The following is a 69,760-nucleotide window of genomic DNA, read 5'->3' as shown; positions in this document are numbered from 1 at the left end:
AGATCTTGCCATTCCTGAGAGATTAATACAAGTTCACTTTTAAGATAATAGCATCTTGGCTCAGATCCCTGACTAATCTTTGGATTTTAACATAATCCTTCATCTCTCCTTTGCACTGAAGGTGTCAACAGCACGATAGGAGTAAATGAGATTGCCCCCCCCCTCCAAGAAAATTGGGAAAGTATGCTTTTGATTTGTGCCAATTACAATGTATATCAACAGGCACACAGAGGTTGTGGAGAAATCATTTTTAAGTCCCAAATCACGCATCAGGGTTTATGAAAAACATTTGCCAGGTTAATAGAATCATGAGTGTGTGATGTGTAATGGATCACAGTAAGGTGTGTTATGAAGAATTTCAGGTCGAGCACCAGGGCTGACACATTAGTGAAACTGCTGCTGTTAATTAAGAAGCAACAGACCAGCCTTTTTACTTACTATGGCAAGGTACTCTCGTATTTGATAAAAAACAAGTAACGCTGTGTAGGAAGTGGAAAGCCTCAAATCATATATCTACGCAACACATCTGGAGATCCAGTTCTCACATCCTGTTTCAGTTTCTGTCCAGGCTTTTGTGAGCACAGAAGCCAGGCCAAATGACAACATTGTGAACACAGTGAATGGTTGGACACTGCCTGCGAAATTCTATGAGAGGAAATGAGGAGTTTACAGCTCCAACAGAGCACTGTTGATGTGGAGTGGTATGTAATGAAAAGGTGAGCAGCCTGTGTACTGAGACACATTTTCACAGTCAGGAAAAATTTGCTCCATCTTGCACCACCCTGCCGCATGCTACAGCCACAAAGATCTCTTCAGTGTCAGTCAGTGACTAAAAGCCCCTCAGTGTTAGAAGTAATGCATGTCAAGCAAATACTGTACAGTTTGTGTGAGGAAACCCACAGGAGATTGTGAGCAGATGTAGCAACATCTCTGCTCTGTACTTTTTTTACTGTAGCTGCACCTGAACAAATTAAGACAAACAACAAGACTTATTTGGCCTAAAAAATAAGATAAGTGAACAGCTACTGACAGAATTTTACACTCTGTGGGACTGAATCTGTATTTAAGCCATTTTAATTCCCCTCATATATGATTTAAAACAAACAGTTCATCAAGGAAATGGTCTGAGGTTTTGTCATTGGTATGGTAAATTACATGTACACCAATTATCTCAGCTTATTGCATCTGTTGTGTGAAGTAAAAAAAAAAAAAAAAATACACACGCGTAAGCTGACATTCTTGAATATTCACAAACCACTGAGGCATATGACACATTTGATCATCTGCTCATAACAAAACCACCACTGCGCCATTTATCATCTTGTTACAAATGCTTTTTAATAACTGGCTCTTGTTTAATGTAAATCCTATGTGAAGACAAATTAAATAGTAGTCAACCAAACATATCTTGCTTGAGACTGTATTGCAAGTGTACACTGTAGTGTACAGCGCTGCAGATGTAAACAGTGTCACATCTTTCAACATCTTTGAAGAACCTAATGTCAGCTGAGGAAAATCCCAGAATCATGTGTTATATATATAAAAATAGCAGACTACATTACATTTCAAACACTAAATGTTTGAAATGTAATGGCAGAGTAGGGTTGGGTGACGCTAGAACACGTGATAAGTGATAACATGTGATAACTGTGTGAGAAGTGTGAATTTCCTGTACAGGTGAACCTGTGGTGTTCATGAAAATGTTTTTCAACCAAGGAAACATTGAATAGTGCATAGTACTGCAGAACATTTATGTTGTAGCTGTATAGGCCTACTAGTGACTTTCTAGCATGAGTTCATCACATCATACAATTGAAAGCGCGTTTTTTTTTCCTGATTAAACCGGATTAATTAGACATTTTTAGTCTGTTGCATTTTTACATTACTGCCTTAAATTGTGGATATTCTGGACATTTGTGAATTTCCCATTGTGATGAATAAAGTATCTAATAAAACACATTGTCTTTTTATCTGTAATTCCCTTTAACATAATGTGATAGAAGGTGAACCTAGGCTGTATCTCAATATAGCACTATAAATGACTTAAAACTTGAAAATTGTTTATTACTATGCTTCTTAACATTAAACTCAGACATTGCTGCTATAGTTAACACTATTGTAAGCTAAAGGTGGTTAAACCTTTAGCCCCTGCTTATTAATGATCAGCTTTAGAGGTCTGTAAACAATGGGGGTAATGGTTTGGCTGGAAATGGGTGCATTTCTGGGCAAGCCTTGCCATTTTATCAGAGGTTCAGTGCTGTTTGTCAGGTCGTGGGGGGAGGGTTGGAAAGCAGACAAGTGAGTGCAGCCTGTAGACAATGAGGTTTCATTAAGATTGCAAAATATCTGCATGCTTTACTCCACATTTAATGTTGGAACAATGTCAGCTGTTGATTTATAGATTAATTGATAAACAGGTTGAAAATACCATAATTTAATCTTGGAAAATCTTGGACTTCAGTAGGACAGTAGCTTCTTCAGGCTCTGCAGAGATAATACGCATCATCCAAAGGACAAAAAGACAAACCAGCCAAACTGAAGTCATGCTTTAACAAAAAATGATCCTTTATTTATTTTGAGGGGCAACTGCAGTTGCGCCACAGTTGGTCGTCCACCAATCCCACAGTTGTTGGTTCGATCCCCAGCTCCTTTGGTCACATGTCAAAGTGTCCTTGAGCCAGAAACTAAACTCCCTGAGCCCCTGTGAGTGTTGGCCAGCTGCATAGCAGCTCCCCCATCGGGGTGTGTGTGAGTGAGTCTTTGATTGTGTGTGCGAATGGGTGAATGAGAAGAGGTGTAAAGCGCTTTCAGTGCCAACAGGTAGAAAAGAGTTATAAAAGTGCAGACCATTTACCAGTTATGACAAGCCACTTTCATTTAAGATACTCTTATGCCAGTGTCACACCAGTAGCCTAACTTTAGATGACTTTGTTGTACTTTGTGAGAGTTTCTGTGGGGATTCATTAAAACCGTACAACCTCCATGTGATAGGCTATAGGCATTTGTTTTTTAAAAGCAACATTCAAATGGGCTATATAAAAAAACTGTTTGTCCCTCGTTCATACGCACCATCATTTTGAGATGCCTTGTCGGAAGTCGTCCCGCTTCGCTTCATCCGTGAAGTTGATCAGCGTCTCCTCCAAGAGCGACTCCGGAGAGAAATCAGTTCCATTACTTCCCAAAAGTATCACATGCGTGACAAAAAAAAATCCAAAGTTAAATCGGAATTGGGACTCGTTTTAGTAAATGAAGCCAGAAGATACGACTGAATCATGTTTGAGGAGGATGCGGGTCAGGCTGCCCGCTCCACTGACTGTCTCGTCTTTCCAACAAGTTGCGACTCCGTGAATCACATAGGAACTGTGTTCCTGAGGAGCTGATCTTCAGACAGGAGGCGCACTGCTATGACCCTTCACAGACCTTATAGTTTGTTAGCTTTATTGTTACTGCAAACAGCTTCATGCACATCGTTAAAACACAGTGCATATTGTGTTTACTTGTTTTTTTGTTTTTGTAGTTTCTGTTGTATTCGCAATAAAAGAAGAAGCAAGCACTCCACCTTGTGGAGAAAAGCACACTCTGCTGCCAAAGTTTTTTTATTTTTTTTTTTATAGACCTTTAGATGTCTAGGCATTCAGACACTATGCCATGATTTATATTACAATAAGTTACTTTTTTTTAAGGTCACTTTTTTATATCAATTCACATTATTTTTGCAAATGTTTAATTTGAAAAATAGCTCTACCTTAAAGGTATCACACTTACACTCCTACACGTAAGAAAACAAAGATGACGTGTGTCTGTAATAATGTCATATTAGTAGTAGTAATATTCCTTACCTAATACTGAATAAATAAATGATAAACAAAACTTATGGACGTATTCAATCCCTGATTACAGAAGGCCTATTGTATGATTATTTTGTGCAGACTTAAAACTACACTTCCCATTACCTCTGTCGCTTAATGATGACGCAATGAAGAATTTTCAGGAAGGTTACAAAACAGTTGCGTCAGAAAGTTGCGCGTTTGTTTCCAGAAAGGTGAACGACTAGCAACACTTTGACGGTACGTCACGCTTAGTTGATTCAAATTACGAATTAACGTTATACAACAGAAATATATTAGTAATGTTAAGGCTTATTACATTTTGTTAAGGTAAAACTATAAAACGTACAGTTTATGAAAAGCTTTGCAGCTAAACGAGTCTGCGTATGTAACTATGCTAACGTTCGCTAACTCAGTTAACAAACGATAATTTTATTTTCTTCTCTGTTAGGTATTGATTTATAAATGCTTTGTTGCTTTAACCTTTTCCCGATTTGTTTGTGACACTTGGCTTAACACATAAAATTATAACGTCTGTCTGCTATTGTAACGTTACCTGCCGATTTGTTTATTTTCAGACTCACACAGGTTAATATATTGTGACCATGTTAATGACGAGGTTGACATGCCTGAGGAGTCTGCCGCTGGCCGGGCTCCGTTCCGTCCTGACGCAGGGCTCCCCAGCAATGAGAGCACCCATCCTGAAAGCATATTCCCCCCTGCTTAGGCCCCAGCAGGTAAAGTTAATGTGAAGATATGTGTGGTCTTGCCTTGCTTCTTCAAATGTTTACATGTCAGCAGCAATTCACATTTCTAAAACGGCAGAACCAAAACAAAAAAACTGATGATTAATCAATGAGTCACAGATTTGGACCTTGTAGTTTGTCTGCCTGGTCCCATTAGTACCCCTGTCGGTGCATCTGCACTTTCTCATGTGGTGATTGTTCTAGTACAAATTTCAGTTAAATATGTGCAATGACAGGAATACAATGGTTTATCCCTAACTTTTACTTTGCAATGAGGTAGTATAGGCTAGTTCATGGTTGTATGTTGGTAGTTTTAATTAATTAATCCCTGTTCTTTTTTCTACAGGGTTATTCCTCTAAGGCCAGATTTGGTATCCGCCGTGCAAAGACAACCAGAGACCAGCTTAAAGAAGTAGCTTTTGAGCCAGCAACAGATACTGCCATTAGAAGTACATACTGTGACATACACTAGTTACTTATTCCATTATGTTCTGTTACATAACTGAGGTTTTGCCTGTTAACAAAGAAACAATGTGTTCAAAATATATTTTGTTGTAGTTGACAGTATGGGAAGAATAATTCTGGCTGGAGGTGCAGCAGTTGGCCTTGGAGCTCTGTGCTATTATGGACTTGGCATGTCCAATGAAATTGGTGCAATTGAGAAAGCAGTGTGAGTGAAAGCTTTTTGTGCAAACAGGTCTTAAATTTGGCTTTGAAGCACACGCTCGTACAAAGTATTGGTTTTTACACCCTATCTGCTCCCTCACCTTCATTTTTCTCTCTGTGCAGGATCTGGCCACAGTATGTAAAGGACAGGATCCACTCCACCTACATGTACTTTGCTGGCAGCGTTGGCCTGACAGCTTTGTCAGCAGTAGCAGTGAGCAGGACCCCAGCCCTTATGGGTCTGATGATGAGAGGATCCTGGCTGGTGAGCTTTACATAACTAAAGTGGATGAAATGTAGATGCAACATTTGTTGTAAAATAATTTGAAAGTTTCCACAGCAATTGAAACAGTTTTAACCATAAATCTTCTTTTTAAATGAGCTATTACCATAAATTGATGCTTGTTCTAATCCAGGCAATTGGAGCCACTTTTGCAGCCATGATTGGTGCTGGCATGCTGGTCAGGTCCATTTCATATGAGCATAGCCCTGTGCCCAAACACCTTGCTTGGATGCTTCATGCAGGTTTGTAAAGCAATGTCATATAAGAAAACTCGTTGTTTTTTGTTATTCTGCCATGTAGTGCCTGTAATCGACACTAGAGGGCAGCCATATAAAGGCTCAGAATAACATCTAAGCAAATCATTTCTTTTTTGGTTGTTATAATCTAGGTTGTTGTTATGTTATTGAATGTAGTATTCAACTTTTTATTTTATTGATAAGGTGTGATGGGTGCTGTTATCGCCCCCCTAACCCTCTTGGGAGGTCCTCTGATGATAAGGGCTGCATGGTACACAGCAGGCATCGTGGGAGGTCTGTCTACTGTGGCTATGTGTGCCCCAAGTGAGAAGTTCCTCAATATGGGTGGGCCATTGGCTGTCGGCTTTGGAGTGGTGTTTGCTTCCTCTCTTGGTTAGTATAATGTACATATAGTTCACATGATAAATTTTGTGTCTGATGTATTAGATATGAGTCGAAATTAGTAAATACATGCCAAAATAATTAGACTGAAAATCGCACTGCAAATTCCACAGGAGGACTACTGATAAATTAATAAGGAGGCTTGAATTTTGTTGTCATTTAGTGTTGCTAATGTAAAGACAATCTAATGTTGGGACTCTTATAACTAGCTAAATGGCTAGTGTATGTCAACTGCAGCATTAGTGGCTCTCTAGTTAATGCCCAACTGAATATACTGGAAAAATAGAAGTGTGAACAGATTAACAAAATGTCATGACTATTAAACACCGGGTATTGGGATGTTTTTGCCATGATTATTTCCTTGTATGCACAAAGTACAAAATTGATGAGTGGATCACACCTAATGTGTTAGGTTTCACACAACCAATCCAGTTAATGTATGCTAACAAATTATTTTGACATTGCAATATGAAGTTCTCTATAGCAACGGGTAAATGAAGCTGTTATAGGCCCTTTTTGTTTGTACAGGAAAAGATGAAGCTCTGGTGCTCAAAAATAAGCAACTACACCAACATCTAGGGTAGGGTAGCCTTTGAATTTTGTAAACTCAGGTTCTTATCAATTCTCTTTTTCTATTTACAAATATATATTTTAAAAAATGTATTTTAAGGATGTAATGTTAACATAACAATTGGAGTAAAAAAAAAAAAATTGTTTCTTTTGATCATTCTGGTGCAGTTTTGTTCATTACTGCCACGTAATTGGTTACCCCCTGGACCCAGCCAAAAAGTGTCAATATTGGTAGGAGAATTGGTACCAGAATGAGGAGAAGGAAGTTGCTGAGTTGAAAAACACACTTGCACAGGCCACACAAAGTGGACTGTTTACCAATCATTTCTTTAAGATGGATCCAGGAGTGTCCGCTGTTACAGGCAGAAATCTAGGCACGAATTACTGCCTTTCTGGTTATGGCTGAATTACTGAACACAGCAGGAATTTGCATATTTATATATCCATATGTATGTTACGGTAGTTTCCATCACTGCAAAAAGCTTGAAGCCGACCATTTTGTTACCTACATATGTACAAAAAATATTACAAATAAGTAATAAGCTAATGAAATGTCTAGCTCTATATGCATTCCCTTAGAATCCAGTGAACAGAATCTGCTTATCAGTCACACAGCAAATGTTCCTATTTTGTTCAGGATCCATGTTCCTGCCACCCACCTCAGCATTTGGAGCTGGCCTGTACTCCGTGGCCGTCTATGGAGGCCTGCTCCTGTTCAGCATGTTCCTCCTCTATGATACTCAGAAAGTCATCAAGAAGGCAGAGACACACCCACTCTATGCTGTACAGAAATTTGATCCCATCAACACGTAAGTTTAGTACAGTGTATATGTTATTGTTAGGCATGTAATGGAACAAGGAAATAAATCTCATATTTGTGTGCTTTACAGGTGTATGGGGATTTACATGGACACACTAAATATCTTCATAAGGATGGTGATGATTCTGGCTAATGGCGGTGGTGGAAAAAGGAAGTAAATAGCATCATTCTGAATTTAGTTTCTGTTTAACTTCCACCAAGCTGTGCAGTGTCTGTTTTTTTTTTTTTACTTGCAGCAAATGCCAGGTTTTATCTTTTAGTGACAAGTCTTATCAAACTGGGAAAATAGACATTCTTTGTCTATGAAAACCGGGTGAAGTCAAGCAGACAAATTGTTGTACGTTGATAACATATAGAGCTCTATCCTTGGCTGTGGAAGTATCTGGTTTATACTGAGGGTTACAGATGGGTAGAATATCTCAATCGACAGCACATTTCCTGACTCAGATTTCCTCTATATTATTTTTTTCTATTTATTTTCTGTTAGATTTTGTATCTAATTACAATGAAGCTTTAGAAAGATCTGGTATATGCTACAGAAATGCACATTTGTAAACAACATTCACAGTACAAGAAATGACTATTCTGGTTGTACTTGCTCCCCTGTACACTGACATTGCACTTCTGAGATAGGTTTAAGAGGTTTGCGCTAATTCATTTCTGAAAAAGTGTACAGTAATTGAAATTAATCAATAAATTGGTAAAAAGTGATGCTTTTTTTTGTTGTTTGTTTGTTTATTGCTGTTGTAATTTATTTTTCTAATCATTCATACATACCTGTTTGGGTGATTAAAATACAGTAGAGGGTGAGATGCCACAGTTCTTGAAATAAACCTTTTTCGCAGCCACATTAGGAAAAGCACAAGTGTAAATAATGTTAAAGATGGCTGAATTACATTTAGCTGCTTCAGTTACAGGGTCCTGTATCATGCTGACGTGCTATCACAGTGTCATGACTTATCTGTTGAATAGAAAGCCAGTGTTCATGCTATGAATAACAATGAAATGGAATTTTTTTAAAAAAAGATGGTTTTTGGCCATTACAGTTTCCTGGGTTATAAGACCTCCACTTCAGAGATTTTTCCTGCTCAACAGTCCAAAACCTTAATATATTCATTTTGAATCCTATTACTGAGACACGGGTATAAACGTTTGACAACCGACTTTAAAAGGTATAGTTGCCAATTTATTGTTGAGCAAGTAATCAGTTAATCAACTAAATGTTCTCTAACCACGAAGTTTTAACATCGGTGTGACAAAATGTTGCTGGTTCGCAAATCCTCACTGCTGCTGCTACTGTAAATAATTCAACGTGTGAATTTCATTATTTGGCGTCCACACTCTCATCAGTTGTGACCCGACAATAAGGGACCAGTGGGGGGCCCACCTTGTATTGCCTATACAGTAAACAGCAGATGACAAAGGCTTAGTGTAGTAATCCTCTTGTCTGCCATCTGGCTGTTCCTCTAAAATTAAACCTCCAAACCAGGGCACTTGCAACAGATGCTAACATCTGTAAATATGAAGGTGTTTCATTAAAGTACATACACGTGAAGCCTACAGCTGTCAAGCTGTGTTTTAATCTCTCAGATCATATACACGTTTTAGACACCTATATCATATATATATTCATATATCCTTGCGTATTGAAAAACTGCAGATGGAAGGGATAAAGAGGGCAATAACGGATGAGATTGGGGAAAGCTTCAGCATGTGGAGATCTGCCATTACTGGGGATAAAAGTTGTCCTCTCATTTTCAGATTGATGGCCAATATTTGGGTAGGGTCCAAGGTTTTTTACTGCTTAATGTACTGTAGGCTTGTTCCAAAATATCTGAACAACTATTGGCTGGACTGGGTCAGTATTTTGTACAGACATTAACGATCCCCAGGGGAGGGATCCTAATAACTGGACATTTGTCTTCTTCACCTATGTGTTTCTATGAATATTGGATGAGTTGCAATTAAATCCTTGATGTTTCCCCAGGATCAACTGGTTATCAACTGACACCGGCATTGTGCTGTCATCGGGTGAAGCGTTTTCCAAAACTTTGGCACATCACTCAATACCAACACTCCAGAGCCAGAGCTTTAGGCCTAGTGTAGCTTTCTGCTGGTGTCCCCCAGCTTCTGTGCTGTGTTTCCAATGGGCAGTTGTTGGTCCTACTAACTCTATCTTCTGTCTTCTCTCTCCATAACCTGTCAAGGCAGATGTACGCCCACCCTCAGCCCGATTGTGTCACAGGTGGCTGCAATTAAAGGGTGCTTTTCCTCTCCAATGTCAGCTATTGCTTGCCAAAAGTGCATTTCTTTAGGGATTTATAGAGAAAACCTAAAGTCTTCATCCATTCAAAGTAAAGTGCCTTAAAATTATTTGTGTTGTGAATTGATGCTACAGTATCTAAATATAGCTGTAACAAATTACATTGAATTGAAAATTGTACTAATTAGCACATAGCCTGGAAAAATACTGTAGATCATCTTAGATGAGAAAGTAAAGTCATTTATGTGACTTAAATTACTAAAAAAAAACATATGCATACTGTATCCCACAAAGTTTAATGCATAGGTCAATACAGTGGACATTTACATAGTGTACACTTAGTAAATGTCATTGTCAAATGTTCATTTATGTGCACACTGTTAATTAGACATTATTAATTAGAAGTTTATTAACAACTTCAGATCAGTTTAGTTCATATTCAGTAGATGTTTAGGAAATTTATTTTCTGTTTCTTCTTAGAGTTATCCAGCCACCAGGGTTTCCCACGAACTGAGATGTTGACTATGACAGCTTTAACAATAAACCTGCTAATCATCATCAGCGTGTTAGCTAAATATATTTAGCAATGCTAGAGTTGACTTGTAATTCATAGATGCAGCATAGAAGTGATTTCTTTAGAAGGGACTAAAGAAATCTGCATGTTTGTGATCTCAACAATTAATTCAACCAATCTCTCATAAGTTCTATGTGATCTTGCAATTTAAAACATCATAAAAACATTGCAGCATGCATCACAGCTTTTGTTTCTAAACAGAAATCATACAATCATAAAGTGTACTTCCTTAACTCAGGTTCTTAACATTCAGCCTTATATTTACTCTAATCGAGTAAAAGTAAAGTACATATTTTTTCCCCATACTTAATACTAGTTTGTCCATCAAAATATAGTCATATCACTATAAGGTTATTTTGCAAATTTCAATCTTTAGCAGAAAATTATAAGAAAAAAATTAAAATAAAATTATGTATTTGAATTGTTCTTTGATGTATGTGTTTTCTACCTTAAAAATTTTTTTATGTTGGGTTTTATTACTCAGTAATTTTTGTGCCTGCAAAGTCAAACTCCATTCTAAACACTGGGAAGGTCATGAATGCTGTTTTTATTTCAGTAAACAGGGCAGATTTGATTGGCTGCCAACCACTGAAATGTCGTGTGTGTTGTTGTACGTCAGACACTATTTTTATATCTGTGAAAACGGGAAGTGCATAAGTCTGCACCTCTAATTAAGTAAGTTAATTCAGTTAACACAGAGTGAAAGAGAAGGCAAACGCGCAATCGAATGACACCTGCTTATGAGCCTATCTGACTTTAAAATTTCAAATAAAAGGTTCAGAATTCTCTCAAGACCAAAGTGAAAATTGTGTCCAAAATTAAAAAGCACGAAGCAGTGTATCATGCTCTTGACTGTCATCAGATATCGTGAAACGTGCAAAACGTGACACACTCTTTTCCACTTTGGCCTTCAGAGAATATCACTTTTTTTGTTCTCAGTCAGTTCAGCTGAAACATTTTTGGTCTTATCTTTCTTAAATTTAACTCAGTGTTTTGGTTATGACTTTTTTAAACTACAAGTGATAAATTTAAAGACGATTTCTGGACAATTTTCATGCTTAGTGGCAAACGTAAACGCAATTGACATTTTGCGCCTTAAGGTTAAGTGATCAACAGGCCACTGTGTTTCCCAGGGTAAGTTGAATACAAAGGCCAAAGGAAAGCCTCTTGGGTATCAGTGCATTAGTGATCCACATCTCACCTTAGGCTCTAGTAAGAGCAGCAACCCGGGTCACTTTGGCAAAGATGCACTGCAAGGTTTGTCGAAATCCTTTAAAAGACCAGCAGGATGAGCCAAACCTCCCATGTGCCCACGTACCATGTTTATGTGTGTGAAAATAAAGAGGAAAAAACGTGTTACACTAGGTTTGACTAAAGTGTAAACCTGAGTAAGTTTAAAATAACACTGAAAGCATCTGTGATTTCAGAACATGGTGTAAGTCTAAAGAAGTATATTTTTTCAATAAGCCTTTGCTTTAACCGTAATTGTGGATGCAGTGACTGGTATGCTTTGTCACATGGGTGCAGAGGTGTTATGATGTCATGTGAAACCTGGGCTCTTTTCGTTCCGTGTTTAGGTCTTCAGGAGAGATCTGAGTGAGAGCAGCGTGGTAGAAGATGTCTGTGGAGGGAAGAGATGCGTCACTGGATTAGTGCCTGAGAATCTGTCCCAGCCTCTTCTTTCCGAGCTGCTGAGACGCCTCCAGAAGGGCACGAGGCTGCTTGCTTTCCCTCCACCAAGCCTTCCACATGAGCCAGCCAAGCCTTACCTCCCCACCAGGATGAAGAAAGAAAAGAAAACGCATGCTTTACTGTTCCTCCTCCTGCTTCACTTCACCTTGGGTAGGCTCTGACTTTCTTTTTTCATGATTTTTTCTCTTTGTGTATGCTTAAGACTTCTTGCGTTGCTCTTATCTGGTTAATCCTCTAATGCACAGAGGGCATGTCCATCTTAGTGTAGACTGCTCTTATGCTGCTTGTACTTCATATTCTAAGATGTGGTTGTTTATATTTGTATTTTCTGGTAGAAACATAAATCCAAAATTATTTCTAATTCATTTCTTCATTACCTTCATCCTTGCTGCTCTTGTTTCTGCCCCTTTCAGCAAGTGAGTACAACAGTTATCACTTACTTATATAAGCATTCTCATTGGAAACAGAACGAAATATTGATACTTCTCTATGATTTGTGTGTTATCCGTCTGGTTATACAGTATATGTAGGTTTTGTCATTATTGTAGCAGTTCTCCACTGTTCTGATAACTTGGAGTGTGTTTGTTTGTTTGTCCATAAAGGACTATATGACTATGCTCCATATTTTTATGATAATGGACCCACCAGTACAAATGGGAATATGGACTTGTTCAGCATCTCCGAGGACACGCCAGTTGGTGAGTCTTACGACTTACGACAGGTTGTTAGCTGTTATTGTTGTTCATTGTAAAAGTGTTTGAGTTATGTTGAGGGTGTACATGTGACAATGAAGTGATCACCAGTATGAGGCTCCAGCTAATCACTGTAATACCTTTTGGATTGTGACGTATCGAGACTTACGGGTACCGTAGAAAATAATATGGGTGTTGGCTCATTAGATCTGATTAAGAAAAAAACACTGAGAAATTAAATTAGGTGTTTGCATCCTCTCCGCAGGACTGTACTCAGCATACAAATGTCAAGGTTTAGTGTATTAGAAATGGTTGATGCGATTTGTTCTGTATTTAATTTTGTTTCCATACAGGAACACAGATATACATCCTGAATGGCACAGATCCAGAGGGGGATCCAGTGCGATATAGTCTTACATTTGAAAAGGGCTCCATGGAATATTTTAGTGTGGACCCCAAAACTGGAAACGTGACTCTAAGTCAGGAGCTCGACAGAGAGGTGAACCTGTTAATATGACTCATGTTTTGAAGAAACCTGCTGTAAATCTGTCACCACTGTTTCTCAAAGTGTCATTGATGTTTTCTTTGCAGAAACAGGGTGAAATCTCTGTGCATGTGAGCATAACAGACGGTCGCAATAAAGTAAGTTTTTATCGTTTTTGTGACTGTATGAAACTCATCTGTCATCCCGCCATTGACATTTTCTTTTTTTCCCTAGAATTACTGCATAAACACTGCAAAACAAATTAGATTAGGAGAGGAAAACTTAGATATTTGAGAAAGATAGTTCTTATTATGTAGGAGCAGATCTGTGACAAAACCATTCGAAGGGCAGAAAGCTTTATATAAGACTAATGTGAGAAATCATGTTTTCTGATCACTATGAGTGACAGGATGTATCTGGGAATTTTTTTAAAACTGTGTAGTTGCTTTTAATTGTGGTGAAATAATTTTTTCATTCTTTCTTTCAGGTTGTTGAGACTGTGAGAGTGTTTGTCACTGACGCCAATGATGAATCACCTGAATTTCAAAACCTGCCTTTTATCATAGATATCCCAGAGGTATAGTACATAATGTAATGTCATAAATACAGTAAATTTCTTCTCGAGGTCTCAGTTATCTGAATCAAATAACTCAAACAAAGAATAACAATTGATATTAAAGTGGATTGAATGGTTAAAAAATCTTATCTTAACTTTTCTCTTCACCAGGACACAGCACCAGGAAGTAGTATCTACAGAGTCCTGGCAATAGATAAAGATATGGGCTCAGGAGGCAGCGTTTCATATTATCTACAGGTGACTTTACAGTTTCATTGTTATGCAAATGATACACAAAGGTGACACTGCTATCTCTCAAAGCCCTGTCTTAGATAAATTTAGTGCCAAATGGCAAATCTTTTTTTTTAAATTAAAATAGAAACAAGGCTGTCACCAAATTACAGGAACACAGGTTTTGTGAATTGTAACACTCAATGGCGCCATTTGTTTTGACTCTAGATTAGTTTTTGAAAATCTGCTAAAAATCTAGTGTCTTCTTCTTATTTGTAATACCATTGATCATTTCATAATATGTTTTTATGCTTTTGGTATGTCTCACCCAGACCACTGCATTTGACTTTACACTGGCATAGGTAAAGTCTTCAAAATGCTGCAGTATGGTATCAGTAGAAAATTAATTATAGGCTGGGATAGTTTCTCTGTAATAGCCTGCTTATTCAACATTCAGTTGAACTGAGACTTGATTGTAAAATGTAACTGAGGTGTTAATAGCTGGCTTCAGCCTACATATCTAGAACTCTTAATTTCAACAACCTGCAATGAGCCCTGAAGTCTACATCAGGTCTATCCTCTCACAAGCAATAATGTTTGGAGAAGCTTTTTTTTAAGCTTTTACAATGTTCAAATTGTTTTTGTAGTGGTGCTTTTCTCTTGGTTGACTCCATTTGCACTGTAATTATTTTTAGTATTACATCTGCACTGTTATTATTCATGTTGTGATACGGTTAACTTGCTTGGTATGGCCTTACACTAGGTGGGTCATGAGAGCTGTGCTGCCATGTGGAGGGACAAAAAGGACATTGGAGTGACAGGACAATGTGGGAAAGATTAACTTATACCAGAGAGCAATCTGGAAACAGTGTTACTTCAGTGGATTAAATATTAATTACATATGAGCAAAGCATTGAAGGCTTAAAAGGGCCTTTCGGGTTGGTCTGGGCCAACAGCTGACAGCACAGTAGTTGTTACTGTTAGTGTGTCAAATGTGAGACATCTATTCTGATGCAAGTGTGTAGAAAAACCCCCCAACAATTTAAATGTTGATTACAAACAATTACAATTGTTGAAATGAAGCACAGATTGTATGTCCATTAATATTGTGATAACTGCTGACTGTGTGGCTCTTTACATTGTCAGACCTCCCCATTCGCCAAGTTCACCATCGATGGGCACAGCGGGATCCTTAGAGTCAAACCTGGTGAGACTCTGGACTATGAGACCACACCAACACACTTTGTGACAGTGGTTGCAAAGGTAAGACGTCACTGTTGCCTTTCAGGTTTGGATGTGTCTTATAGTTCGTGCGTTAAAATACACATCCACACTATGAGCAACTTGGCTTGAAGGCTTCATCGTAATCAAGTGATTGAAGTTTCAGCTTCAGGCAATATAGGGTAATATATAGGCAATAGCATAGTAGAAGTAATACCTTGGTAACAACAAGGTAATATCTTGGTAAATACAAAAGTAAAAGCTTGGTATCACTAGTGAATTTAACTAGGTAATAAGAGGCCAGAATTACATGGGAAATAATGTTGAATCTAACCAACAACTGAATTTCGCTTTAATATCCATAGTGGTGAAGCCATCTTACTGTAAGTCACGGAGGCTGTACTCTGCCCCCTCGATATGAGCAGATGAAGCGCTTTTTCAAGGTCTTCTATGATTTAAAAAAAAAGCTTGTATGTTGTTATAATTGACTGCTCATGGCAGATGAGACATGCCACAGAAGCAGAGAAAGGAAAGCAACATATGAAATAAAAACTACTTTTACTTAAATTACTTTTTTAAAAATTTGCTTATTCATTGCACACATGTGCCTGATGCTGTGGTCAACGAGTCTTACGGAAGCAAATTTATCAGAAAAATTGCCACTTTAACTCAAATCAGTCTGATAATATCTATTTAGAAGTAAAACATTTAGGGGGTGGGGTTTATGGTTTGTACTGCAAACGTGGCTAAGTGGAATCCAAACTGCAATTCTTCTATTGTGACATTCTTCTATTTTTGGTGTTAGCTAATATATATGTGTCTGCTGTAATCAATTATCCATACTGGCCTTTAAACTATTCAATTTTTATCTGCTGTGGCTGTATTGTGCAAAGTGTCCTCTGCAGTTCTAAGCGATCATATCGAGTAGAAATCTCCCATTTTTTTTTTTTTTAGCAGAATTCTGTCTTTGTGTTGCAATAACAAATTCAGTGAATTCGGTACCAAAATGGATCCAATTTTTAATGGCATGCACTTATTTTGTCTAAGAGTGCTGAAGCCTCCCATTCTCACTTTAGAAAAAATGTGGAATTTAATTTTGCATATGAATGATTTAACAACCGTTTTATAGATATATTATCACAGCAAGGCAAACCCATTCGCACACTTGAAAAACTGTGGACCTATATTTTTAAATTTGTTGTTAAAATGTGTTTGATTAAATAACCGGCTTTGTGCGCACAATACTTAGTTCACACTCATGAAAAAATCCTTCACTCTCAGAGAGCAAATAACAAAACAAGCATGTCAATGCTAATGAAATGACAGATTCCAGTGTTTTTCCTGATTATACTGAATTTAACATGCTACTGTAAGCAGGATAAAAAGGTTTACATCCCAGTTTAAAAAAGATATCCAGCTTTATGTTTAAAAAAATTGTACTAAACCTCTGTAATGCTTGTTCTTTATTTTATTGTATTTTACTGTTTGGGTAGTTGCCTAACTAATCAAACAGGCAGGAGGCCTCTTACCATATTATTTTAGTTTGATAAAATGGGTTAAATAAAGATTCAGCGAGATTCAGAGATTGAGATTTCAAAATGACCTCGGTGCTGAAGACTCTGCATGATGACAAACTTGCACAAAGATCACATGAACTATGTATCTAATATTGTGTGTGGATAAAAATGTAAACCAAAACAAATCCCAAACTCTGTCCTTTGCCTCCCTGTTGTTTTTCTCAGGATGGAGGTGGAAAATACAAGGGGAAATACCAGGTGTTAACCTCTACAGCCACCATAACAATTAATGTCATTGATGCCCAGGACATGCCTCCATCCTTCGTAGGAACCCCTTATTTTGGCTACATCTACGAAGTCTCGGTTCCTGTAAGTTCTTTCTTATTCTCCACACAGTGACGTTTACCTTGCTTACATGTAGTAAACATATAAATTATTGATTTTGCTTTTCTTTCAGGGTTCTGAAATATTCACAGTCTTTGCCAAAGATGGAGATCAAGGTGTTCCTAACCCTATACATTACTCCATTGTGAATGGTAAGAATGATACCATGAAAAAAGGAATTGCACTTTAAGCTAACTTGGTTATTTGTAATATCATGCTCAGTCTTCAAACTCATTACAACACCTCTGTCATCACACCTCAGGTAGTGATGGCGTTTTTGACATAAATATCACCAGTGGATGCATCACCCTGACAACGTACCCATATCTGCTTACAAATGAATTATATGAAATTAAAGTGAAGGTAATGTTTGTTTCTTGGAAGTCACACTTTTATCTCTTTTATTCTTATTTGCTCTTTCTACTGAGTGTGTTGATCAGTGTAATTTCTAAACCCAGGCGTCAGAGGTAGGACCAAATGATCAGCTGTTGGACTACGATGTCACCACAGTGACTGTCCGGGTGGTTGATCTCAACAACCATCCTCCAACATTTTATGGAGAAAACGGACCTCAGAGCAAGTTTGAGGTTACCATGTATGAGCATCCTCCTGCAGGGGAGATTCTCCGAGGCTTTAAGATCACCGTCAACGACTCCGATCAGGTAGTTTATTTCCAGATTTTAATTAGCGCTGATCCATTGGTCTGTGTATGTGTAATATACTTCAGCTTTGCATATGATAGCAATGTGCTGTCACATGTCAATAATCCTGACAAAAACCGGTTGCTGTGACAAAAAGTGGGTTTTACAATTAATGAAGTTTTTTCCTCTGCTGAGAGATACAATAATACCTCTGGGTACAGCATTAATATCTGCCAACCAGCTTCAAATCACATGCAGTTAGGCAACGCCATTTCATAATGCTTACACAATCTGTTTGTTAAGATAAAAACGTTACTCGTTATTCCATAATGTTAATTTTTTTCCATCCATGCAACCTGAATTTTTGATTTTTCTTCCATTTTTATTTAAATTTACCAGGGTTTGCTGAAGTCATTTTGAGTCTAACAAACTACTATTATTTGCACATCAACAGTTTGTGCTTTTTATCTTTTTTGTAGGGAGCAAATGCTAAATTTAAACTGAGACTAGTGGGGCCGAGTCGAGTGCTGCGAGTGGTTCCCCAGACAGTCCTCAATGAAGCACAGGTGACCATTATTGTGGAAGATGCATCTGGCATCGACTATGAAAAGGGACCAACGCTTTCATTTAAGGTCAGTCTCTATACTGCATATCCCTAAATTATTAGGATGATTATCTTTACCTTTTTTTTGTTCCTTGTGCCCAACATAATGCTTGTTTTCTCTTTTATTCACCTTACCATTGTTGTTCTGAGCTACCTAGACACACAGTTACACCTGGCTTGTATCTTGTTGCTTTGTTATTTTTCTCTGTGATTAATTGTAACTTAATCACGGATTCTTTTATATGTTTTGGTGTTAGCTTTGTTGTAGTCTGTAAGCTGTCTGTAAGTTGTTGGATGGCTGAAATCTTCTTTACAATGAGCATTACAGACTCTTACTCTTGTTTGCCAATAAGCTAATGGACTAAACATTTAATCACATGTGGCATGTGTCTCCCTCTGCAGCTTCTGGCTGTGGAGATTGACACCCCCGAGAGGTTCAGCGCAACAGCGGACATAGTGATCAACCTGCTGGACACCAACGACAACATCCCCAAATTTACATCAGAGTATTATGTAGCCAGGGTGGCTGAGAACTCTCCTGGAGGCTCCAGCGTCGTGTCTGTAACAGTGAGTCCTTCAAGTTTAACTATGCTTTAAACTAAACAAAGTGATTTTGTAATCCACCAATGCAATAAATGCACATTACTCTGTATACTTCATCAGGTAAAAGAAGTTTGTTGCCAGACAAAAAGAGCTCAGCTGTCCCTAACATTCTGACCTATGCTTCGTGTTTTACCTCATGGAGGGGTATTAGCAAAATGAATAATACAGTATGCAGTGCTTTCCATTACACTGTATGTACTGTATCCTGCAGTCAAGCAAACGGTCCAAGCTGCACAGTGTGGAGTGAAAAGCTTAATTTTGCCCCAAGGTTAATCATCTATGCCTCCATCCCCACTCAGCAAAGGAAGAGGCTTGTAGCTTGCCCCTGCCACTGTAGATGAGCTTAAGACCCTGGTTAGTCATCCACAACCAGCTCTAGTGAAGTACATCTAAAATGAGTACCTCAATTAAGTTTCTTTTCCCCAGTAACTCTGCTGAGATAAATCCAACTGAGATCTGATAAGTGTATTTGCGTATACAATGTGTAAATTTTTACACTTTCACATACTGTATTTGCTTTTTTTTCCCTCCAGGCAAATGATCCAGATTCAGGGCCTTGGGGTGAAGTCAAATACACGATTTATGGATCAGGATCAGATTTGTAAGTAAAAACCTTTCAATCTGATCACATACTTAACTCTTACACTCCCCCCCCAAAAAATAACATACGTTGTATAGACTAAATTGTTATTTCTATTGGAAAGTCAGCCAACAAGACAGCAATCTTAATTCATCTTTAAATCTTTGATAGCAGGAAACCAGTTTGATTGGCCCCTTTGCTGCACAAACAGCTCGCTCTAAAATGGCTGCAAGATGCTGGCTAATCTCCTAATTGGATTGGAGGCTTAAAAATAGACAGCCTGGCCCGACTCACATAGGGAGAACCAATTAACATGCAATATGACAGCTGGAGCCACAGAAACGGCAGCTTTGAAAAGCAAGGCAGCATGCAGCGAAGGAAAAGTGAGAATTTATGCTTGTCTGCAGGCAACAACCTGAGTTAATTGTGCGAAAGTTATCAGTTTCAAGGCAACCTGTGAAATTTCACAGTGGAAAAAGAGACAGAAAAGTCAACTGAATAAGATGGCAGAAAGCCTGAGCTAGGAAGCTCTCTGAAAGCACAAATATAGGCTAGAAGCTATACAATCCTTTCAATTTTAATGCCCAACTGTGTAAAAAATTGGTGTGATAACTGTGTTGAAGGCAAAAGGAAAATGGCAGTGGATCTGGGATTGTGTGTGGGCCTCAGTATCTGTTTTTAACACAATCACATGAATCTCAGAGAATAGAAAGTTAGTGGATCCAGATTCACATTAATATCAACACAGTGAAAGACACTGAGTTTTGAGAAAGAGAATCTGTCAAAGACAGTTATGAAAGTTCTTGTCAACTTATATCTTCTCTCTCAAATCTGGTGACAGTGGCATAACAAAAAAATATGAAAGATATAGAAACAATCTAGGCAAAAAAAATAGCCACAGTTTACATAGCCATGAACCGAAATAAGAAGTGATTCATGAATAAACATTTGCTGGCATTTGATTCACATCCAGACAAAAGTGTATTTTAAACAGTGTCACTTAAATTTACTCAGCAGTTACTGAATTATCCGATAAGAAGAAGAAGAACTGTATGTAGGAAGTGAAGTCCAAAGCTGGTAAGAGAATAGCCAAAACATGTGTTTGTAGGTTCCTTTTAATAAAGGATCAAAATCTGTTTTTCTATAGGGAACAATTCATGTAGAGATTCACATAATGTGAAATAGCATTTGACTGTGAAGAAGGACGCCTGTATTAGAAACAGCTGATTTGTTGGCAAAGAGCGTTTGACACCAAATGAACAGCTGTGCCTGTGACTCATCACTGTCTGAACTGCTCTGAAATGCAGGTTTGCCATCCACTCGACATCAGGCCTCATCTTCACACAGCCATGGACCAGTCTGGATGCAGAAGTCAGGTCTAAATACAACTTCTATGTGAAGGCTGAAGATTCAGAGGGAAAATACAGCTTGGCTGAAGTCTTTATCACCATCCTTGACATGAATGACCACTGTCCAGAATTTTACGACAAACTCTTGGAGAAGACCATGATTATTGGAACACCTGTCAGAGTAGAGGTATAAGTGGCTATATCATTTTCCCCTTAGTGAAAAAGGAATTGTTAATTCATTAGATGAAAACAGTAGCTGTTTGTCACCACACAGACATTTAGAAATCGTTGTATGGAAGTCCGGGGTTTCCAATATAAAACTTCAAACCATCCCAAATTAAATTTTGACAAGTTTGTCGGCTTGTTTTGTCATCTGCAAATGAAGAAATTATTTGTAGTGAAATACTTCATCATTTTGGTTTTTGTTGCTACAGGCAGTGGATGAAGATGCGGAGTCTCCAAACAACCTCGTTGAGTACTCCATCATGACAGCCGATCCTGAAAATGCATTCGACATCAACGCTGACACTGGGGAGATTAGGCTGAAGCCATACATCAAGTCCATGGAGATTGTGCAGAACATCACTAAGCAGAAGGACTGCAAATGGTCTCTGGTGGTAGAGGCCAGAGACAGAGGATCTCCATCTTTCAGCACAACAGCAGTGGTCAATATTGACATCACTGAGGCGGTAAGACTCACTATGATTTGCAACATGCTCCCCGCGCTTTTTACTCCAAGGCTTAACTGTAGATTAACATAGGTTATTAGGTATGTTACCATGCTATGCAGCTGCTAATTCAGCGTCTTTGTCATATTTCATCGACATTATATTTTTGAAGGGATAGCACTGGAGATTTTTATGCCCTTTATTATTATGAACAAGTCCAATGAAGAGACCAAAACCACCAATGAATTTATGCCAATAACACGTACTGTCTGTGTCATCATCTGTTGTCTGAAAGCTATTACAGCTACAATAACTCATTCTTGAGCTTCTTAAGTTATAGCTTTTTTCAAATTATGTGTTTCTTCTCGCTTTATGAATCAAGTCCAACATTATCCGACTTTCTGCTCTATTTCGGTTTTGGATCCACCAATTTCCAGCTTTTAAGCTGGTCAATGTTGCACTTTTTTTGCACCTTTTTTTTTTTTAGCTTTATTTAGCAGCAAGGTAGATTGACAAGAAGACTGAGACAGAACCCTATGACGAATAGGCTATAAAACCAATGCAATGATCTAAAGAGGCTAAAACTGTACATAGAGCTGCTGGGCTGGTGTTTTTTATTTGTCTGTTCAATAGTACAAATTCGCTGCTCTCACCTTTTTCCGTGTGTTCCAGTGCCACTGCCAACTTAGCAGTTGGTCTTTGTTGCCTTTAGGTCTTTGAAATCAGCTTCATGTGTCGCAGCCCTGTGATGTTAAGTGTTGGCTCTAAACGGCCCGTAGTTGTAAACATGGCCATTAATAGCTGCGTTTCTCTGTATGTTTCCTCGTGTCGAACCAGAGAGAGGCTGGGTTCCTATCCAGGGTTTTTACCTCTGGCATATGTTCAATGACAGCTTAGATCCGCTTCAGCACCCACGACTACAATGTGGAAGCAAAATAATAATATGAGTAAAATATAAAAGTCACAAAAACTGAAAAGATTTTGAGTGAGTCTGAAGAAGCTGTCAAGTCGAAGACCTTGTTTGCAGATTTGTTCATATATAAAATGAAGATCTACATATTCCTTGAGTGCACTGGAATTATTGTAATTGGATTTTTATAATTTTCCAGCTCTGGCATTGCACTTTGGTGGATAATTGAGCAAACAGCTATCCACAAGATTATACTTTTTTTTTTTTTAAAATAAGACCTGTATGAGAAAATGATTACCTACATGAAACATGTAATCACTACTGAGTAGGTAATACTGAAATCATATACAATCTTTTTCCAATTCCTAGCATTCAGTATCACAAAACCTCTATTTGAAACAAAGACACCAAAGTGTAACTTAATTATCACAGCCACTGAGTAAATTCAGTCTATTAGTTGATCTCAGGTTACCTTACTAGAGAATTTGGAATTATATTTGAATGACCCTTAACCATGAATTATTTGTATTTATTTATTTATTTTTAGACAAATTTGTCCCACAACAAATTTTTAAGGTCAAGAATTTACATACATAAAGCAACATACAGAAAATGTATATGATGCTAATAAAGTAAAATATTCTAGTGGTTTAAAATTCACAATTATATATTTTTTCAGATAATACTTAACAGGATACAGTCATGGTTGACTTTGGTCTCTTCAGATAATGATGTAAAACAACATTATTATCCTATTTTATTTGCATTAGCCTTTGTTTTCATCGTGTTATGTTTTCACCATGTATTTCTTTCCCTCTACATGATGAGCTCACTCAGTGTTCTTGGTTTTGTTTCTGTGTCGTGTATCGTGCTTTTCAGATCAAAGGCCGAATTATTTCATACTTCATGGGCCTCAGCAAGCGTCCACTGACTGTTTTCGGAATTTGTTCCAGCATTGTCATGTCCCTCGTTTTACTAACCATTTGCATATCCACCATCTTGTACTGTAACGCAGTGAAAAAGTCCAGAATCAACCCTGAAAGTAATTATATTAAAGTGGTCCGCAGAATCAAATGAGAAATATTTGACACTTGTACTTATTATTTATAAGGTTCAAAAAGATTTTTATTTTATATTTGGCTAATGTCTGTAAAAGAGTACTGAAGCACATCTGAAGGAAAAATATATAAATATAAACAAATGTTGTAAATCTGGTATTTTTCTGATTATGTAGTTTCATATTCCTAAATTTTAACCCACTAAAACACCAGCCTATAATTTTTTATTTTTTTTATTGAGCATGATTGAGATTATTTGTTTGTTAAGTATAGTATGTAAGAGGGAACATTTTGCATAGGATTTATACCTGGATTTGCTTATTAATATCTATTTTTTTCACACAAATTTGTCTCACACTTCACTGTGTTTTTGTATCATCTCATCCTCCATATCCCCTATCAGTCACATGCCATAAAAAATCCTAATGCACTGCACTGCCAGACGCATTCCCAGCAACTAGTTCAAAGGTCGTAGCTTTGCATCAGCAGTCCTCTACCGTAGGACAGAGGAAGAAAGGTGACTGAGTGTGGGTAGTAGTAGAAACGTTGTTTGGGCCTCCTCTGTCAGTGCTTTGCTCATCCATCTTTCATGCTTGCATGCTTTGGATAAGTGCTACAGTATGTTAATGCTTAGATTTAGTCCATTGGACTTGATTTTAAACATTTTATTTGTGCTCTTTTACAGACTCCTCTCAAAGGGCCAATGGCTGTCTTTTTAATGAAAAGTAGGGACAATCCTGTAAGAGCTATAGGCATGGTCACTGTTATCATTAGCATGTTGGTAGGGGTGACTGTCTTGATCTCTACGGCTATGTACATGCGCAATTTAAAGTCCAACAGGATCATGCCAGTGCGTCGCATCATTAGGAGGCGACCCCGGGACCAGCGGCCGTGGACCTTCAACATGCCTGTGATCAAATTCAGCAGTCCTGCAGACAAGTTCCTCATTGGCGACCCAGAGGGCAGCCCCCAGCGGGACACCAGCAGTCCCCGACCAAAGCTTCCACCTCCCAGTGCTCCCTGTCTGCCCCCTCCTCCCCCATCAAGCACACGTCTTGAGAGGCCCCGAGCTGTCCCGACAATATCAGGTGCGCTGGCCTCCAAAGGTTTAAAGAAAGCTAAATCTAGTCGTCGCAAAGAGGGGAACATCAGCTCTGCTTTAGTGTCAGAGCTGAAAATGAAGCTGGAGCAGAAAATCATTGAGAGCAACCAAGGTTATTATTAACTCACACAAATGTCTTGTTTCTGGTTGCCTGGTCCATTCTTTGACGACGCTTTGCTCTTAGCTCATCTATTGTCTGAGAGTTCTCACCCAAACCTCATGATCATCAGGTAGGGTGGGCCTACCTTTCATTTATTCATGAGTAAAGGGTAACACAGGAAGGTTTATAGCTATTTATGTCGATGAGATATTGAGCAATTGGGTTCCACTGCAACTGAGATGCAGTGGTCACCACCTAGTAAGGGGAAGAAAAAGCTTGGCATTGAAGCTATAGATTCACTACACTGCCATCTTGAGGAGGGTTACACCATCATTCCAGTAAGAAGCACCAGAGTAAATTGCCCAGGAAGAGGATTACTGGGACTTAGTGTATAAATGTAAGTTGCATAACGTCCTGAAATGTAATATTAAAGATCCTGTTATGTTTCACACAGAATTAGGATTTCATCCTATAAATCTTCAGTGGAGCGTGCAGCTAAATGACATGGTCATCATATACACCACTGCTTACTATGAAGTGCTAAAGGACCTGTGTGCTAATGTTTTCAATATGTTGCATCAGCAGCTTGAAGCTGAGAAGTTGCTCTTTTGTATGGTTACAATGTGCCACTGTAGGTTTTCATAGGAACACAAGCTGAGTTGCTTTTATTTAATCGACTGTGTAATTTTAGTTTTTAATGCTTTTGTATATACATGGGTCGATTTTAAATGTACAGCAATGTATTGTTTTCATTATTTTGAGTAAACGGTATATGACAACTCACTAGAGTTGGTTGTCAAAGTTTACATCTCTTTATTTTGAAATGTCAAAAAGACAGCATATTTAATGCACATTCTTCTGGTACAATTGTTGTTTTATTTAAAAAAAAAGTGAACTCATAATTCTACTTTGACTGAAATTTGACTACACTGCTTGGCCATTTTTGTTCCTTCTGATGATGTACTAGCTGAATGTGCATTATGATTATGTTGGAAAGTGCATAATCTGCTATTTTATTTACTTTAGGCAATCAATTTAACTACTTCTATTTTCTTGGTTTTCATTTAGTAATACAATCATATGATTTAAAAATATATAAAATAATATTGATCATTATTTTTAGAGGTTATACACCATTTCATTGTAGGGGGATGCAAACTTAGCCCTAAACCTAACATAATCATAATCCACATTTATCTAGCAAAAACGTTTTCTTCATCATCAGTAGAAATAAAAATTGCCAAAGAGTCTATTAAAAAATTTAGAGTAAAATAAACAAATAAAATCATTGCAAAAGTGTGCAACCCCTTTGATAAATAAAATAAAAAAGAATCAAATTAGTTTCTGATAGACAAAACAAGTCTTTGTATTACACTGTTTAAAATTTCAAAATAAGAGGATGCAAACGTTTGCCCCAAGCTGTAGCAGTTTTAAGTTTCTTGCAGCAGTAATTAACAATGTACCACTGAAACATCCTAACTCTGCCCCCTAGCTCAGATTGTGTTGTATATAACATGCATGGACATTTCCTCTGTAGATATAGATGGGTAAATATAGAGTCTGTGTCAAACATTTAGGGTTCTTCACAGCTGCTTTTCATATTACTCTCCAATGCCTTCCAATTTAGGCGGATAAAATTAGGAAATTAATTGCTGTAACACATACCGTGTATCTGACTGTATCACAGCCTATAACGCACTTAAATAAGTTGGGATGAACTATATATCTTTACTATAAATTCACTTGCCTGGTCCTTCAAAGTAACATATTTGTACTGTCTTTGTACCGTCCTGATTTTGAATAAATATATGAAAAATATGTGGTTATAATGGTTTGATTTAGTTTAGTTAAAAGCAGTCTTACATGACATCATTTTGACATGAACAGAGTGAGCTCAGAGCTTCCATTAAATAGAAATATCATGTTCAGCTGACTAGGATTCACATGGAAAATCACTTTAATCTACTTATGGGTGTATGTATAAATGCAATGGGGAACAGTGATTATGTAACAAATCCCCCCCAACAAAAAAAAACAAACACACATAAAACACAATGTCATTCTATTCCAAGGCTGCTAATCTGGAGCCCGTACAGGAACACATCTTCTAAACCATAACATGCATCGCTCTTTATTAAACTTTAGTTGATCAAGCTAACAGATTTAACAGTGATTTTTATTTTTGGTAATAGGGAAAAAAGGCATCCATGCAGTTTGTGACTCTCGTGTATTCCCATTGTATTCCAGTCACAGGGCTACGTTAAGCATATGGGTTTTTGGAAGAAAAGAAACCAAATGCCTGGCTGCCTTTGTAAATCCTAGTAATCATTCTATCCTAGTACTATTCTGACCTCATGTATGCAAAGACATCCATTCAGGTGGTCACAGATGTTCATTTTGCTCCTCAAAGTTGTGACCCTAAATCTAAACAAAGAAGCAGGAAATGGCACACGTCATTGCTAAATGTGTAGTGAGCCTAAACCTTTTATACCATTTTAGATTTTTAGATATTGATGTTATATTCCATTATTTAAAAATCAATACATAATTTCTGGCCTACAGGTGTTACGTTTTTGAAATGTGTTTCAGGTGAACTTTATGGAAAATTTAAAAAGTTCATGCTACAGTGATCATATGTCATGAAAGTAGGGAATTTAAGTAGAAGCATGGTTATATTCTCATCCCGAACAATTTATCGAAACAAAAGTCAAATTATGTTCAGCTGTAAAGGTTCTAGTGCATTTTGAAACTTTTTTGTGAGCAGTGTGTTTGATGTTTAGTCGTGTGACTCAAATGCTAACACATGAGAGACACATACAGTACATCTGCCTCTAGTACAGATGAGCGGCACTGCTTCCTGTGCACCTCTCCTCAGACTTCCTCCTCTTTTTTGGCTTGTCCTCTGTGCACATGCCTTTGTCACTGGCAGCTTCCAGGCTGTCAAAGGTCTCCTGCCTCTCTTTCCCTTCTACGTGAAGCGTTTGCTCTTTCCACAGATCCAAGCAGCGATTCATGCAACTGCACCTGGCCTCTGGGGTGCAAGCAAACATGCCAGCTGGTATGGCCAGCACCATGGCACATACAATGACTGTGATGTGGATGAGCCTCTCTCTTTGCTCCAGCTCACTGATGTCACTCCCTGTCATAAACACGATGCAGCGGCCTTCTCTTGGCGGATGATTCCTAAGGGTCAAACACACCTCGTATTTGGTGATGGGAAGCAGGTCGCTCAGTGAGTAGCTGTTGATGCCAGGGTCGATGGAAATCATCTCTTTTTTGGGTGAATCATATTTGCCAAAGTGGATCGTGAACCAGATTTCTGCTTGGTTGTCTGTCGCCGGGGACCACTCCAGCATGACACCGTAAACTGTTTGCTTGGTGATGCGAATGTCAATGTCGGCATTTTCATTAGATGACAACATGGGGACAGGTGCAGGAAGAGGGGGAACAGAGCTGATGTTGACTGTGATGTTGACTGAGGCGTTTCCAATAAAATTGTTGGCCATGCAGGTATAGAGTCCTTGGTCTGCAAAGTGAAGAGAGTCGATCACCAGCTGGGAGGTAACAGTGTCCTCATCTATGTGAGTCTCAGTCACTGCCAGGATGACACAGAGAATCAATTGGTAACCTTAAAAAGAGCTCTGCCCCCCAAAATACACCCTGAAAGTTCAAGATACCTCACCGAGCTCATCTGCAGCAGGTTCACATTGGTTTAATCGAATGTCAGTGTAATGAAAAATCTTACCTGCAAATTGTCGTAGCCTCTTCAAATTGTACATCCACTGAATGGATGTTGCTGGCCTGGCCGTGACAAAGCATGTGAGAGTTGCCTTTTCTCCAAGAGGTAAAGTGATGTTTGTCTCCACTGCTGAGGCCCGTGGCTTCATGCAGGTTTTTAACTGGGTCTTGTGGAAAAACCTACCAGCTTTGGAGGCTGGGCCTGAACACATTAAATAAGAGTTCATCAGGATAATGGGTGGGCTGACCATCCTGGTGAATTCAACAAAGCCTTTGAGGCGACAGTCACACAGCCAGGGGTTGTTATGAAGCCCTAAAACGACATTGGAGATGAGTCCTTCTTTCTTCCATGTTTTCTCTGCTGCTCGGTAAAGAGGCCAGTTAATGAAAACCTCTTTTGATACGATACTCAGCTGATTGAATGATAAATCTAAGTAGGTCAGAGCAGATAAGTGTCTCAGAGCATTTTCAGGTACGACATCCAAGGAATTGTTCTTCAAGTCCAAAATCTTGAGCTTCGGTGTGTGCTGAAAAGCCGCCCATGGTACTGACGTTAACTTGTTCCCTTGTAGCCTCAGCTCTGTTAGGTTGGCCAGCCCCTCCAAGCTTCCGATGCTCATCACTGTGATCTCGTTGAAATTCAACCAGAGGAACTCTAAGGCACCAGCTCTGGAGAAAGATCCTGGCAGTAACTCAGCCAGGTGGCATTTTTCAATTTGGATTTTAGTGAAATCTTGTGGGAGGTCACTTGGGATTTGTCCCATGGAGGATTCCATACATAGCAAAGACCTAGGATTATAAAGAGAGACATGTTCAGAGAAAACAGCTTGAACTTGCCAGTTAACAATTACGCTAATCTATAGACAATCTTTGTGGATTTTTTAGAATAATTTGGTTTGTACATTAATATTAAGGCAGCACTCAGTTATGGGTAACACATAACCTACTTGTAGGTGTATACTTAAAGTTTTCATTTACCTTCCCAAGTTTTCATCTGTGCAGGAACAGCCTATCAGACAAGTTGATGTGGCAGGGGTGACAAGATAAAATACCAAAGCGATATGTAATGCAACACGAAAGGCGTCCATATTACTGGAGGAGTTTTTAAAATAGGCCTGTGAGGGCAGGACATGCCCACAGGCAGCAAACAAGAAAGCCTATTACCCTAATCTTCCTTCATTTAAACCTTACAGTAAGACACCAAGTGACATGGGAGACACTGTGACGCATTTATTTATAGCAATGGTCCAGTTTGTCTTTAGAAACACGTGATCTGGTTCATTCAAAATCCTGAAAACTCGTCACAACAGTCCTGATACAGTGAGTTATGTTTGATTGTGTTTCATCATTCAGGTATGACCCGAAAACCACTTTGCATTGCTTTCATTTATTTCTCCCCAACTGAAGTGCAGGTATTGATGCACGACAGGAGGCTTCTGTATTAAATGAGCCGGAGCCTGTCAGGTTTAGCAGCACAAGAGAGGGAGGGCTGCAGAGAGACAGATGTCTCGAGAGGACTGTACTCTGACCTCAATAATCGCAACACTGATGTCATTCAGGTTGCTAAAGAGCAAATCAGCATAGAAGTGTGAACATTATCCACAGAGCTGTAATTTTAGTCAGTTGATTAATTTGCCTTAGATGTCCAACAGGCAAAGAGATTAATTAGGTGATCTGTTGCGTTAGCAATCACCCGTAAAAAATTTAAATTAATGTTTTACTGTTTGATGGTTCCCCAATGTGCTGTGTGTCTGCTTGAATTGCACTAGACATTTGCCAAGCAACCTTTAGTCGTTTTAGGATATTATTTCAATCTACTTTATTTTATAGGATTTTTAATTTGAACTATTTAATTTCAAGGATAAAACAGTTAGTGGCCGAGTTGATTACAATTTGTCACATGTGGATGAGTCCACACATTATGTCCACAAGTTTAAGTCATTCAGGTGTAGATCTGATTGGCACTAAACACAATGTGCAGCTGACAAACAGATTTTATCCCAATCCATCAACACCAAGCCAAACACTGCTGCACTGCTAATGTGTAAGAATGAAAATTAAGAGGGTAAAGGCAGATCCTCACAAAAAAAAAACACAAATTTAATATATACAGATCCAGCTCTACTGAGTCTGACGTTACCAAGCTGATTACGGTTATGTGCTTTAAATGCTGTTTAACCTGCTTCGCTACGTAAATTCTCACTTCAGTGTATTATCAGTTGCCTAGTTCATATGTTTATGTTCATAGAGACACATTCAGTTCTGCTTTAGTCAAAAAGAAGAAGAATTTATTTAAAAATCTATTCTGAGTGTAAAAAATATATATAAGCATCTATTAATATAAAAATCATTTATTTTAATACAGTTACATTCATACATTTATATTTCAACTCGCACTTATTTACACTTTATAAAATGTACAGTACATTTTATTTTAGGTTTTTGTCCCAACAGTAAACCTGGCACATAAACAACATACAAAACGACTAATAAGATATTGTATCTTTATGATGATTGACATAAATAAATAAATATGCTACTTTATGATTTGCATAAAAATGGTAACACAATGCAGAGATTAAAAAAAAGAAAATTGGGTTTTAGACAGTTTAGGGCAACATCTTCCTCTAAAAAAACAAAGCAAAACATTGTCTTAAAAAGTGCATGATGAATTTAAAAAAGATATTTTTACACATTTACACCATGTATAAATATATAAATGTGTATTTTCCCTTTTCTTTTTTTTTTTTGCTGCCCACCATGGTGGTTTTTTATTCCAGCTTCCCAAGGCTTAAAAATCATCTTAAACATCTAATGCTGGCAGAGCTCAGCGGCCTCTGAAGACCCTAAAAGGGGTTCAATTAATTTTCTCAGAACAGTGGTTTATCTAACCGCAAAACAGGCGGTTAAAAAACAAAGTGCACCCTCTGTGGATCGAGGCATATGTTTGGTTTTAGCAGAAGTACTCATTAGGTGGCCCCTCAGTCCGGGCTGTGGCTTCTGAATCAACACTTGACCTTGCTGATAGCAGCCTGTTAGATTCATCGGGATTTAGTCTGGTCAGATATTCGCCCTCCATCCCTTTAGCTTTGGCCCCTGGGCCCAGAGTCTCAAACGTGACGTACGAATCCTGCATTTCCTTTGACTGCCGCCCCAGCAGCTTTTGGCAGCGCTTCTTCAGGGCCCCGCAGCACACAATCAGTGTCAGGGGCACAGCAATCACACATGCCACTGTTATCACCACCACATTAATGAGCTTCTGAGTGCCACTGGCACTGGCTGCTTCATCTGTTGAGAAGATTACACACTGCTCCTTTTTCGGTATCAGGCCTTTGACGCAAACACAAGCGATGTACTTAGTCTTTGGCACAAGGCCGTCAATGGTGATTCGGTTCTTTCCAGCACCTACGTTGATCCGACGCATATCTCTCTCTCCAAATATAGCATATAAGACACTAAATTCAGTGGTGTTTGTGGCTGTTGGAGCTCGCCAGTTCAGAGAGACAGTGTTGTCAGTGTCACCAATCACCTTCACTGAACGCACTATGCTTTTTTCTGGAGCTTGCTGTAAGGACGAAGCATTGGCTGCTAAGTTACTCAATACTTGCCGATCCACCACAACCGGCCTCTGGGGCTCTGATGGTTTGCCTCGTCCCTGAGAGGCACCCTCAGAGATGCTGTAGCTTTCTACCTCATATTTCCCAGTCATGCCTCTGCCACTGAGAGGCTCAATAATGGGCTGCCCAGCTGCGGTGGTTGGTGGAGGAACGTATCTGGCGATAAGTTTTTCCTGATATGCCGCCCTCCCAATCCCACCAGGTTTTTTCCCTCTGGGTCTCTTGGAGACACCACCGCCTGCTTCCTCTGAGCGAAATGAATCTGTGATCACCAGCGAGATGATAGCATCCGCAGTGCCCACAAAGTTGGTTGCTTTGCACACATATTTCCCAGAATCCCGGTAAGAGACTGCAGGCACGCTCAGGATTGACCATATGATGCCTTCCTTTGAAATCTCTTCCTGAACTGAAAAATAAAAATGTAGAAGTGTTAAGCAGAGTGGTACATGAAGAATAACGTTATTCCCACTGACACTTGGCTTTAAAGGACTTGCTGTCCTGCTCTAAGCACATCTGGAGTTAGTTCAGCACAACTCACCGGTGCCGTTCATTTTTTTGCCATCAGCACGGCTCCAGGACAGCTCAGGGATGGGTACTCCAACTGTGCCACAGCGCAAAAGCACATTGTTACCCAGGGAGCTCCGAACACGAGCCACGGCCGTGTGCACCCGAGGGCCCTGGCACCTCTGCAGCTCTGCCTCGTTGAACGGGACCCCTGACAGGCTCTCTGGATCAGCACACCTCAGCCTGGTATCGATGAGTGCCACAGATGATGATGGGGACTTCTGAAACTGGACCAGATCATAGAGGCGGCAATCACACAGCCACGGGTTGTCATGGAGACCTGCAGAGGAAACCAGGTAGTAAAACTAATTCACTTTCAGTAAATTATTATGAACTGCAAACTATGAGCTATTTTTTTTTTCAAAGTATTTTAAAATTAAGGTTAGTGTGGCTGTAAGTTTAAATAACTGGAATTAATCTGACAACTTGACACACTGCACAGTATAACTATAATTAGATCAATCCCGAAATAGCTCTCACCAAGAATTAATTTGGAGGAATCAGTGTCCTGGGAGGGTTTCACACTGAGCCACAGGGTAAGAACGTCAGCGGGGATGGTTGCCAGACTGTTGCTGGATAAGTCCAGATAGGTGATGTTCTTTATATACATGGTGGCCTCGACAGGAAGGGTTGAGATCTTGTTGTTGTGTAAGTCAAGGAGCCTCAGGTTTGGCATATCCGTCAGAGACTCCCAGGGGAAGGAGGTGATGGCGTTTCCGTCCAACCTGAGCTCGTCCAAGTTGTAAAGACCCCGGAAACTGTCAAAGCTCAGTGAATTCAGTGAATTGAAAGACATCCAGAGAAACTCCAGGTTGTTGAGATAGTGGAAGTTGTCGCTTGAAATCCTTGTAATTGCGGTTTTCTCAATACGCAGCTTTGCTGTGTCTGTGGGGAAATTTGAAGGGACCACAGTGATTTCTGGATCATTGCAAAGCACGCTCCTGCAAGAAAAAGATTACAATAAAATAATGAATGCAATTAATACAACAAACAATACAGCTGCTTTCAAATTGTATGGGCTTGTAGACGTAGATTTAACAACAAATATAATACAGTTTATCCCTGAGTTCAACGAAAATAGCATGTAGTTCAACATTTCTTTAAGAAAAAGGTGGTAACCTATTGTGCAGTAACAAGCAAAGAAGATTAAACAGCAAGTTAATCCTCCACTGAACACAGTGGCAGAATAAAATAAAGCTGCAGTGACAACCGACTTTGCATGCAAGTATATAGTAAAAGCGTGCATTAAGATTACAATTTAAAGAATAGTATTTAGTAGCCGCCATATTTACCTCGCCTTTGATCCATCACTTAATTTGTGGAAGAAGCAGCTGCACTGTGCCGGACATGAACTGGCCAATACAGGAAGGAAAACTAAAGCCAAGTAAAACACGGCTGCAAAATGTCGACTCATTTTTTCCCCCCTGCAAACTACTAAACTCTATGCAGCTAAACTACAGTTTAAAAAGTATGACTGCTACTCTGTCTAACGGGACTCTGGATGCATTGTGTTGTCTTGCAGGCTCACAGCACCATACTGCCTCGACTGGTCTGAACCCTGAGATAAAAGGGATAGGCAGGGATTAGTGAAGGACTTGGGTTATTTTCATTCACACGATTAGGCTATTGCCTCCTGGAAGCTGATAGGCTGCACGGTTTTTACTTTCATTTGCGGGGAAACACTTTCCAGTAGTTGATTGGTGGGTTAATTTTGGACACAACAAACTGTACGTCAAATACTTTTACATTACCCAAATATTTTACATTAAGACATATCATAATTACATATCACTGCTAAATGTGGATGTGAAATAAGAGAAACTGACTTCAAAACCCACAATACAAAGACAATTCATCACCATTAAAACAGATTATGTCATAAATGTACACATAATTTCATGTTTTTGTTACAGCCCTTTAAACAACCTAATATTTCTGGGGCCTTTGACAGGCTGTAGTTTGCACAATGGCTGCAACTGGCCAACAAATCACCACTAGATGACAGTGGTGAATTATTAAGGGTTTTGTGGGTCATTCGCTTCTTGTTGTAGGTGGACTGGTGACCATGCTCTGCACTTTTTCCTACTGTTATTGGTGTATGGAGTTGTAGTATTGAATATGTTGATATTTTGCATGCAACTGTGTGTCTGTGTGAGCATGACACACTTTGCAGCTGACAGACTGAGGCTTTTTCACAGGTGCAGAGGTTTAAAGACGTGGCTGCCTGGTGAGATTTCAAATCCTTTAATCCAGTCATGTCTCTGTCTCTTAATAATAAATCTTTGTTCTATTTCTTTCAGGAGGGTGGCCCCAGAGAAAAACCTCCAATCCTGCAACCGTCCTGCCTTCCAGAAACAGAAAGTCGCCGCAAATTAAAACACCAAAACATACAAATACCTGGACATTTGTGCTTAAATGCAGACGTTACCAAGTGGTCACCACTTAGCACCTTTATGGGAATAAACAAAAACGTTTCACTTTTTCATCTTGATCCCAATGTTCAGAGTTATACAAATGCATTTGCAACAGTGCAACCCTTGTTTTGTTGCAAAACCAGCAGATTATGTTGTAGTGATTGCACATTAGTTCACTGGCAAGTACACCAAAGGTCCAAGTACTTTAGAAAAATTATTGCAGTGTTTTCAAGGCAAACATGGGTTTTATTCTTCAGTTTAGACTTGGCTAAACAGGATGAAGATTCTGAGGTAGTAGTACTGCGAGTAAGAAGTTAATTGACACAGTGCTTTTATTCTGATGCATGATGCTTGTTTTTGATGCATCGTCTCCTCATATGCAAGTGTGATTAGCTTGACACGTAAATTTAAAAACAAGTTTTTGGTGCTATTTCAGTGCTTATTGTCTTCATGTTTTTGTATCAAAACTTGAGACACCATCGATGGGGTAAACCAGGTTAAGTAGAGTTCATACAAATCTAAAGTTAACTCCCTAAACACAGATTACAATTTATTGCAGCTGATCAATACACTGCAGTGTTTTCTGTTATGGTGGTTCAGACCGGCTCTTATTTCGTCACAGTCATCTGCAGTAGATTAACAGATTGTTTCAATGAATCTTTTGCATTGTGAAATTGCTCTGCTGCATTATGGCCTCGCACCGTTTCTGACAAATATTTTCAACAGGGCTCATTGGGCGGCGGACAGTCACTCTGACGTACAAATCAGATCAGTTCAAAATGACAAATGAAGTGGTCTGCTGCCAGAGTTGTGTCCCAATAAGCAAGAGAAGCAAAAGCTCTCTTTTTGCTGAGAGTGAGGAAGTTTCAGGACAATATGGGCGGTTTGAGAAAAGGACACTGTAAGTCCACTGGGACACATCATTACTTTATAGTTAATGAGTCAGTGTTAATCTGTGGACAGATTAGTGGAGTAATCAGACTCGGCCCAAATGCTACATTTGAAAATGTTCATAGAGCCATGGATCACTTTTGCTGTCCTCCTTTTGTGCTGACAAAGACCAACTCAGTCTTTATTCCCACATAGGGCCTCTCCCTTTCAATTCAAAGTTCAGCTTTTTTTTTTCCTTCTACTGTGATGTAATCATAAAAACAATGTCTGCACATGATTCTGATTGTAAGTATGTTATTAGGCACACAATCGAATGCAAGTTTATGTTACCGAAGAATTTATGTGATTACAATATATATTTATTACAGAACTTGTACTTTGCTATGTTGTTAAACTGGGTTGCATATTTTGAGGTGCTTCCAATGTTTTATGCAGGGTTATTTTAACCAAATATAGCACTCAAGAAATGAATTAAAAGTCACCTTTTCCAACTTTTTAAACAAATATTTCCTGGCTTCGATCTGGAATAGGCAAGACAGTAACAATATGTGTTTGGAAAACTTTCCAAGCTTTTGTTAAAATGCCTCATTACTCACACGTGTACTTACACTGACTTGGAAGAGACAGCAGTGGTGTTAGTAGAAATAGTGACAAAAAGTGAGATTTGCCACTTTAGAAATTATTTTTCTGGGTTTTTTTTGTGGCTCTAGCTGAAAGACAAAGTGGTGGGCTGTCTTTAAGAGTTGGCTGCACATGACCCCACCTAAAATCCAGCATCTCAGGAACACCAAAGACACCATTTCCCATGTTTCCATCTTGTTTTTTTTTGTTTTTTTAATCAACCAAAGCAGCTGAAAGGTCGTCTCTGCACCGTCGGACCCTCACATGGACTCAGATCACAGCTGTAGGCTGACTTGACAAACTTTTTGCGTTTGCATCAAAAAAGTTGCGCATTTTAGCACTTACAAACTTGCAGAAAGTTTGAAGGCCTCTTCCTGATTAAGACATTCTTCGAGGGATTTCTGAGGGGGCTTTACTGAGCTTAGTGTCTTTGTGCTTTTTCACGTGAAAGAGCCTTTAAAAGGCCTCGGTGTGGTGGAGACGGAGGTGCGCTACACAACGGGAGCAGGACTTGTCTTTGCTGAAAAGTTCGACTGGTGCATTTCAGCATGGCAGCGTATACATTACCAGAGGGATTCACGGACTTTGATATGTTTGCGTTTGGCTCAGCGCTTCTTGTAGCTGGTAAGAGAATCGAGCCCACGGGAAGACGTGTTTATGCAAGAGTTAAAGGGGCAGTATCCTCTGAAAATGTTTGGTAAATAAAATATAAGAAAAGCCGAAACAAGGAATTTACATGAGATGTGCTTCTGTTTTTGAGGTGAAACTGAAGTAATGCTAATATAAATTATATATATATTCGATTATATGTGATGTCTGATACAGTGAACTGAACAAAATTTGAAATGAAATCCCAACAATGCTTTCCATGTATTTTATCAGTGTGAAGTAGTTTTAAGCTGCAGGTCTGCCCAGGCCACAGCAGACTAATCCAAACTCCCTCTGCTACATGTTCATAATGAACACAAGTTCTAATAAATAAAGACTGTGCAGAATCTCAATTCACCTTTTGATTTTCAGGTGTGCTTGGATTCTTCCTCAATGGCATCAGCATCCTGTCTTACCTCAGAGTGAAGGAGATGCAGACTCCCAGTAACTTCTTTGTGTTTAATCTTGCTCTGGCTGACATCAGTTTGAATATTAATGGACTCACAGCTGCTTATGCGAGCTATCTCAGGTATGAAATTCACACGCTGCCACAGTTTGTAAAAGTTTAAATATTGTTGTATTATTGTAAACACTTTTTATTATTGTAAAACTTCTTGGCAACCGTGTAAAGTTTTTGTATTTGATACTAGCCAATGGTTAGCACGAGCTAAATAAGCTGTTGGGTTTTTAATTCAACCCTTTTTTTGTGTGTAAAGTTCACATTTTCAAACAATAACTAAGCTTGGTGTTTTTTTACTTATTGGAAAATAAAAATGCAGAAAATATACCAACTTTTAAAATAAGCTTTACTCTTCTGTTTAAAGTGTATACACATTTTCAGTGGTTCGTGGCATGAATGTCAGCAGAGCCCAATTCCTCAGACCCTGAAGAAGAATAAAATTGTTAAAAATGCACCATGTAAACACAAGAGAAGTTCCTATACAGTAATATTATGCAGTTCTAGTTATTAGCACATGGTGAATGTGGAGGCTTCTGGGCTCTGGTGAAACTTATGGATTAGTATATTCTTAACAGGTTTGTAGAAAAAGCACGTTTCTAGAGAAAAACTGAATACAGACTAAAAAGATCTGAGAATGGAACTTTGGTTTTACTGCTAACGGCTCTCAGAATATGTTAGCATTTCTTGGCAGGTCACATGCCAGAATGGCTGGGAACCAGTAAGTTGATCTGAATGTTTTCCTCAAAGGAGCTGTGAGTGACCATATCACATATAATATCAACGAGCAAATAATAAAACCTGGCTCTGTCAGGCTGGATGGATATTTGCAGTGATTCTGTGCCTCTTGGTAACTGATTCAGTTGTTTTGTCGTTTCCAGATATTGGCCATTTGGTCAAGATGGGTGTGACTATCATGGTTTCCAGGGGATGATCTCAGTTCTGGCCTCCATAAGTTTCTTGGCTGCTATTGCTTGGGACAGATATCACCAGTATTGCACAAGTGAGTACAAGAGATCACACAATATGTTAAGTGCGTTAAAAACTACAAACTTTTCAAATTTAAAATCACTGACATTACTACCTAAAAGAAAACAATAAAAATAAAATGAGTACTTTTATACCTGTACTTATACCTTAATGTTATGTCGCTATAGAATAATCTTAAATCATAATCAAAATTCTAGTCATATCTTCTTAGAATCAGACATTTTCTTAACTCTACAGGACAGAAGCTCTTCTGGAGCACTGCTATTACAATGAGCAGCATCATCTGGATTCTGTCCATCTTCTGGGCTGCTGTTCCTCTCATGGGATGGGGTGTCTATGACTTTGAGCCAATGAGGACTTGCTGCACACTGGACTATACCAGAGGGGACAGGTAGAGTAGAAATACAGGAATGGTTTTAAAAAAATGGCCAGTTTGTTATTTTTTATTATTATTATTATTTCTTATTGTGTAAGAAATGCCCTCATGAACAACAACCTGTTGTTAACGTGTTGCATACGATTGTCTTATCTCGCTCTTTTTGACAGGGATTATGTGACCTACATGCTAACGCTGGTGCTGCTCTACCTGTTATTCCCAGCTTTCACCATAATGTCATGTTATGACTCCATCTACAAACAATTCAAGAAGATCCACCACCACAGGGTAAATATGCTTTGGTTTTAATATTAGATCAAATTTGGCTTTAAAACAGTCCACTTTTCTGTTTCATCTGAACATGATTGACTTATTTTAGCTGTTTCAGTTTTTTGACTTATAAATTACTGGAAAAACCAAACATTTTTCATCGTCAGTGTGATGAAAAAGCATTACTATGTTTTCTTTTTAAAGCTCAGCACTGCTCTTTTGGCAGATGGTTAATAATCTTAGCTTAGCATAAAGAATGAAGATAAACTGACCTGTCTACATGTATAATAATACAGTTTCCAGGCTTTATGTTAAGCTAAGCTAATTGCTCCCTGGTGGCAGCTTCCTATTTGTTACAAAACAGCTATGAGGCTGATGCCAGTCTTCTCATCACATCTATTTCTTTGACAAAATCATTTGAATTACCATTTGAAAAACTCTAAGGTAATTATTTAGCGCTGCGAACAATACAAAAGGTTAATGTGACCTTTTTAAAAGCAGGTTTTTTAAAAGCCCACCAAGGAATTAGAAGGTGTTCACATTGTGTTGTGTCTCCAGTGGCCAGATAATGCACAGAACTCCGGTATAAACACATCATTAGGCTAAATGTTCACAGTTTTATCTAGTCATCTTCTGCCTCCTGTAACAAGACAAGGCACTAATGTCACCTTTCTGTATAAAATGTTAAAACAAATTCCTAATTCCTAAAAAATTGTAATATTGCACCTGTGTTCTAGTTTAATACCAGTATACCCTTGAGGGTCTTGCTGATGTGCTGGGGCCCCTACGTTGTGATGTGTATCTACGCCTGCTTCGAGAACGTGAAGGTTGTATCTCCAAAGCTGAGAATGGTGAGTGCTATTTTTAAAATTATTATTACATCTAACAGTCTGTACAGTCAACACACTGAAGGCGGGAAGTTTTATCACACACCGTTAGGGTTTGAAACCAAGTCCTGTTTTATAGGTTGGGTATGATCAGTTTGTTTTTATACCTATAAACTCATTTAGAGGATCTCGCTAAACCTCTTTGCTTACAATGTGTCTGATAACCTGATTAAGTTGCTCTGTTGGACTACGCTGTGGCAATGGTGCCGTGTTTCAACATCAACTTTTTTTATTGGCTACAGTGATTCTGTAAGTGATAGAAATGATGTCCAAGACCACACGTTGGAATACACTCCATGCTTCAAATCAAGTACTTTAAATATGACAGATACCCATTTGCTCTCACAGGTGCTTCCAGTTGTTGCAAAGACAAACCCCATCTTCAACGCCCTCCTCTACTCTTTTGGAAACGAGTTCTACAGAGGGGGTGTTTGGAACTTCCTCACAGGACAAAAGATTGTTGATCCTGTCATCAAAAAGTCAAAATAGAAGTAAACTTGTCGTCTTCTGGTAAAAAAACTCAAGACTACTATTGGCTCTAATGATAGGTTGCCCGTACTTCCTGTGGCGTCGTAAACATCACAGTCAAAAGCATCAAAGTCTTATTTTCATTAAGTGGGCAGTAGATGAAAGTCAGGAATCCTGGGTCTACTCATTTGCAGCCAACACCATTTGTATTAATCTACAAAATATGCTGCAGGTAATTTATCCGTTTTCAAATTGTTGTACTCTTTTCACACTGCTCACCCATCCATGTTGAACCACTCATAATAAAAATGTGTTGCTGCTACTTTGATGTGCCCTATATACTTTTAAAGTATTCTTTAACTTGAATACCTGAGCTGCTTTAAATTGGAAGGCTGATTTCTACAATCTAGAGCTGACCTTTCTTGACCCGGCTGTCTCAGGCATTGTCTAAGTCCATTAATCAATTGTCTTGTTGATACAGGAGACGTTACTTCAGGGGACTTAACTTGGAAATAAAGAAAGGAAGCAATACTGTGTAGCAGCTGAGAGACAGTGAACTTGAATAGTAACCTAGATATGAGATTAACAGCAGATAAAAGAGCGGATAATGTGACAGAATCTCATATAATGTCATCTTGTTTACATATTTCTGAACATAGTTTTCACACTTTTCATTGTGCTCAGAAGCTAAAAAACAAATGCAAAAGCTGAAAATTGTTTGAGTTTCAAATCTTATTTTCATGAACATACATAAAATACCTGTTATACATTTAGCTTAAGGAATCAGAAATCAAATATCTAATTTGTATAAATGTAAATAGACTAAAACTTAAGTTAGGCAGTACACTGAGCTGTTTATTTAACACCATCCCTGTTGATACTGAATAGCCAATAAGGTAATAATTCTACTATGTGTTTATTACTAAGGTCATGGTGGGTGGTGGGGTTGCATTTGAGTATAATATAAAGAGGTGGCCCCTCATTCATTTTAAAGCATTAGAACCACCGCTTAATATAATGTCACTCGCGTATGACTCCATCACCCACTATGAACCCAATAATAACATTAATACTTTTCTGACAGTAACTTAAACATTCCGAACTTATAACCTTTGAAAAGTTGAATTCATTGCAGAGCTGCTGTATTGGATTAGATTGTACATGTGTACCTAATAAAGTGGCCAGGGAGTGAAGTTTGCCAACTATTGGATGTAAAGTCATCAAATTTGTTTTAAAGGCCCATGAATTTGGACATTCATGGTCCCAAGAGGATTTTCCAGGGACTTTATGACTGAAAATGATCTCCTGAATGTACCTCTAGCATTACAATGAAATTGACAATTTCTTAAAATATTGGCTGGATTGCTAAGATACATAAAAAACAAATCTGTTAGCCTTTGGCAAAGCACCACTAATTTTAGATTTTGCATGTGTATTATTTTTTGTTTAATATGGTTTAAAAGTTCGTGTAAAAGTTGCTAAAGCTATTACGTCAGGAAGGCTGTTTTGCGGAACACAATCACGTACCTCCTCATAAATCCAACTACCTGTGCTCCACCTGGTCTGGTCTAATAAGGGGTTTTCTCAGGGAACTCTAAGGAATCCAACAGATTAGCATCTTTTTCCTGGAAACAGACATCCCTTTGACGGGCTGATTACATGACAGCGAGTGTGGACTGGTGCTCTAATTCTGTCCGAGCTATAGATAGAAACTGCAGTAATACCAACAAGTTCACAGGAAGAAAAGAGAACGACTTGTCGCAGATAGAACTTCACACAGTTTTCATCCAACACATTTTACAAATAACTAAATCTGACAACAACCCTCATCCAGTGGAGTCAGGATTTAGATTTAGCCATCCAACCACGAGGGGAGGTGAAGGTGTCCCTGAATAGTAATAAGTGTGTTAAATCTAATGCTACTCACAGACAGATGGTATTGGGGGAAAAAAAAAAAAAAAAACATCTGTCCTTACGCAGCACAAACAGCAGCTCCATGACACATGGCTGCATGCATGTGACACGTTCACAGAGATTCGGCTTTGACCTTAAGAACACCAGCATACCCAGCAGTGTAGAAAGAGAGAGGGCCATGTTTGATATATTCATAAAAAGTAAACTAAATATTTTTAACTAATTTCACTTTATTTTTTGCCAAAATGGTTAGATATTTTTAGGAAGAGCCTTAAAGTCTGCCATGTGTATTGTGTGTATGACTATAGAATGTAAATTTCGCTCCTCGGGTTCTTGAAACCTCCCTATTCTTAGAAATGATATCAAGAACGTAACCTCTTCAATAATGGAAACAGGCCAGAAAAGCATTTTATGATCTAAATGATCAAAACAACATATGAAATGTTTAAACGTGGTCAGTACAGCTTTTATTTATTTATCTTTTTATCTGTTTATCATCCTAAGACTCTTACAGCTGCAGATTTTGTTGTACATTTACAATATAAATCCTATTTTCTGCATCTGGATCTGACTTCTACCAATGTCAAAGTGGCCAAGGACTTAAAACATGGATTATGGTTGAAGAGCACTTTATCTTACATGAACTGATGATCTGCTTAAGTGCAAAATATCAGCTGCAGAGTTACAGTTTGGTCAAGAAAAGAAAAAAATGCTGACTGCTTTTACTGAGCACAGAGGTCACTTGAGAGAAAAATTGTTTGAATCAAGTTCCAAATTATTGATCTACTATTGCACTTACTGCATTAAGCACATTGTGGCTGTTTATATTAAAAAGTGTCATGTCGTGTTTCCTAATGTAAGGCAATGCAGGCCAAAGGTGAGGGCTACTCATCAGAGTTTCTAGAAAAAGTTTGCAGGTATGATCCACATTGTCACTGGTTTGAAATGTATAAAAAAACTGTATGGAGGCTATGATATAAGCGAGTAATATAAAAGTGCTTATCTAACATCTGCTGTTCTGCAAAGCCTCTCTCATTAGTGAAATTGGGCAGTTAGTTCCTGTGGTGTGTTAATCCTCCTGTTGATGTATTAATGTTGCCTTTTCTGCATCAAATCATCCACTGCGCACACCGGAAACTCCCCTTCACGGTTTTATGTAACCGTACTCACCATATGAACTGCTAAAGGAAAAAACTCATACAACTGTTACCAAAAACTCACAATGAAAGACACATTTGGTAGAAAGCATATAGGTAAGGGCATACTGTCATGTGCAAAAAGCATGTGGATATGATTTAAAGGATGTATTAAAAATCATAGTCAGTAGCTGCAGTAGTGGTAAAATGAGATTTTAATAGGACCTAATTGATCAAAATCTTAGATGTGCAAGCTTAACTACTACTACTATGGTTTGCATGTTATATATAAGTTTGTTTCCAAATTGAGGACATTTTGGTACAGGTAAATATTTCCTGCGTATTTAAAGTTTTGCAGCTAATAACAATATTCTTGCTTTGTTATAAATACGATGATGATGTAAACATATGTTGAACTACTCATTCTCTTCTATTGGCCCTAAAGGGTCTAATTTTGAAAATAACTAATTAATTTTTAGTACTTGGTTGCTGTCCAGTGTCTAAAATGGAGATTCAAGCCTTGCGGTTTGAATTTTGGTGGGTGCTACAGTACCCAGATCACAGATCCCATATTATTTGCAATTCTTTACCACCATCTAGTGGTAAATTATAATGAATGCTAGTTAAATAATAAATAAATAAACAGGAAGAATATTATGTTCAGGTTAACATATGTCCCCATAGTTAACATTTATTAGCAGGAGAAAATCATTTTATCACTGGTTTGTGATACTATAAATTAACTGTACGCAGTTTTAATATTATGTAATTCTTAATGTTATGTTGACTAAATTATACATTTATAAAACTGTGTTTATTTGGCAGCCTCCTTATCTGTGTTCAGAGGAGGAGTTATGGGTGTTGACAAATACATTCATAAAGTAGACTGTTCGGCTGACACCTGTGTAAAAAGTATTTTCTGTGATATTACTTAAATATTTAGTATTTGTAAGTGTGACACACAGTGAGGCTTTTGAATTCAAAATAGGGGAATTTAAGTTATGGTGTTGCCAATAAATCTAAAATAAAAATGTATCAGAAAATGACCAAAGGAAATTCAAAAATGTTAAAGGAGAAATCCATTATTGAATAATAATGGTTGTCATGTAAACAGACACTTATTTAAAAACTCAAGAGGCTGGTTTCACTTAGTTAACCCTCCTATTACCTTTGGGGTCAATTTGACCCCATTCAATGCTTAACGTCTCTAAATATATGATTGACATCACTTTTGTTGCTTCATATGTAATTACCTTTCTTAATTTAATGGGCACAACTGGGTAAACATAAAATTGACATGTTGATATGTTTTCAATGTCCTGTTCGGCATCGGGGGTTTTGGGGGTCAATTTGACCCCAGGCCTTTTTAGTGGTATAAAACATAAGAAATATCAACACACTACACACATTTGTTTTGGTTGTTATGGATGATATTGAGGTCACTATAACATGCAATTTTATGATTTTCAAAGAGATTTAGGGCCCTAACCTAACATAACCACAACTGTAGTAGTGCGAGGAACTATGCACAACATGGCGGAGGAGAAAACATAATTGTGCCAAGAAAATTGCAGGTCCTGGGTGAAGAACTGCTGAAAAGGAAGGTTACCATGTTAGGGACAGTGAGAAAAAAACAAGCCGGAGCATCTCTTGAGCTGCTTCTGATGAACAGGAAAGTAGCATCTTCAATGATTGACTTCACTGACAGAGCCACCGTTGTCAAGAAAGCGAAAAATGTCCTGCTTATGAGCTCCAAGCACTAAGATGCTGTCCTAAGTACCAGAGAAGACAGAAAACCACAAATGGTCGTGGACTACAACGAGACAAAGGGAGGGGTTGATAACCTGGACAAGGGTGCAGCCACATTGCATGACTGCCCGTTGGCCTCTTGTCATTTTCTCTAGGTGGTCAACAAACAAACATAAAGTACCTCACCCAATAAACTTGGATAACAATTTCAATTATATTAAAACTACATAAAAATTGAACCCCAAGGATAAAATAGGTTAGTAAATTTAAAGGTAACAGGACTGTTAAGCTGTTATTTTTTAATGAAAGTGGTTTGCACCTCTATATTTTAACCACAAGGTGGCGCCAGCGTCTTGGTCTGAATTTTAAAGGCTCCCCGCATTAGTCTGAACTCTGCTTAGAGCGATTCCATCCCAGGACAACACACGGTTTTATCATTGTTGTTATGGACATGTTTGACATGCTACATTTTTTCAAAGTGATGGACAGAAAGGGTGCGCAAGGCTGTTAACACGTCTCTGTGCTGTCCGCCGCCTCCTGGTGCTGAAGTCTCTGCACACGTGGGTCGTTTATAAGTTGACAGCAAGTCTCTTTTCAGAAATTCAAATCCGAAAACCTTACTACACCCAACTACAAATTTCTCCACATTCTGTCAGTTACACTCTGTATCCACAATATTTGACTTTCTTGAAATAATTACATTGTTAGAAAAGTTGTTTTATGGATTTTTAATCCAAAGACTAATTAAATTTGGTCTTTTTTGGGGGGGGGGGTTACATCATTTTATAAGTAGCTGACTGTATGCGCTTGGTGTTTGATTTCATCTTGAAGTAAAAACTGAGTTTCTTTATGAACTGCAGAACTCTTAACTGTTCATGTGAAAATATATATAAATGAGGCATGGAGCATTTTTTTCTTCGCAGTTATTGTACAAGCATAGTGATGTGGTGCTGTCTGGCTACTATTGGTTGGCGTGATTGCTACCATGGCTGTATATTAACATAAAGGAGGCAAGTGGCGAGGGGATCCACTTAGGGGCAAGCTGCGTCATAGCTCTTGGTGAAAAGGAGGGACAATTAAAGGACTAAAATAGCGCCAAACCTGCGGGTTAATGTGCACCAATAGCCACAAAGACTCTCGTGGTCTCAGAGCTGAGCGCAAAAGTGCCACAGGTGAGACAAGGGGCATGAGCACAGAGATGAGATACTTGGAGCGTCCCGACTCTAGGTGTTGCAAATAAGTAACAAAATCGTCCCAAATAAACTTTGCCATGTAAGATAAGCGGTCGAAACCTCTGCGCGTTGCAGAAAACCTACGATTTCAACACGTCACTTCTCGGGAGATCATGAAACAGCATCGGATGTGGCTGAGGCGAGGACAAGTTGAGGAAGCTGAGGAAGGGCATCTTCACCGATGAGGCTGCCAAGCTCCTCTGCGCCTCTCCTTTTACGCACAGGCAAGGTGAGGAGAGAGCATCACACCAATACGTCGAGAAAACACCAATGAGTCATCCGAGGTGCTGAAAGGTCGGCGGCAGAAGGTAAAAGCACAACTACAATTCCGAACCGAAAATCACAAAATAAAAGCACGCCATGGATGGAGGAGCGGGATCCTCCGGGCTGGCCAAATCGGCTGCAGTTAAACTATCAGAGATGGGCGAAAGAACCAAGAAGTTAGGCACCGCGATTAAGGATCCGCGCCAGCAAAGACGGATCATATTAGTGATTGTTTGCGTCGCTCTCCTGCTGGACAATATGCTCTACATGGTAATCGTGCCAATTATTCCGGACTACCTTGCTGACCTGGAGAGTGAGCAGTCAGAGCACGTCCACGTAGTGATGCACCCTAACACTTCAGCCAACAGCACAAGCCAAGACAACAGCAACAAGGACAATTTAGACCTCCAGATAGGAGTACTTTTTGCGTCCAAAGCCATTCTGCAGCTGTTAGTTAACCCGCTCTCGGGGACTTTCATAGACCGGGTTGGATATGACATTCCGCTTTTAATTGGACTGACTGTTATGTTCGTATCCACCTGCATATTTGCTTTTGCGGAGAACTATGCGACGCTCTTTGTGGCCAGAAGTTTGCAGGGTCTGGGGTCCGCTTTTGCGGACACATCTGGCATCGCAATGATAGCTGACAAATACACGGAGGAAGCAGAGAGAAGCAGGGCGCTCGGCATCGCTCTGGCGTTCATCTCTTTCGGGAGCTTGGTGGCGCCTCCCTTCGGGGGCGTCCTGTACGAGTTCGTGGGCAAGAGAGTGCCCTTCATCGTGCTCGCCTCCATTTGCCTGGCAGACGGCTTTCTGCTACTGACCGTGATCAAGCCGTTCTCCAACAGGACTAGAGAGAACATGCCAGTCGGCACCCCCATTTACAGACTCATGATTGACCCGTACATAGCGGTGGTGGCCGGTGCACTGACAGTGTGCAACATCCCCCTGGCCTTTCTAGAGCCAACCATAGCCAACTGGATGGAGACTACCATGCACTCCTCTCAGTGGGAAATGGGACTCACCTGGCTCCCAGCCTTCTTCCCTCATGTCCTCGGTGTCTACATAACAGTGAAACTGGCAGCAAAGCATCCAAATTTGCAGTGGTTCTATGGAGCTTTGGGTATGGTTATCATAGGAGCGAGCTCCTGCACGGTCCCTGCATGCAAAACTTTTGGGCAGCTCATCGCCCCTTTGTGCGGCATTTGTTTCGGCATTGCACTTGTAGACACTGCCCTGCTGCCGACCCTTGCGTTTTTAGTTGACGTGCGTCATGTTTCAGTGTATGGTAGTGTTTATGCTATAGCAGATATTTCCTATTCAGTCGCATATGCTATGGGTCCTATTGTGGCCGGTCAGATTGTGCACAACCACGGGTTTGTGCAACTTAATCTGGGTATGGGTCTCATCAATGTGCTTTATGCTCCAGCTCTGCTGCTGCTGCGCAATGTGTGCCAAATGAAACCGTCCCACTCGGAGAGAGATAACCTGTTAGAGGAAGCTCCACAGGGGCTGTACGATACTATCAAGATGGAGGAGAGGAGAGCTAAAAAGAAGGGCTACAGTTCGGCCGGAAACTGCCTGTCAGTAGATGAAAATGGGTTCGATCCATTCAGAGCACAGCGGTCCCTGTCAGAGGAGTCGTCCGGTCCGGAGTACACTTAGATCGATCACACTTTTCCGCCCCTCTCGAAACTTTCCCTTGGAGAAAATTAGAGATGTGACAGGCGGTTTCTGTTCCAAGTGATTTAAACGTTTATGTAATTACCGATGTGCAATATAAACACCCAATCACCAAAATTACCACTGCGTGAACTGATTTTCGAAGTTTTTTTTTCCCCTTTTCTTTCTTTCTGATTGTGAGTTCATTGTGTCAAACAAGTCTATGTAGCGTTTGTCATGGACGTATAACTGGAGTTTTGTGAGAGCTCTTTCAGCCACTGGTGAATTTGTGTCTACCATTGAATATTGTAGAAAAAATATATAAATAGATAAATGTGCGTATAAGATTAAACGGGACCAACAATAAACAGCACAGCTCCCCTTACACAAAAAATAGCCTATATTTTTAGTCTAAATAAACTTTTTTGACTCGCACATCAAATGCATCATTTTCTTTTTGTATTAAGAATTTTAAAGAATTATAATTTTGATGCAAGTGGACCTGTTTGTAATGTTTATTTCTGATGTTTATTTAGGTGTATCATAATAGATTGATTTTGTACATATGTGGATATATGCACAATGTAAATTGTTAAAACATATGTGGACATCTAGAAAGAGTGTGTGTATGTGTGTGCGTTTGTGGGCGCGTGTGTACGAAAACTTTTGACAAGACGTAACGAAGCCAGTCTCCTTAAGATAAAGGAATATGTATTAATTTATCAATTGTCGTTTTAATAAATATCTGTTTGGACCTGTGTGACTGTGGTGATTTAATTCTTGTTTACAACATAACGTGAATTAAACAAAATAAATGTATTTTCTCCGTTAGAATTTTAGATCATTATAATGGCTGATGCTGCCATTTTCTTATCAAGTGACATCAAAATAAAAAGATTGGGAGTTTCAGCTGGATTATGTCATTTATGAAAGTTGAAAAACACAAATCTTTTTCTATAAAAATGGAAATCATATATAGATTATCCAAATGCCCAATAGAAAGTCGGCTACAGGTGCAAAAAAATATTTACTTTTCGCACAAAATTCTTCCCATGTAATCTTAAATCCGGGTGACATACTCTGCAGAAAGTTTCACCACACTAACTTTCACCTATTGACCACCAGGACGATCAAAGAAACTGTGCATGACACACCAAAAAAAAATAAAATAAATAAAGGCGCTCATTCCTTTTTATATATTACAATTGTTATTGTGGACAAGGGGGGGTTGAGCAAGATGTCAGATAATATGTTCCGCGAATAGATTTCGATGGGAGGAGTTTCATGCCTCAAGGGGGTAGGTAGACGAAAACACCTTCAGCATCTTTTCCAAGGCGCGCTTTAATGTGGAGCCACAGCCTTATGGTGAGGCGAGGGGACGGGGGAGCAGCCCAGCGCCCAAATGGAGCTTTACTCTAACATGGGATTTGACGGCAGAGACCTGGAGCGCAAAGTGAACTCATACACAGTCATCTGATCTCTTGGTTGGTACAGCGATCAGGTAAGGTAACTTTATATACACGCTCTATTTATAATAACACTGGGTAATGTTTGTTTCTTAAAACCCATTCTTTGCACGAATGTCTTCGCGCACAGTGAGGAAGCCCATTCATCTTAAAAGTCTACTTTACTTTGAAAACAAGTTTTTAAAAAGTCATCTAACCGTTTTATTTCGCTTGTGGGGTTTTTAATAAAAACCCATTTGTCTCAGTTTCCTCTTTGTTATGTTACTTCTTTGTTTTTTGTTTTTTTACATTGCCTTAAAAAAAGTAATTACAGAGAAATACGTGCAAAATCAATTGGATTCCTAAAAATCCTCTACAAACGTTTAGCTTTAAAGACTGAAATAGAGATTAACTGAGTTTTTAGGATGTACAATATATCCCTTGCGACGGGGCTCAGCTGGAATTCAAGGACAAGCCACAAATTGCATTAGGCTGCAAAATGATGAAGAATGGAAAGCTGCGGGCTCATGTTCTTCCATTTCTCAGAGGCCTAATTTTATTTACTGGATTTATTTTTTATCTAACTTTCCTGTTCTCTTTTTCTCAAACGTTTTAACATTGCTCAACGCAGAGAAGGCTGAACTCATACCACCTCTACAGGGTTTCCACATTATTTACCCTCAGCCGGACTGGAATGCAAAGATGCCAATCTTGGAGAAAAAACCGGCCAGAGAACGAGACAGCCAAGTATGAGAACATATCATTATTTACATAGTGAAAATGTTTCCGTATTTACACGTGATGTAACATTTTCACACGCAGCGAGGTCGCTGTCCGTGGTGCTGAAAGCGCTGAAGTTCAGCACCACGGACAGCGCCAGCTTCACTTACGCTGATTGACCACTTGGGGCGAAAACTGCCCATCAAGCCCCTCAGTCCCCAAAAGGAGAGGGGGCAGAATATTTCTCTTTTCTTAAACTAACTGAATTTCTGGTTTATCCAGTGATGGAATTTAATTCTACTGTGTTTTTATTATGGGTAATGTTCAATAAAAAAAAAAAAAATCAAATCCATAAATCCATCACTAGATACAACTTCCATTTCTAATGTCTGGTCAAAATTAAAAACTTTGGTGATGACATGCAGTATGTAAATGTTGAACATCAGTTGTAAAACATAATATATTAGCATGTTTCAACGCTAAATGTTACAAAGTCCCAGAAAGCAGTGGAAAGTCTTGTTATAAATGTTTTAAAGCATTTAAGATGAATTATTTACTGGAGTTCTAATAATAAAAGAAAAAAAAGAAGTAATGGGTTTTACCTTTTTAACTAATGAGAGGATCAGGAAAGACATGAAAATTCTTAACAGCTGCTGTCCTTCATAATTCTTTGCCCAGACTTACATCAATCGGTTGGTGTCTCGGAAACAGGTGTTGCCAAAGGTTCCTGTGCCCCCAATGAATCAAACCCTGGACACGTACTTGAAGAGTGTCCAGCACCTGGTGAAGGAGGAGCAGTTTAAGAAAACAAAGGCCATCGTGGAGAAGTTTGGTGGTCCCGGAGGTGTCGGAGAGGTTCTCCAGAGGAAGCTTTTACAGCGGAGAGACAAGACGTCCAACTGGGTAAACTCTGTTATGCAAATTAAAAATAATAAAAAAAAAACGCTGTAGATGCACAAACTAAACGGGTAAATGACTTGACAGTCAATAAACGTTTGATATATTTATCATTAGGATGCAACAGGCTAAATTCTAGCTTGTACAAAATTATACAATCTGCATGTGTGTTATTTAATCTGATTTTGTCTGTAAGACATTTCTGACCTTTATGAGCTGGAAAAAGTAAAACACCTGAGGATGAAGATTTATTGGAGCCCCTGCTCATCCTCTGTTGCTTTACTCTCACTCACACCTGTGTCTGAGTGATCCGTCAGTCCACAGCTCATCCAGCTCAGTGAAATCTATCACGCTCCCACTCTCACATCGGCAAGTTTCTACTCTCCTTTTCATCTGGTGCTGTAATGGTTTTTTACTCCACTGCCCACAGGTCTCAACTCTGAAAGTAATAACTTGTGTCCAAAGCGTTCGCAAAGCAACATTTCTCAAAAGGTGTCACCTTGTTTTTCCTTAGGTGTATGACTACTGGCTGGAGGACATGTACTTGAACAACAGGTTGGCCCTACCAGTCAACTCAAGTCCTGTTATGGTGTTTCCTAAGCAGACATTCAGAGATCATAAAGATGCTCTTAGGTACGTGCTGGACTTTTGATTCTACTATTGTTCAGAAGAGATCATTTTGTACACAGATTTTAATTTTATTAATCCTTCTCCAACAAAGACCCTAATGATGTTACAGAAACAACTGCAATGTGAACGTTGAGGTAAAAGTCAGACTTTGGATTGTACCAAGTGAAAGGGCTTGTTCTGAAATTAAGAAAGAAATATATTCTTCCCAGTAGTCATAGACATCACAGTAGTCTTAAAAATTGCAATAATAACAGTACAATTATTTTAAAATGGTATTTGAAATGATCAATTCCTTTGATTAACCAGTTAATTGCTTTGCCCCAAAAGTGCAAAACATTGTAAAAGCTGTTTCCACAACAAGGTTTCATAGGTCCAAGTTCCTACCATAACTCTATAAGTAGATAAGTATTTGGAGTTTACTTAATAAATCACATTTTATCAACTAAGAAAGGTGAAAACTTTAAAATATGTGCTTAAAAAAAATAGTATTTTGCTGGATTTCTTTTAGTCTTGTGGATACCTGCATTTGCTCACAGAGATAATGGTAAGGAAACATACAGTACGGTACAGACAGTTGTTTGCAGAGACCATCTGAGATCCAATTTAATGCATTTAGAAATGTAGAAGTCTGTAGTTTCTTTTAGTGAGTGCAATCTCAGGTCAATAAAGCACCCTTCACTGAAAATAGTGATAACAGGCACCAAACAGCAAAAGCTGACACTGCTCATCATCTTCACTAATGATAGAAAATATCTGCTTTGTTCAGTTGTGCAGCCACTGACAGGCTTTACTTTCTTCTCGACCAGCCTTAGATTACGATCTGAATTACACGCATGAAAACAATCACTGGCATCATCTGTTGGTCAAATCTCTGTCCATTAATCAATGAGCTGTGGTACACCAGACATTACACCACTCCGACCGGCTCTGCAACTCAACATTAGCTTTTGTCAGCTCATGCTGCACTAACTGAATATTTCCAGAGCGCCCCAAGCAGCTGGTAATCTACTGACACGGCCTCTTATTAGATTGGGAGTGACAGGGCCAAGCTCTCCGCAGAGACTGCTAGTCAGGCCTCATTTAGGGGTGTGGTGCACTGCGGCCGCCTTCTCTGTATTGATCTAGCTTTGAGCGTAATAACACCAAGACAAATGACATACAACATAAGAGCTGACAGCGCTCTGTGTTTTCCCTATTTGCCCACACTGCCCACTCACACATACAGACGCTCTCTCTCTCACAAACACAGATAAACACACACAGCTCACCCACTGTATCCTAGTAATTTGCCATAATGTGATTACTGTAAGTCCTTTGAAAGATGAGAGCATATCTAATTATAATCACTGGCTGGTCTGCTGTGTATGGCCAGCGTTTTGTAGTGAACTCCCAGTTTTTTAAAATTTCATTCTCTTCATTCCTTTAAGATTTGCGGCTCGTCTTATCAGAGGAGTGTTGGACTATAAGACGCTCATTGATGCGTAAGTGTAACCTGTAATGGACTTCCTGTCACCCTGTGCCCCTCAGCATCCTACACCTCATCTGTGTTACTGCCACTGAGTAAAATCAGTCAATTTATGATCTAATAAAACTAAGTGTAACAATAATGACTCATAAAATGAGAGTCCTCAGATGCAATCTGACTGGTGTAATAACGTCTCCCAGGCGAGCGCTACCGGTGGATTTTGCTAGAGGCCAGTTAGCGGGGACTCCTCTGTGCATGGAGCAGTACTACCGACTCTTCAACTCCTACCGCTACCCGGGCATAAAGACAGACACGCTGAAGGTCCAGATGAACACAGCTTCTTTAGCGCCAGAGCACATCATCGTGGCGTGTAAGAACCAGGTCAGGATGCTGGCTTCTGAGGAGACTTCACACTCGATCACACTTCTGCACAGTCAATTTGAGAGAAAATATGAATAAATGTAAGGATGTTTTAATAATATTCATCAGATTTATAGGTTTGGTTCTACTGTGAACATCTCAATTAGCTAAAAAAGACTGCCAGTTAGTCAAAATGCAAAAAAAAAAAGTATAACACGCAAACCTACGTTTAAAAACCCAAACTTTCTATGTATTCTACTTTTTACTTATTATCACACTATACTGAGCATACTAATACTATGACTGTGAGAACTGTTACTGGGCAATCGTTTGACTGGTTTTAATCTTTAATTTACATTTTTAGAGGGATAGTAGAGCCAAGTTAATTATGAATGGGTGCATGTTTTAGTTTCAGCCAGGCAACAATACTGTCATTATGAAATTGCAAAGTTTAATCTTATCTAGACGAAGTTAAAGTTTCTATTTGAATATTTAAACTGACCAGAATATGAATTCATTCCTTTATTAACTTGTCCATATATTTAAAGAGTGCTAACTAATCAGGAAGTAACAAACAAAAAAATGTTTAAACAGACACTGAGGAGTCATGTGTGTATCTGATTTTACCTTCTGGGCCACAGTGAAGAGCCACTACGCAGCAGGAACAGACTGTCTTTCCAACAAGACTGTCCAAAATGTGCCGTGCATTTTAACTGGAAGATTTTCAAACCACAAGAGGTCTTTTCAAAGCATTGTGGAATCTTAATGCTATACAGACTATATCAACCGCTTTCCACTTAAGAGTAGAGTAAATTCAACAAGAAGACAGATGTTTGATTTACAGTATATACTGTAGATACAGGTGCAAAAATACAGTAGCTGCTATTCATTAATGCTACCCAGAATTTAAAAGGTGTCCAAATTATAATTTTAGAAAACATGTCACAAACGGTGTCACAAAAATCTATAATACCCAGGAATCTTTAGACAAATTAGGTTTTGTATGGATTGAAAAACATTCATTATACCCAAAAGTCCTTGTACAAGCAACATTTCTAATATCAAATCTTGTTTAAATAAATTAATATTATTACTGAAAATTACTGGAGACATGGCATTATCTAAGAAATTAGACTTCTGAAACACTTTATACTACGTTTGATAATATCTTCTGTAACAATAAGTTTCAGATGCATGATGAAAATATTAATAAACACTTAAACACTACGAATCTGTTTTTCCCACTAGTTTTTCGTATTGGATGTTGTCGCAAACAGCAAGCAGCTCAATGAGACAGAAATCTTCTCCCAACTGGAGAAAATTGTGAAAATGGCAGACAACACTGAAGAGAGACTCCCTCCATTTGGTATCCTGACATCCGATGGGAGAACAGAATGGGCACAAGCTAGAGATGATTTAACAAAAGGTCTCAGCACAATTTTTTTCTTTACGTTTAAAAAGATGTAAACTTTTTTTTGGTAGAAATCTAGAAAATAATTAATTTTCTTTCTTTTTCCGTTCAGATCAAACCAACAAAGACTCTCTGGCCCTGATCGAGAGCTGTCTGTGTGTGGTGTGTCTGGATGAACCCAGCAGCTTGGAGCCCAATGATACCAACAGGGCCCTGATGATGCTTCACGGTGGCGGCCGCGAGAAGAATGGGGCAAACCGCTGGTACGACAAGTCAATGCAGGTAGGACCAAGTTCTCTGCGAGTCCTCTGTGACTGTACAGTGTGGGCCAATAGTCAATCCATCTTCTCTCAGTTTGTTGTAGGAATGGATGGGATATGTGGCGTGGTGTGCGAGCATTCGCCATTTGAGGGAATTGTTTTAGTGCAGTGTTCTGAGTACCTGATGAAACACATGTAAGTTAAGCCATCGCAATGAGATACAAATTACAAACACACTCAACACAGTTGCCTAAATACATGTGTAGGAGACATAAGTGTCGTTCTGAACAGAACAGGGAGTCCCTCCAAAGTGACAAAGGCATCGACCATCAGAGAGCTCCCCCCTCCAAGAAGGCTGCTCTGGAAATACAACCCACACATCCAAGGACTCTTAACTGCATCAGGAGACAGACTCCAAAGGTAAGACTGGCACAAACAATGAAACAGAACAACACCTCTAAAAATAATTCAAAGTCTTTCTTGATGTATCAGGTCTCATGTCTTTTGTGCTGCCTCCTTCAGACTGGTAAACAATCTTGACATGGATGTTTTCAAGTTCAAAGCGTATGGGAAGGAATTCATCAAAAAGCAGAAAATGAGTCCAGATGCATTTATACAAGTTGCCTTACAACTTGCATTTTACAAGTAAAGCACATTCCATATCTTTATCCTTTTAAGTAAGTGCTAGTTACTGTTCAATTTTAAATATGTTGTTCATGTCTGTCATGTATTCAGATGCAATGGGAGGCTTGTGTTCACCTATGAAAGCGCATCCACTCGTCGATTCCAAGAAGGTCGGGTAGATAACATTCGCTCTGCCACCCCAGAGGCCTTGGCCTTCGTCACGTCCATGGCAGATGAGAGAGCCACTTTCACCGTGAGTCATTTTTCTTACTTTGCTCTCAATTCCTGAAAAACCCCCACATTACTGTTCATCAAGCCTGCTTATAAGAAACAGGTGCAACAAGTCACCCCAGCAAACCAAACTTCCCCATTCAACCAGATGAATGTCTACAAGTGCATTTCTACAAAAAAACAACTTACTGACTGTTCTGCTCTCTTTTTACACAATGTGTAATTTTTTTAACTAATTATATTTTCATTTTATAACAGGATTTAGAAAAAATGAAATGCCTGAGGGAAGCCATTAATGCCCAGACAAATTACACAGTTGCAGTAAGTACTTCGAGATGTTGTTTAATGTATATTAAAATGACATAATTCAAATGAATTGTAATCAATTTCATTTTGATTTTCTTCACACAGAAAATAAGACTTTTCCATGTCAAAGTAAAACATATCTCTACAAAGTCATATACATTAATTAAAAAAATATTGTATTACACTATCTTGCTGCAAATAGAAAATAAAAGCCACCGGCTATTTATCTTGATGAACCACTTGCTAATGTTTACATTTCCTCCACAGTGAATGGAATCATACTTTTAGTCACATTTGGCCTGTAATCAATATCTGGAAATGTGGTTACATTTATGCACATTTGATGGAAACCTAGTTTATGGATAACCTCACATTGATGAAAAGACTCTATGTTACTGCTCCTGGCCAAGAAATACTCTAGTCCACAAACTTCCAATGGTCTTATTTTAGAAGATATAGTCTGTAAATTTGACCTTTAAAGAAGCTGCTAAGTGGAGTTTTATACATTTGGACAGAACCAGGAAGCGGTTTCCCTGCTTTCAGTCTTAAGCTAAGCACTGAGATTGGAAATTGCTTCGTAATGATCAGTTCTAGTGACAGAAAAAAATTAGCATTTTGGGTTGAGCAGCACTTAAGTAAAAGTGATACGGTTCACACTTTTTAAAAGCACAACCAAAGTGGTGAGTAGCACCATTTCTATCTCAAGTTTTTCGGTCAACATCATTCGCACCCTAGGTAATTTATTGAATAACTGCAATATGCTATGATATGCTGGAAAATGTACTAAGCCTCATTTAGGGTCTCTAACTGAAAATGCTTCATTTGCACTGAGAAAAATCATATTTTCTAGGCTATTACAGGGATGGCGATAGACAATCATCTCCTCGGACTTCTGAGGATTGCAAAGGAACTCAACATGGAGAAGCCAGAGATCTTCTGCGATGAGACATATCTGACCAGTAACCACTTCATCCTCTCTACCAGTCAGGTAACATGTTCAATGGAAATATTCGTATCGCTTCACTTTTTGTACATTACTGCATCATTCATTTAATATTAAATCAAGTGAACGCACACTTTTTTCACATCTAGCTGCACACGACGCAGAAGAAGACCAAACATATCTTTAATACATTTTGCAAATGTATTAAAAATCATAATTAAACCCCTAATTATACAAAAGGTATCTAGCCCTTAATTCTCTACTGTGTTAAAGCCACTTTGGCAGCAATTAGACCTCTAGAGTCTGTTTGGGTTAGTCTTTAGATTTTGTATTATCAGCCAGATAATTGTTCTTCTTCATGCTCTCACGGTACTTTAAAAGCTACTTTGTAAACTTGTCATTAAAGGATACTACTTCTCTATTTTTTTTTTTTAAAGTTACAATGCATTAAAGTACAGTATGCATAATGTTAAGAGGTGTGAATACTTTTCAAAACAATGGTAATCCCATTGTTTTTCTTGAAAAGACTGCTTCAAATTCCATGCTTGTGCCTTCTAAATGATATGTACACATGTATGTCGCCAGTGACTGAACAGGTGCTGTGATGAAACTAAATTATTCCTCCACAGGAAGCATTAAATGTGTTGCTGCTTTACATACATAACTCCCTGTTCTTATCAAGCAGAGCTATGGTGATAGGAAAACGCAATGTCAATGGAACAGAATTAGATATACACATTACATATATTACTAAGGATCATATTTGAGCCTCATTAAATTGTGAAACTCTCAGAACCAACACAATGAATCACATGCGCTTCTTAACTACCTGACTGTAATTGCAAGATGGTGAATATTAACATGTCCTTATGAATGTCCATACTGATATTTAACCTTTTCCATTCGTGCATAACCTGACACCAATCTGCAAATGTGTTGCCCCTTGAACTCAAGACTGCTATTAATGCAACTTTATCTATGATTCAAAGAGGACAAAAAACACAATCTAGGTCCAATCTTTTTTGGCAAACAACTTACTAAACAACCTCTAAGGCGTATTTGTATTAATGTAGCACTAAGCTTAGTAAATGGCTGAAGGAAAAATCTATAAACAGGGACTGAGACTGCAGAAATGCACTTGCAACTGAACAAAAAAATGCCCAAGACTAATTAAAAATGTTTTGTTTATGCTGTTGTTACCATCTTTTTAATTGGAGACTGCCAAACTCATCTACTGCCTTTGGCACTGGGTTTATACACTTAATCCACCTCTTTTTTGTAGCACTAGCTTTTGTGACAACCCCCAAAAGTAATTTTTTTTTTTACTTATACACTGTACACAATCAAGGGAATTTACACTTAAACTAAATAAACTAATGCGCATACATAAACCCAATACACATTAAGAAAAGAAGTCTCAATTGACAAGAGTATGAAAAAACCAATGGAAGATTTTTGGGCTTTTTTTTATTACCGTCAATAAAACAAAGAGCAGCTCATGTTTCTATTTGGCACTAACTTGTCTGATTCATATATTTATCCTTAGAAAACATTACATTCAGGACTATGAACATGCATTTCTATCAGTTAATAAACTAAATTGTGTTCTTCACAATGTTTAAAAATTCTATGTTATAAAAAAGATGCCCCAGCGTTTTTTCAATGATGCATTAATCATCAGTGATGTCGGAGGAACAGATTGTCACCTCTGTAACATCTGCAGGGTTATGCAGTCATTGCTTGTTGTGGTGGGAGATCAACTCAGATTTACAGCTTAGTCATTTAATTGACAAGCAGAAATAATATCACTGTACTTCAACAATAAATTAATCTGGATCACTTCTCAACTAAAAAGCCAAATTAATTGTTGCATTTTACACAAAATAAGATGTTTCAAGATGTGACCTAAGGCTCTGGGAAGCTGTTTTGAGCATTATTCTCTACTTTCTGGCATTTAAAAACTAAACGATGACTCCCAAATACTAAACAGCTAGCTTTTTCTCCTCATAAAACAGTCCTAACGCAGACTGTATCTTCCTGTCTCCAGGTCCCCACCACAGTGGAAATGTTCTGTTGCTACGGCCCAGTGGTCCCCAACGGCTACGGTGCCTGTTACAACCCGCAGTCAGACCACATCATCTTCTGTGTGTCTAGTTTCTGGGAGAACACACATACAAGTTCTGTTGTTTTTGTCAAAGCCCTGAACGAGGGCCTGCTGGAAATCAGGGACCTGTGCAATAGATGCAGTGCTGCAGCTACCAAACTGGCTGATAGCAGCCAGGAAGCCGGCCAGCCTCATAAATCAGGGAAGTAAGCCATACTGAGGGAGTACGCCCATTCAGCTGCTCCACTCAATACTCTTAGAGTTAGTCTTTAGCTTTAGACTCAGTGGTAGAGATGCCTTGATGTGTGTTTGTTGTCTGTGCAATAGTGTTCCTTCTACAACACATTTCAAAGCCTTAAAGTTCATATGTAATTACATAAACTGCGTAAATATTTTAAAAATGTGAAAAAACTGGGAAACAAGTTCTCTTCAGGATCTGCGTGAACATTAGAGTAATTTTGGGAACAACAGTGACCCGGTTAGACTCAGCAGACTGTGATTAACTAGTCTGCTGCCTTTAGGAAACTGAAGCCATGACCACTGTGTAACACTGGTGTGAGGTTAAACTCCTCTGTCAGAAAGTGAATGGACTAAAGATACCCAAGACGTACCTGAGGCATCTTTTACCCCAAGAGTAGAACTTTAATAATCATGATTATGTTAAAAAAAAAAAAAAAAAAAAAAAAAATCCCATTCTATATTTAAGTGACTTCTAATATTCTTAGCATCCTGTTTTATGATGTGATCCTGTAAACCTCATTTACTTTGTGTCAGTTAAGCCTACACCAAATGGTTCAGCTTCACCATAGGATCCATTTCAATGTGCTTATGGGTTATTTTATTACTTGTAATGTAGGCACGTTTTTTAGATTCTACTGATGCCAAAAGGTTGCCAAAGAGGTTCAAGTACGTCAAATGAGGCACTTGTGATATTTATATAAATAACAGAAGAAGTTAGAAATGTGTGTAGATGTCAAAAGTGTGTGATATGGTTTTAGTGGCACATTTGAAGTACATTTACTGTATGTATGTGCTCTATATTATAGCAATAGGTTAAGTGTAAAGTGTAATGTACAGTACAGTGCTATTGTAGGTAAGATACAATTAAGTGGTGACTGAGGCAAACCACTGTGCTGATTTGTATGGGACTATTATTTGCACTTAGAGATACAGTAGAATGAATGTACTCTCATTCTGTAGGTATTTTATGCAGTTACACAACAGCACGTGCAGTGAGGGTATATGTGCAATTTCCCAAATGAATTCTTTAGATGCATGAGGCTTAAGTAATATGAAATGAACTTTGGTTGCTCTTTCGATATATTCGATAACATCAGACTGAATTACGTCAATCTACATGATGCATGCTGTCTTGGTCAAAGGTGTCTTTTCAGACTAAGTGTGCCATCACTTCTGCAGATGTGTACTGTGGGCATCATTTCAACCTGTGGTATTCATGTTACAGCAAATTAAGTCAGAGCTCCACAACTGTGAAAATGTGAAGATGTCAAAATGACCCATGCTGTATGTTTATGTCTGTGTATCATCAGTCAAAGTAAATGTGAACCACGTGCAGCAGTGTGAACATACATGTCAAGAAAGAAAAACTATAAGAATGCATGTTTATTCTTCTATACTAACTGTATTTTTGTATGTCCTAAAAAGCATATATGGTGTGGAAAACATTATTAAAAGGGTACACGTAAATAACAAAAATGCCTTAAATAAAATGATGCAAATAGTTTTTCCTGCCAGATGTACTATTCTATAAAAGTTTTATCTCCGATATTGATTTGATGTGTTTGCTGTAATCTGACTGATACATGTAAAAGAATGTACATGCCATGTGTTATTTAAAGGATTTCCATTTGTGTCATTCATAAATATACTAATCCCTGTGAGTAATTTGGGATATTATATCTATTGTACCACAGCATAGTATTAATGTGACCTGATAAATTAATGTTGCACTCATCCATGATAAAATGTTTATAAATGGCAACTAATGTGTAACAAATCACTGATAGGAAAATAATGTTGTTACTCAGTCATTTATTATTTATATAAGTGTTAATTAAAGTCATATTTATTTTTTTAGGCTATTTTGCTGGTAGAAGACATTGCCAGTTTAAGCGTGTAATAAAACTGTTAAGATGAAAGTAAAGAAATAAAAATACATTTAAGGAAGTATATAATATTGTCAGTGTATTCTATTACAAATTAGGCCTGGGTTAGCTGATTTAATTTGTTTAGTGGCACAATGTGCTATAACAACTGTACAAACATTTGGCCACAGTGAAATTCATGTTTGTGTCTTGATTGTTATTCAGTATTAAGGGATTTCGTTTGAATACATATCACCTAGACTAAAACAGAACATATTTAAAATTGGTTATAAATGCTGGAAACAAATCGACAAAACAAAACAAATGCAGTATGGCCTGAGAAAACTTTACAGCCTCTTTAATTCTGATACCACTGTGTGTGACCCATCCTAGATTTTCTAACTGCTGCAAACCCAATTCAGGTTGCGCTTACTACTTCAAACTGATTGTCAGACTCACCTAAACAGGTGCCACAGCAGCATTTACTCAAAATTAACTAATACATTTTACCTATATCATTAAACTGCTAAGGTTGTTTCTCAACATAAAATGAGTAAAAGCTCAGAAGTGACCATTTTTAAATGTGGTACTGTCACATTCTGACATAAGACCACATACACACATAAATAAATGTACTCAAACACAATGCTACACTATGATGACTGTAAACTAAACCCTAAGTATAATGATCAGTCTCAAGTAGGACTATAATTGTGGAAACAACTGGAATCATTAACACAGGGTAGTCTGTTTGCTGCATGGCCACTTCACTAACACACTCCCAACAGATGGCCTCATTTCATTGGCATCTGATAAGGTCTTCGGGGAGAGACCCAAATTTAATTCTTCATTGGTTAAACCACTGAACCAGGTCGACCAAGTGCCCCAAAAACATTAAACATTTAGTCAAGCTTCCATGAACGGGTCCAATTAAAGGTGGAATACAAATGGAAGTGAAAATAAATCATGCAGACTCACGGATTAAAAATAAAACAGTTCAGTGTGTTAGTAGTAACAAGCACAAAACTGTCCAGTGCCATGGTATTGCTTATTATTGTCTCTGTATTCAGTGGCCAATTGTTTTAAAAAATGTCACTGGTGAACTAAAAGTAAACTTGATTTTCATTGAAGCAAGACAATACGCTGCAATACTTCAGCTAATGAATTTGCAAGCAAACGTGAGGCAAAATGCCAACATGCATGCAGGAGATTTAATTTCTGTCCATGGATAATTGGTGGTATCCTAATCACATACCAGAGACACCTTAACTCTCTTGATTCAAAGAAGCAAATTCTAAAATTCTACTGACAAAGCCGTTCTGCAAAGTTATTGTACTCACCCTGTGCTGAACTTTTTTCATATGGAAAGTGATAGGAATAGTTTTGGCAAGAATGTAAAAGAGAGCTTTAGAGAGAAATTCCAACTCTGGCTTATTTCTCACTACCACATAGCCAGCTAATCATAGCATTAGTTTATAATCTAGGATTTCCTGTTTTGTGAAGTTGCAATAATGGTTGGACACTATACACTGCCAAAAGAGAAGAATATCTGCAAGTACTGCACACCACTGACAACAGAGAAACATGTGAACCAAAGGAGCTCAAAACTATCCAGTGCCCTTGGCATCTCAAGATGAATGCCTACAGTACAAATAGCATCTCACCTTTTGGACCCATGTTCGCGTTCCTCTCTCCTTAAGAGATCAGCATCAGCATGTAGTTGCATTGGAAGGCACATGATAAAGTACCAGTGAGTCATGGAAAGAATTCAGTTTAGTTATATTGTATGAAGCATATACAGTATATGAAGTATAACAGTTTTAAATACTAAGTGTTTACAACTCTGGAACCATAGCACAGCAGCAACTGCTGTATCTTGTTTTACAAACCTGAGAGTTCAATGGGAGGTATATACATCTGCATTAGAAAAAAAAGCCTTGCCATATGATGTGGTACTGCATCACACAACAGTGTCAAAAGGTTGAGCCTGGGTAAGTTTTCTTGCAGAACAATCATTAACACAGCCTTTAATTGACAGAAAGATTTAGCAGATTTCACTGTATTGCATTCTAATGTTAACTGAAAGAGAACTAACATAATAATTTTCCTATTAAATGATGTCTTCTATACTTAATCATACAAATACATTTTGTCATTCTACAAGTTTCATAAATCTCTGCCTGATTCTGCTTGTTGAGGCTGAATTTAGGTACTAAAGACCACTGTGGGGACAACATCTCACACTGAGGTGAAAGTCACTTTACAGATCTAATCCTTTCTCCCAGCCATGAGTCTATTGACAAAACATTAAGCAGGTTCATCTAAAGCCAATGCCGGAGGCGACTAGTGATTTCACTGCGTTAGGAGCAGCTAGTGACAAGGCTTGCTGTCTAGATCAATGGAGGAAGCCCACCTGGAGATGGATGAAGGGAGAACATTACCACTAATAAGTGTCTGCCATGCTGCAGAAAGAGACAGAGCCTTATTTGCTAGCTGATATCGACTGAGAGGGGAGCAGAGCTGTCCATCCAGATTCCCTTCTCCTTGCTTAGAGCTTGCCAGAGTCTGAAAAAAAGGAAGGCCAATGACGCTGGGTTTCCTCTACTAAGATGGCAAAAAAGAGCAGAAGCTATGTTAAGACTCATCAAACATATAAACCTTTCTTCTAAATAATTCGGACGCAAAAGTAGAGACAGTTACAAAGATTCATCTCAGCAGGTCCAGGCAGGAAAGGATTAATAGCTTCAAAGCTTCAACACCTAAACACGTTCTTAAAAAGACTGCACTTTGCTTTTTTTCTTAATTTATCCTTTTTGTTCTTAGAACTGACCAGTTGTTCCAAAACCATCACACCAAAACACCAGCTCTCAAAAATCGTGTCATGCTGTAATCACTAATCACCATGTAGTTGTAATGAGCCTCTGTAATGGAACTTGTGAGCATGAATTAAAAATAACAGCTACAAGATTACTGACTCCACTCAACAGCCAATTACTTACAGTGAACCTGTCATCTAAATGCCCTATCCATACGAATATATTAGCTAATTCAGAAACCATGAAGCAATGATGCAGCGCTTTTTTTAAAAATGAGACCATTCACTGACATGTTCTGTCCAAAATGGACAGGAAAAAAAATCCCCTTGTCTAGTATTTCAGATATTGGCATTTAAGAAGAAATTTAAATATAGAACCACTGCTATTCCTAAAACGTTTCAATTAGGGCTAAGCCTATATTATATAATATAGCTGTCTGTTTTTTCTCACAAAGGAATTCGGATAATGGCGATACTGGCATTTATTAGACAACTGCTCCCAGGGCAGACGCTACACTTACACACTATCTTAGAGCCTAATTGGGCAAGAAGTGAAGCCCAATTATATAATATGACATAATATATAGTATTTGGCAAGAGCTGAAATGAAAGACTTTCATTGATCCAGTCCCATCTAAGTTAAATGTAGATGAATGTAGCACTGATTCTGCTTAAGGACACTAGAAATCCTGTGTCTATCTATTGAGTGACTTGCTTCCATTTTAGTGGGAGTGGAAATTAAGAAGTATGTGAAAGTTTGTTTTAATCACATAAAAGAAGAATTGACTAAACACAACATGAAGTGTTCCTATTTCCTGAAACTCAGCAGTACTGTATGATACAATTAGGAACCAGAGTTATTCCCAAATGATAACTGCAGTAATAATCACACATTATTGGATATCACCACAGCACCATAGCCAACTTCAGGCTTTTTACTTTAGCAACTGTCAACGGTTTCTTCAACTGTTTTGATATGTTATAATGAGGCTCTGCAGCAAGGAAACATGACACCTATTCATCTCAAGGCGGACTGTTTCTATTTTCTTTTCCTATTTACTGCTGGTTACTTGTTTTTTTTCTCATGCTTTCTAAACAATAATCCATTCCCAGGCTTCGTGTCAGTGGTAACGCAAGAAACCCTACTGTAAACGTAGAACCTAAACAGTGTTGGCAACGTATGATTCATTTTGTGATTTGGGGATCAATAACCAATTTGAAGATGGTTGAAGATGACCTGGTGGTGAGGATCCAGATTGCGCAGCTGTGCTTCGATGTGCAGCGTAAATCTCGGGTGGTGGATGTGTGTCTAAGGCTGCCACAGCTCGTGCTTTGGGAAATGATTTATGCTTTGGTCGTGCGACACGTCCTCTCATCGAATGGCCAGGGCTAATTTGACAGGGCTCAGTGAAAGAGGTTGTTGGTAAGGGTTCAAAAGACTCAGAAAGGGTGTTACAATTGGAGAAGGTGCATAAAGTCATGATTAGTTGGGAGGTAAAAAAAAAAAAATCAACACACATTAATCATAAGCCCTATCATAATCATTATCAAAGGCACACTGTGCAGATCATACCGGTTTAAAAACTACTGCTCTGAAGCGCACAAAATCTAGGCAGAGATAAGCAAAGAAAAAAGAAAGAGAAGGTCAGAGTCCATGACTGGATATGAGTTGCAGACTCTAGAAGGTAAATGGTTGTGCCAGGCCATCATCTTAAGACCACAGTCAATCATCCACAAAAGCACTGGAAAGCGACAATCGTTTAAATGCTCTCCTCACATTGAAGTAACAACCATTCGCCTGCCTGCGTGGCCTCCCAGTTCAGCATGAGAGCAGTTCTGAGAGCTGGTTGCATAAATGCCAAACATGAATGGATCCAAGACGACAGGAGGGAGAAAAGTTAGATGGAAGAAACTCATTAGGAGGGCTGCACTCGCCCCACAAACCCCATCTCAGTTATGCAGTGAAATCTGTGAACTGGCCATGAGTTCTGAAGGATATCTCATAAAGGTTGACAAGTGAAAACCGCCACCAAGCATCTAATAGCTATTCTGTCACGAGGGCAAATTAAAAGGCATGAGTTTGCACGCGTGTAGGCTTTTGTGGCTGTGGTCATGTCAGACACACTACAAAAAGCTATTCCCTCACTCCCCAAGATCCCTAACATATCTGTTCTGAAGCCAGGCCAGATGTGAGATGTAGGTATTGTTGGTGTTAGGAAAAGGAGCTGACTGAAGAGAAGACTTTAAAAAAAAAAAAAAAAAGTGTGCTTCATTAAGTGCTCAGCTTGCACCCAGGTGGCCAGTTGTCCCCGAGGCATAGTCCCAGTGGAGCAGGGCTGTGTGGGGTTGGAGAGAAGATGAACAGAAGCACACAATGAGCAGCGGCATCCTCAAGTCCACAGCTGCCAGTGGCTCCATTACTCTCTGGACTCCAGTAACTAAAGCACATGGAGCAGAGCCTGCTTCCTGACTGCACCAATTACAGTGACCCGTTAAGAAGAAGGAATGCAGCCTCAACAGATGGGAGAACGAAGGTGTGTTCATTCACTCGTTGGTGATATAAGACATACAGACTATTTTGATGCTAATGTGCTGATGTGCTTCTTCCCTCTAGTCTAAAGGGACACAAAGTGATTTTTCCCATGAATGCTCATCCTTATTTATGTGGTTATTTTGCCAGTGTGGTACATGGATCATTTAAAATTGTTATGACATAATTTAATACTTGCCACACTAACAATAAAAATACATTATAGTTTTTCATGGTTTGTGTAAGTAATATAAAAGACTGTTTAGATATATATTACACATACAGTTGAAACCAGATGTTACATAAACTGTTAAAAAGAGACATAACATTTTTCTCACTGACATTAATCCAGTCTAAACTTTTACTGTTTTAGGTCAATTAGAGATTTTTAAATTACTTATTTTTGTGGTTACTAAATGCCAGAATAATGAGAATTCTTTATTACTTCCTTCAAAGTCAGAACTTTACATACACTTCCTCATTATTTGGTAGCATTGCCATTGAAAGGTATGACCTTCCACAGAACTGGTGTAACAGTCAGCTTTGTAGGCCGACCTAGCCCGCACACGCCTTTTCAGCTCTGCCCACAAATCTTCTGTTGGATTACGATCAGAGCTTTGTGATAGCCACTCCAAAACATCGACTTTGTTGTCCTTAAGCCACTTTGTAACTAAGTTGGCAGTATGCTTTGGGTCATTGTCCATTTGGAAGACCCACCTGTGGCCAAGCATTCACTTCCTGGCTGATGTCTTGAGATGTTGCTTCAATATTTTTCCATAACGTTCTATGCTCATGATGCCATCTAATTTCTAAAGTGCAAATTAGATTATAAATTATAAATTAGGTCTTTGTCCCTATGTGCATTTGCAAACTATTATCTGGCTTCTTTTTATGTAGCTTTTGGATTAATGGCTTCTTCCTTGCTGAGTGGCCTTTCAGCCCATGTCGGCACAGGACTCGTTTCATCAGCATCTCTACGAGTTGTTTTGCTTTTGTTCTTGGGTTAATACGCACATTTCACACCAAAGCACATTCATCTCTGGGACACAGAACCTGTCTCCTTCCTGAGTGGTATGATGGCTGGTGTTTATACGTATAATAGTTTAAACAGATGAGCGTGGCACCTTCAGGCATCTGGAAATTGTACCCAAGGTTGAGGTCCACAATTTTCTTACCCTTATCTTGGCTGATTTCTTTTGATTTCCCATGATGTCACAAAAGGAAGCAGTCTGTTGTCAATCAGAAGTCATATAGTTCAAAGGCAATGCTACCAAATACTAAGGAAGTGTATGTAAACTTCTGCCTTAGGAGAAAGTAATAAAGAATTTTCTAAAAAAAAAAAATCTCTCTCATTATTCTGGCATTAAGCAAATGGAAAAAAGAATTAAAGTGTTTTTGGCTGCTACTCTTCACAAATAATTACACAACCTAAACTACCAGAAGTAAATACAGAAGTGACTGTCCATACTGCTAAGCAAAGACCAAAAACAAGTGAAACAGACAAAAAACACATTATGCTGTTTAGGTCACAGGAGAGTTCCCTTTAAAATTAACTTAATCCTGACACTAAGAGGTGAGAAATAAGATATGAGGCATTAGGAACTTAATGGGCCACACAGCTGTAAATTAAAGCTGCAGGGCCTCTTTTCACACATTTAGCTCATGTGCTCCCTGTGCATTCTTGAGCTCATTTGTGTTTATTTACTTCGAAGGGGCTGTGAAGGTAAATAGAGGAGTGGAGAGAAGCCAGCCGGAGCTGTAAAGTAATGGTTCCATCTCTAATGAGCGGCTGGGGACCGCAATATCTGATGACAGAGAGGGTCCCTGTGCAAAGTCTCTGTCACAGTGGAAAGGCTCATCCTAAATCTTGCTCTTATTGCTAAGAGAACCACAACAGTATCTCACTACGGAGACAGAACTTGAGGTTTTTATGGGTGCTTGGGTAATTGAACAGCAGGAGGTAAAACAGTCTAATCTACTTACTAGTAAAGGAAGTGTGTCCATACTAAATGACCGGTGAAGTGATATTGGCTCTCACTCTTTACCTTCTCTCTGTTGCCTTTCACTCTTGCAGTGAGATATGTTTATGAACAAGCTGTGGCACTGGAGCAGTGGCATCATCTAGGCTACAAGAGTCCTTGTGTAAATAAGCCTGACAGTTAAGCCACTGGTTCATATGTAACATGGTATGGACTGAGAAATGGTGGCAGTGCCGCTTTATGGCTCCTTAAACCACA

At 38.7% G+C, this 69,760-nt stretch overlaps 8 protein-coding genes across 12 annotated transcripts in view; 5 read left to right on the top strand and 3 right to left on the bottom strand.

The window, feature by feature from the left end:
* Nucleotides 1–3,639, bottom strand: part of chst3b (carbohydrate (chondroitin 6) sulfotransferase 3b) — a 6,663-nt gene extending 3,024 nt beyond the window's left edge. The window contains exon 1 of the mRNA XM_067488530.1: nt 3,070–3,639. The gene's annotated coding sequence lies outside the window, so the exon portion shown is untranslated. The remainder of the gene's footprint in view (nt 1–3,069) is intronic.
* Nucleotides 3,640–3,908: 269 nt separating this feature from the next.
* Nucleotides 3,909–8,261, top strand: ghitm (growth hormone inducible transmembrane protein). The gene is made up of 9 exons (XM_067488531.1): nt 3,909–4,067; nt 4,406–4,564; nt 4,920–5,022; nt 5,132–5,243; nt 5,363–5,504; nt 5,656–5,764; nt 5,963–6,151; nt 7,368–7,539; nt 7,621–8,261. The coding sequence occupies exons 2-9, from the start codon at nt 4,433–4,435 to the stop codon at nt 7,706–7,708; spliced, it is 1,047 nt and encodes a 348-aa protein (XP_067344632.1). The 5' UTR covers nt 3,909–4,067; nt 4,406–4,432; the 3' UTR covers nt 7,709–8,261.
* A 3,684-nt stretch (nt 8,262–11,945) lies between these two features.
* On the top strand, nt 11,946–26,597 carry LOC137106149 (cadherin-related family member 1a). 2 transcript variants are annotated; one of them, XM_067489191.1, is made up of 18 exons: nt 11,946–12,229; nt 12,493–12,495; nt 12,682–12,777; nt 13,125–13,270; nt 13,363–13,413; nt 13,743–13,832; nt 13,983–14,069; nt 15,189–15,305; nt 17,006–17,149; nt 17,238–17,316; nt 17,427–17,527; nt 17,623–17,826; nt 18,285–18,437; nt 18,812–18,976; nt 19,546–19,613; nt 20,900–21,128; nt 21,376–21,630; nt 24,263–26,597. In XM_067489191.1, the coding sequence occupies exons 1-18, from the start codon at nt 12,169–12,171 to the stop codon at nt 24,800–24,802; spliced, it is 2,589 nt and encodes an 862-aa protein (XP_067345292.1). In that variant the 5' UTR covers nt 11,946–12,168; the 3' UTR covers nt 24,803–26,597. The 2 variants fall into 2 exon arrangements, with proteins under 2 accessions (XP_067345292.1, XP_067345291.1); XM_067489190.1 differs by lacking the exons at nt 11,946–12,229; nt 12,493–12,495 and having other exon boundaries at nt 12,687–12,777.
* Nucleotides 26,598–27,336: 739 nt separating this feature from the next.
* LOC137105856 (leucine-rich repeat, immunoglobulin-like domain and transmembrane domain-containing protein 2) lies at nt 27,337–29,518 on the bottom strand. Its single transcript, XM_067488551.1, has 3 exons — nt 29,496–29,518; nt 28,525–29,306; nt 27,337–28,374 (listed from the first exon to the last, which is right to left on the bottom strand). The coding sequence occupies exons 2-3, from the start codon at nt 29,291–29,293 to the stop codon at nt 27,611–27,613; spliced, it is 1,533 nt and encodes a 510-aa protein (XP_067344652.1). The 5' UTR covers nt 29,294–29,306; nt 29,496–29,518; the 3' UTR covers nt 27,337–27,610.
* A 1,364-nt stretch (nt 29,519–30,882) lies between these two features.
* lrit1b (leucine-rich repeat, immunoglobulin-like and transmembrane domains 1b) lies at nt 30,883–34,255 on the bottom strand. The gene is made up of 4 exons (XM_067488195.1): nt 33,991–34,255; nt 33,179–33,639; nt 32,673–32,978; nt 30,883–32,540 (listed from the first exon to the last, which is right to left on the bottom strand). The coding sequence occupies exons 1-4, from the start codon at nt 34,110–34,112 to the stop codon at nt 31,471–31,473; spliced, it is 1,959 nt and encodes a 652-aa protein (XP_067344296.1). The 5' UTR covers nt 34,113–34,255; the 3' UTR covers nt 30,883–31,470.
* A 2,580-nt stretch (nt 34,256–36,835) lies between these two features.
* On the top strand, nt 36,836–41,927 carry rgrb (retinal G protein coupled receptor b). Its single transcript, XM_067489178.1, has 7 exons — nt 36,836–37,248; nt 37,645–37,801; nt 38,611–38,732; nt 38,957–39,110; nt 39,266–39,383; nt 40,103–40,216; nt 40,601–41,927. The coding sequence occupies exons 1-7, from the start codon at nt 37,173–37,175 to the stop codon at nt 40,739–40,741; spliced, it is 882 nt and encodes a 293-aa protein (XP_067345279.1). The 5' UTR covers nt 36,836–37,172; the 3' UTR covers nt 40,742–41,927.
* A 4,535-nt stretch (nt 41,928–46,462) lies between these two features.
* slc18a3b (solute carrier family 18 member 3b) lies at nt 46,463–49,535 on the top strand. The gene has a single exon (XM_067489289.1). It carries the CDS (start codon nt 47,112–47,114, stop codon nt 48,678–48,680), a length of 1,569 nt encoding a protein of 522 aa, XP_067345390.1. The 5' UTR covers nt 46,463–47,111; the 3' UTR covers nt 48,681–49,535.
* A 428-nt stretch (nt 49,536–49,963) lies between these two features.
* LOC137105600 (choline O-acetyltransferase-like) lies at nt 49,964–61,814 on the top strand. Of its 4 annotated transcripts, none has more exons than XM_067488006.1 (15): nt 49,964–50,178; nt 50,759–50,869; nt 51,521–51,745; nt 52,254–52,372; nt 53,797–53,850; nt 54,035–54,215; nt 55,443–55,620; nt 55,718–55,887; nt 55,960–56,060; nt 56,157–56,285; nt 56,388–56,510; nt 56,601–56,742; nt 56,979–57,041; nt 57,877–58,014; nt 60,017–61,814. In XM_067488006.1, the coding sequence occupies exons 2-15, from the start codon at nt 50,825–50,827 to the stop codon at nt 60,281–60,283; spliced, it is 1,935 nt and encodes a 644-aa protein (XP_067344107.1). In that variant the 5' UTR covers nt 49,964–50,178; nt 50,759–50,824; the 3' UTR covers nt 60,284–61,814. The 4 variants fall into 4 exon arrangements, with proteins under 4 accessions (XP_067344107.1, XP_067344106.1, XP_067344109.1 ...); XM_067488005.1 differs by having other exon boundaries at nt 50,754–50,869; XM_067488008.1 differs by having other exon boundaries at nt 49,966–50,178; nt 51,554–51,745.
* The last annotated feature ends 7,946 nt before the right edge of the window (nt 61,815–69,760 follow it).

The sequence above is a fragment of the Channa argus genome, chromosome 20 (genome assembly GCF_033026475.1).
Source record: "Channa argus isolate prfri chromosome 20, Channa argus male v1.0, whole genome shotgun sequence".
NCBI classification, from domain to species: domain Eukaryota; kingdom Metazoa; phylum Chordata; class Actinopteri; order Anabantiformes; family Channidae; genus Channa; species Channa argus.
Note: the sequence above shows the minus strand (reverse complement) of the source record. Positions and strands in the feature narration are given on the sequence as shown.

Bases quoted from the DNA above. Each gene is read 5' to 3' on its own strand.
- ghitm (XM_067488531.1), top strand. From the start codon at position 4,433: ATGTTAATGACGAGGTTGACATGCCTGAGGAGTCTGCCGCTGGCCGGG. The intron at 5,505-5,655 runs GTGAGCTTTACA...GTTCTAATCCAG, and splicing joins TGATGAGAGGATCCTGGCTG to GCAATTGGAGCCACTTTTGC. The intron at 6,152-7,367 runs GTTAGTATAATG...TATTTTGTTCAG, and splicing joins GGTGTTTGCTTCCTCTCTTG to GATCCATGTTCCTGCCACCC.
- LOC137106149 (XM_067489191.1), top strand. From the start codon at position 12,169: ATGAAGAAAGAAAAGAAAACGCATGCTTTACTGTTCCTCCTCCTGCTT. The intron at 13,833-13,982 runs GTATAGTACATA...TCTCTTCACCAG, and splicing joins TTATCATAGATATCCCAGAG to GACACAGCACCAGGAAGTAG. The intron at 14,070-15,188 runs GTGACTTTACAG...TTACATTGTCAG, and splicing joins GCGTTTCATATTATCTACAG to ACCTCCCCATTCGCCAAGTT.
- LOC137105856 (XM_067488551.1), bottom strand. From the start codon at position 29,293: ATGGAATCCTCCATGGGACAAATCCCAAGTGACCTCCCACAAGATTTC. The intron at 28,375-28,524 runs GTAAGATTTTTC...TCATCCTGGCAG, and splicing joins GAGGCTACGACAATTTGCAG to TGACTGAGACTCACATAGAT.
- lrit1b (XM_067488195.1), bottom strand. From the start codon at position 34,112: ATGAGTCGACATTTTGCAGCCGTGTTTTACTTGGCTTTAGTTTTCCTT. The intron at 33,640-33,990 runs GTAAATATGGCG...TTTTTCTTGCAG, and splicing joins AGTGATGGATCAAAGGCGAG to GAGCGTGCTTTGCAATGATC. The intron at 32,979-33,178 runs GTGAGAGCTATT...TTTCCTCTGCAG, and splicing joins TTCCTCCAAATTAATTCTTG to GTCTCCATGACAACCCGTGG.
- rgrb (XM_067489178.1), top strand. From the start codon at position 37,173: ATGGCAGCGTATACATTACCAGAGGGATTCACGGACTTTGATATGTTT. The intron at 37,802-38,610 runs GTATGAAATTCA...TGTCGTTTCCAG, and splicing joins GCTTATGCGAGCTATCTCAG to ATATTGGCCATTTGGTCAAG. The intron at 40,217-40,600 runs GTGAGTGCTATT...TTGCTCTCACAG, and splicing joins TATCTCCAAAGCTGAGAATG to GTGCTTCCAGTTGTTGCAAA.
- slc18a3b (XM_067489289.1), top strand. From the start codon at position 47,112: ATGGATGGAGGAGCGGGATCCTCCGGGCTGGCCAAATCGGCTGCAGTT.
- LOC137105600 (XM_067488006.1), top strand. From the start codon at position 50,825: ATGCCAATCTTGGAGAAAAAACCGGCCAGAGAACGAGACAGCCAA. The intron at 56,286-56,387 runs GTAAGACTGGCA...TGCCTCCTTCAG, and splicing joins TCAGGAGACAGACTCCAAAG to ACTGGTAAACAATCTTGACA. The intron at 56,743-56,978 runs GTGAGTCATTTT...ATTTTATAACAG, and splicing joins ATGAGAGAGCCACTTTCACC to GATTTAGAAAAAATGAAATG.